Consider the following 72,089-nt stretch of genomic DNA (forward strand, 5'->3'; position numbering starts at 1 on the left):
TAGAAGAGATCATCTTAGTAATTAGGTTTTAAAAACAGATATTATAAGACTGAAAAGGACCTTCAAATAGAGAATGGGAGGGGAGGGAATAAAAATGTTGGATCAGGGATTGACCTCAGAACAAGGAACGTCAGAGCTGGGAGGGACCTTAGAAATGGAAATGTTAGAATTGGGAAGGGTCCTTATGCCACATAGAATAATGTTTGTCCTTCATTCTCAAAGACCATGAAATCAGAGAGGTGATGCCAAGATAAATACATGAAGTGGATTTGAGTGAGAGGGGCTGGGCTAAATCTCCTCCAGAGCCATCTGGGTCCAGTGGTCAGATATGAATCAGGACAACGGGAGAATGCCTCTGAATGCCAGGCAGTCAGGGTTAGGTGACTTGTTCAAGGTCACACAGTTAGTAAATGTCAAGTGTCTGAGGACAGAGTCAAATTCCTGTCCTCCCGACTCCAAGCCAGTGCTCTTTCCACTAAGCCACCTAGTTGTCCTCCAACAGACATAGTGTAGATTAGTAAGAGAACTATAATAAATAATAATAATAAAGTACTTTGAATTTGAACTCAGGTCTTCCTGACTCTACTGTTTTACCTCACTATACAGAACAGCAGTATTTTGCATCAGACAAGTTCTTTGAGATGTTTTTTGATATTTTTGTTTGTTTGTTTGTTTTAATGGGATGGGAGAGAGATTGGGAGGTCTCAGAATGGAAAACTTATTCCATTGGACTAGAGGAAATAGTAAAATATTATTTATAATTTCAGGGATGGCGGTGGCTAGGTGGGGCAGTGGATAGAGCACCGACCCTGGAGTCAGGAGTACCTGAGTTCAAATCCAGCCTCAGATACTTAATCATTACCTAGCTGTGTGGCCTTGGGCAAGCTACTTAACCCCATTGCCTTGCAAAAACCTAAAATAATAATCATAATAATAATTTCAGGGATGGGAGGGACCTTAGAGACTCTTCAGACTCAACCTCTAATTTAGAGAAGATGATAGTGAGGTAGGTAAGGTAATATGATTTTCCCAAAAATGCATGATGGGATGATCCAGGATTAGAACCCAAGATGATAACTTGATTTAGACCCTTACCCACATTGTAAGCTCTTATAAGCTGGTGCCCATTTTTTTCCTCTTCTGTTTTCACCTTCTCTTCTCTCTCCCTTCTTCCTTCTTGTGTGGTGACCTAGGCAAACACTAAGCACTTAAGTAAATTAGCCTAAGCAGGGAAAAGTCACTCACATGTATTCCTAGGCAGCTAGGTGGAGCAGTGGATAGAGCACCAATCCTGGAGTCAAGAGGATCTTAGTTCAAATCTAGTCTCAGACATTTAAGAATTACCTAGCTGTGTGACCTTGGGAAAGTCACTTTACCCCATTGCTTTAAGTAAATAATTTTTTTAAAAAATGTATTCTTCCAGAGGGGCCTAAAATAACCTGTTGAGTCTTTTCTTGTGCTCCTCTTGGGTTCAAGATAGGGTCCTAGGCAGTGTGAGAGGGAATAAAATGAAGAACTAGGCTTAGCTTTTACATCAAGGTCCTACCATACAGTTGGGAAGATAAGACAGGTACAAAGCACAAGACAGTTAATGAGACTTGGCAATGTTTGGGAAGCACCAGTTGGTGGGTACAGATGGTAAAAAACATTGTCATTCAGGTTTGGGTAGAGTAATATAGAGTCAGAAACTCAAGTCTCAACCAAAGATTTGTCACATGCATCTTGTGTGACCTTGAGTGAGTCACTTAATTTCTTTGTGCCTCAATTTCCCAATCTGTAAAAAATGTGATCAAGGATATTTTATCTACTTCAGCAGTTGAATGGGAGAAAATGCTTTTTGGGTAACTTCCCAGCAATGCATCTGTCAGAGTCATGCATATGGAATACATGCTGAATTCAAGGATGGTGACTTTGGTGAGCACGGATCAGATAGACAGATTTGGAGGGTGTGCTGGGTGGGTGTGATGGTGTCTAGACTATTGATCATGGCTGGGAGGAAGAAGAGAAGAAAGGGCAAAGATGGATCCAGATGTTCCATGCACTATTTTCCCTGATCACATCTGGGGGCTGAGTGGAGTCAGTGCTGGCCCTCTGGCCCCTGCACCTTCTTTCTCCAGGCAATTCTCCAGCCCAGGGAGCTGGCAGGAGGGGCTCCACCTCTGGGCAGGCGGCATCTATAACCATGTTGCACGGACGGCAGGCTTTAACTCATGATCGAAGAGCCCCCTTTTGACAGTCCCCGATTTGGCTCTCCGCACATCTGGGCCCTCCATCTGGCTCCAGAACATCGCCTGGGCTCTGCGCTTTATGGAGATCATAAATATTACTTCCTTAATATGATTTCTCTTAGATTCCCAGTGACTCACTCAAGCAAATCTCCCATTTAACACATGACTTTCTCTTCTGAGAGAGCCGAGAAAATATTGGTGTTGAAAGAGGCACATCTGTGAGGTGCCTGAGGTTGGTGAGGTGGAGTGGGGGTGATGGGAGGAAAAATAAAAACCAACCTTGTGATAACACCCAGAATCAGAGTTGGGCTCTGAGTGATTGATCCCTGGCCCCACAGAATCACAGAGTCCAGTTCCAAAGAACGAACAGGGCAAAGCCTTGCTGGGAAAGACCAAACGGGACATAGAAAGAGTAACACCTCCTTATTTCTATAGCTCTATAATCTCTATAAAAATGCCATCCTCACAATAACCCAGTATGGGGTACATGGTCAGGAGCATCACTCCCATTTTAGGGCTTAGGAAACTGAGGATCTCAAAAAAGAAGAACCTTCCTGAAAGTCATCCAGCGCATAAGCGTATGAGGGACTAGTCTGAATTCTGGATGTCTGATGTACGGTAAACAGCAGTTAGATGACGTCATAGTGAGGCAGGAACAACTGAGTTCAAATCCAGTCTCAGACATGTATTAACTGTGTGAGCCTGGACAAGTCACTTAACTGTTTTTTGCCTTAGTTGCCCCATCTATAAAATGGGGATAATATCGTGCCTACCTTGCAAATTGTTGTGAATAGCAAAAGATCTAATAATTGTCAAATGCTTAACATGTTGGAAGATACTATGTAAATGTTAGTTGTTGGAATGTAAAACCTTTACAGGCATTTTTGTCTTTGTATTCCTCAGGGTGTAGTGGATAGAGGTAGGAAGACCTGAATTCTACCCCTGATACTTTCATTCTGTGTGATCCAGCAAATTACTTATCCTCTCAAAGTCTCAGGTGACTTATTAAAATCATAATTTCTAAGTCTACAGGACTGGAAAGATTTTACTCACTGGAATTCCTTGAACTGATGAAATTTTTGGAAAGATGGGAAAAGAATGAGCATTTATGTAGTACTAACAATGTACCAAACACTTTACAAATATCTCATTTGATGCTCACAACAACCCTGTGTGAATTGTTTTGCCCATTTTTACAATTGGGGAAAGTGAGGCAGTCAGAGGCAAAATGGCTAGCTCCAAGGCAGGATTTTAACTCATGTCTTTCTGACTCCAAGCCTAGGGCTCTCGTCACCATCCTACCTAGGGATCCACAGAGTTTGACTCAGGAAGGAGACTGGGTCTTCACAATGTGGGGCATTGCTAGGGGTGGGACTGATGAATGGGCAAGTTGGCAAGTGGAGGCAATTTAATGAGGGTAATGTGGCTGTCCTCAAGCTGTGAGCAGGGGTTGGCGAGGGAAGGTAGGTCTGGCCTTCATCTCCAGATAGATTTGTTTTATAGGGATTAGGAGGGAGTGGTTCCTAATACAGTATTGCACAGAATCCAGAGCTTCTAATGTCAAGTGTCTCCAGATTGGTGGAAGTCATGAGTCAGATTGATCAGCACATGCCTCTTCTCTTGACTCATTCTAATCACAAATCTAGTCTAAAAAAAGAGGTTAAATCCTTAGAATCACAGGCTATCAGGACTGGGAGGGGCCGAAGAACAAGGGATGTCAGAATAGTAAAGGTCGGAATTGGGAGGGGTCTTAGAACATGGACTGTCAGAGTTGGGGGAACATGGCACAGAGACTGAGAGTTCAAAGTTTTTCTAGAATATAGAACATATATAGCTGTGTGATCCTGGGCAAATCACTTAACTGTTGCTTGCCTCAATTTCTCCATCTATAAAATGGGGCTAATATAGTGCCTACCTTGCAAGGTTGTTGTGGATAAAAAATGAGATCACAATTGTCAAGTGATTAATATATTGTTTGACACAGGGAAGGTACTCTGTAAAGATTAGCTGTTAGGATGCAAACCCTTTGAAGGCCAGGGCTGTTTTCATTTTTGTCTTTGTATTATTATTAGGTATTATAATTCAGGGACATTACAATATAAAAGATATCAGACTTTGGAGTGAATGTAGAACATAGGTTGTTAGCCTCGGAAGAAGCTTTGGGCATCACCTGAGCCAATATCTCCATTAAACAGATGGGAAAATAAAACTCCAGAAGAGAAAACTTCCTGCAGCCTACAGCAGAAAGTCTAGACAAGGGGATTCTGTTGGTAAAATTTCCTAAGTCTAAGGAAACTCTGACAGGGAAGGAATAATTGCATCCCACTCAGTTATACTTCTTCCAAAAACCTTGCCTGGTCCCCATATTTGGCCTACTGTGGCCAAAGTTGGCCATAAAGATTTTATTCATTAATGGAATATCTTGAATCTAGAAATAAAAGAGTTGTCAGTGGCCATCTACTTTAGCTCAGCCTTCTCATTTTACAGATGAGGAAACTGAGACTCAGGAAGCTATACTCCCTTGACTGAGGTCAGTCAATTAATCAGACAGTGACCATTAATTAAGAGTTTCCTATGATCAGGCTCTCTCAAGTCCCTTGGGACAAGCTAGGATTTAGAGTCAGAGTCTTTGACTTTAAATTGAGTATTTCTTAAACAGTTGTATTCATAAGATGTAGTGTGGGATGGGCCCTTTGAAGTGTTCCAGTTCACCCCAATTTGGGAATAGAGGAGGATACCTGAAAGTCATCCAGTGCATAAGCGGATGAGGGACTAGTCTGAATTCTGGATGTCTGATGTACAGTAGACAGCAGTTAGATGATGTCATACCTGACCAAGAGATTTATTCAGGGTCATCTAGTAAGTAAACAGTGGATTTTGGTTTCCTTTATGGTCTAACACAAATTATATTTTCTGTACGCAGGCTTTTCTAATTCAATCCATTGCCTCCCATCCCAGATGATCTCCAACTTGTCTGTCTATTCATGCATAGTCGTTTGCATGTGGCCTCTCCAATTAAAACACGAGCTCTCCTCCCATACAGTCTATTTTGTCTTTGCAATCTCACCATTGACTAAGCTTAATAAAGGTTTGTTGATTGACCAATTGACTGACTGACCCAAGACTTACTTCCCAATCAAGATTTCTTACCACTAGACCACAAGATGAAAATGTTACCAATTAGAAGATAGAAATTGGTTAAAATCATGCACATTTGCAAAGTATTTGGGGACATGCCCACTTTGTATCTCATTACATTCTATTCGCCTGCTAGGGCTGCCCCTACACCTGATTACACTGCATTTGTTTTACACATATTTATATGTGTGTTTCTAGTATGTGACAGGTGTTTGATAGATGTTGAGAATAGAAAAACATTGTGCATTGAACAAATGTGAAAACTCAGAGAGATTATAAGATGCCCAAGGTCATTGAGTAAGTTTTGCAACTGTGATATGAATCCAGGTATGTGGACTTCTTGTCCTCCAGAGTTTTTTTCCCTTTGAGTCTCACTGAGTCTTGGGGATAATTATTTAAGAAGGCAGGATGGTAATGATTGTCCTTCATTTTTGAAGAGGACCACAGCATCAGTAAGGTGACGCCATGATAAGCACATGAATTGGATTTGAGTGAGGGAGATGCTGTGCTAAGTCACCAGTCTCATTTTCTACTCCAGAGCCATCTCGGTCCAGTGGCTAGATATAAATCAGGATGACTGGAGATGGTCTTGGATGTGAGGCAATCAGGGTGAAGTGACTTGTCCAAAGTCACACGGCTAGTAAGAGTCAAGTGTTTGAGGCAGGATTCAAACTCCTGTCCTCCTGACTCCAAGGCCAGTGCTCTACCCACTATACCATCTAATTGTCCTTCAGGCAGGAGCAATGGATTGAGAGTCAAAAACCCTGGATGTATGCCCCAGCTCTGATTCTTATGTCACCATGGATAATTAATTTATGTTCTCCTCCATAAAATGGAAATAATGGCCAAGCTTCCTCTTACCTCATCAAAAGGAAAGCTCCATTGATGGCACTGTGATCTCCCTGAGGCTGCTTCTCCCTCTGCCAATGTGGAACCCACTCACACCATTTCTCCGGTTGGATTCTTGTCTATATCTTCCCATAAATTCTCTGCAAGGGATTAACTCAATATGCTTTTCTCTGTTTTAGAAATATTTCATAGGAGGGGGATGGGCGGAGCCAAGTTGGTGGAGAAAAGGCAGTTATTCACCTGAGCATTCCCCCAAACTTCTCTGAACATCTTTAAATAATGCCATAAAACAATTCCTGGAGCAGCAGAACACACAAAAGGACAGGGTGAAATAATTTTCCAGTCAAAGACAACACAGAAAGTTGACATGAAAGGTCTGTCACACCAGGGTAAGACTGGAGCACAATCCAATGCAGACTGTGCCAGCACAGCCCCAGACCTAACAAATCAGGAAAGGACTTGGGAGCCACTGAAGCAGCAGTCTAAAAATGGTATGTATGGGGTTGAATAAGTGGCCAGAAGGAGATACAGATTTCTCTTTACTATCACTGAGGCAGGACTTTGTTGTATGTTTTATTGCCCATCATCAGATCCAGGTCACAGCCTTGGATGGTGTTACCAGGGTGAGGGGAAGTACTAGCATACTAGAGGAGGAGAGACCCTCCTCACAGTTCCAGGGCAGAAAAAAATTCTTGTGTTCACTTTTTTCCCCTTTGGTTTTTTGCAAGGTCACACTTTTGCTCAGGGTCACACAGGTGATTATTAAGTGTCTGATGCCACATTTGAACTCAGGTCCTCCTTGAATCCAGGGCTGGTGTTCTATCCACTGTACCATCTACCTGCCCCAATGTTTGTGTTCACTTACCGATAAGAGCACAGGTCAGGAAAGCAAGAACCTTTCCTTAGATCATACCAACTTGAAAGAGCTGAAATTTCACAGAACTTTACAATCATCTTTGAAAACAACTACATAAAACATGTGGAGCTTGGCACAATGAACCTTCCATCCTGGAGGCAGAGTCCTAGCTTCACAAAGAATTAAAATCAAGACATAGGTTGAGAAAATGAGCAAGTGATAGAAAAAATTCTGATCATAGAAAGTTGCTATGGAATTAAACACTTACTCAGAAGAAGGCAAAAAGTTTTGAGTCCAAAAGTTTTGTTTCAAAATTTTTTCACAATTATTTTTTATAAATTTGAGTCAGTTCTCTTTACATTTGAGAAATAAGGTCTTTATCCAAGAAACTTGCTTCAAAATTTTTTTCATTGCTCTTTTCCCTATCACCTTATTCCCCTGCCACTTATTCGCTCTTTTTTCACCTTCAAAATCTTTTTCACAGTTACTATTACTAAGTTTCCCTGCCATTCTAGTCCCCTGCTACTCATTCTCTCCCCTTGCACCTTTTCCCTCCTCAAAAGTGTTTTACTTCTGTCTATCCTCTCCCCAATCTATCCTTCCTTCTCTCACCCCTCCCACTTCTCTCATCCAAACCTCCAAGGAAAAAAATATAAAAATATAAATTCATCTGAGGTCATAGATAAGCTCAAAAAGGATTTTGAAAATCAACTAAGAAATAGGAAAGTAAGAGAAGGGGATAAGAGAAATGGCAGGAGTGCTAGAAGGGAGAATAGATTGAGGGAGAAGGTCGTTGGAAGCAACTTTTGAGGAGAGACAGGGTGAAAGGAGAGAGAATAAGTAGTAGGGGAATAGGACGGTGTGGAAAATTTATCAATAGTCACTGTGAAAAAAATTTGAAGCAAGTTTCTCTAAGAAAAGTTTCATTATCAAGGAAAACTGTCCTAATTCTAGAAGAAGAGAGTAAAATAGAAATTGAAAGAATATGTTGATCACCTCCTGAAAAAGATCTTAAAACAAAAAGTTCCTAGGAATATTATAGTGAGATTTAGAGCTCCCAGGTTAAGGAGAAAATATTGCAGGTAGCTAGAAAGAAACAATTCAAACATTGTGGAACCATAGGCACGATAATATAAGATTTAGCGGCTTTTACATTAAGAGGTCAGAGGACTTGGAATATGAAATTCCAGAGGGCAAAGGGACCAGGATTAAAACCAAGAATCACCTATCCAGCAAAACTGAATATAATCCTTCAGGGGGAAAAATGAGCATTCAGTGAAATAGAGGACTTTTAAGTGTACTACTCAATGGAAAGACCAGAGCTGAATAGAAAATTTGAGTTTCCAAAAAAAAAAAGACTCAAGAGAAGCATAAAAAGATCAACAAGCAAGGGAAATCATAAGTGACCAAAAGATATGAACAATTTTCGATAATCTATAGCTATATAAAAATGTGCTAATTCACTATTAAGAAAATACAAGTTGAAAAATTCTGAGGTCTTAACTAATATTTATTATATTGGCTAATAGCACAGAAAAAGAAAATGACAAATGTTGGAAGGGAGGTGGGAAAAATGAGACCTTAATGCACCGTTGGAAGAATTTTGAACTGATCCAAGCATTCTGTAGAGCAATTTAAAACTCTGCTCAAAGGTTATAAAATCACACATACCTCTTGACCTAGCAATATCATTACTAGATCTGTTTTCCAAAAGAGAGGAAAAAAATTCCCCAAAAGAAAAAAAACAGTATGTAAAAAAATATTTTTTAGCATCACTTCTCTGATGATAAAGAACTGGAAACTGAGAGGATGATATGTGATTGGGCTGGACTATTATTGTGCTGTAAGAAATGATGAGCAGTATACTCTCAGAAAAACCTGGAAAGACTTACATGTACTGATGCAAAGTGGAAAGTTCTACAAAGTCACAGCAATGTTGTAAGATGATCAGCTATGAATAACTTAGCTATTCTCAGCAATACAATGATCCTAGACAACTTTGAAGGATTTTTGATGGAAAATACTATCCATCCCCAGGGGAAAAAGCCGATAGTGTCTGAATGCACATTGAAGCATACTTTTGGTTATTTTTATTTTTCTTGATGGTTTTTTTGAACGGCATGTTTTCCATGACTATACATGAACTATTTGAACCAAATTGCTTTCCTTAGCAGTGAAGGGGGTGGGAAAAGAGGAAGGGAGAGTAATTGAAATTCAAAGGTTTTAAAACTAATGTTAAAATTATTTTTACATTTAACTTGGGAAAATAAAATACTAAATAAACATTAAAGAATAACAAAAAAATTTATGGTTGCTCCTTGAACCAGTCTCTTATTTGATGTATCCATTTCTTTTTTTAAAAAAAATTACACACATTCTTGCTGAAGTCTTATGAACCCAAGTTGTCATGGACACTGTGCTATACTTGAAACATATGGAACATTTCTCTCCAAAACCTTTTGGATGAATCTTTGGAGATCATGTATTCTCCAAGATTACCCAGTATTCCAGCATCAGAAGTAATAGGAAGTAATAGGAAGCTTTGCTAGATTTTTTAAATCTCTGATCAGATGCCACCCCATGATTGTTTTTCAGTTTAATTCTGTAATCCAGTTAGTGTCTAACTGCAGTGACTATTGCTGATCTCTCTATGGAGGGATTAAAGAGAGACTACCATGACATGGTAAAAAAGAGGGTTGTATTTAGAAACTGGGGAGGATCAGGATTTCAATCTCATTTTTGACCTTTATTAGCTTTGATGCCCATCGTGAAGTCACTCTTAGCTTTACTTTTCTAATTTGTGAATTCTCTAAAATTTGGCAAAGATTAAGTAAAATAATGAATGAATGAATGGTAGGTGTTTTAAAACCATAAAACACTGGAATTTGTAGAAGAATTCAAAGGACTTTGTATCTTTTATCAAATTTAACCTAAGAAGCTTCCAGGGAGGTAAGTACTACTTCCATTTCCATTTTACAGATAAGGAAACTGAATCTTGGGGAGGTTATGTTTGTTTCATGGTTACACAGAAATTTGAACCCAGGTTTTCATAAAGTCAATACCAGTTTTCTGTCCATAGATAAATGTGATAGTGATACAAATGATGATTTAAAATTTTGAAATTTTATTGCAGATAGTTTTTTAAATATGCTTATGTGTTTACATATGCTTAGTGTATGAATCGAGTGATTTCTTTGCCAAAATTGTAGTGATCACCATCTATGTAATTTTTTCTAGTGTCTTCTTATGAAATTTCTATGGTTCATGTTGTTTGCATCTTTTTCTGGGCTCAAACAATTTTTTCTTATTTATAGTAGTCATTAATTCCATTCAATTTGCAATTTTAAACATGACTCTGCTAGGCTTTGGGGTGAATGAAAATTAATGAAAGTGTTTATTCGAAGCTTCTCATGTGCCAAAAACTCTTTTAAATTCTGAAGGTACAGATGGAAAAGAAAAAGGCAAGACAGTTTCTATTCTCAAGGATTTCACATTTTAATAGAAGAAAACAAGTATGATAAAATCCACTGTGGACAGCTAGGCGGCACAGTGGATAGAGCACAAGCCCTGGAGTCAGGAGGACCTGAGTTCAAATTTGACCTCAGACACTTAATAATTGCCTAACTGTGTGACCTTGGGGTAAATCACTTAATCCCACTGTCTTAAATAAAAATAAAATAAAAAACCCATCTAAAGTATGTATGAAATAGTCAGAATGTCCTAAGAATTTCAGTAACATGGTTCATGATGTCTTAGTCACATGGCAAATACTCTTGGTCCTCCATCTCATTAGGAAGAATAGAGTTGGTGGCTCCCACATCATTCAAACTGTGGGATGTCAGGTTCTGAAGGTTCTGCTTAGTCTGGAGTTGAAGAAAAGAGCAAAGGGGGACAAAATTAGTCCTGCTTTCAAGGAGTTTTAGATCTACTAAGTACAGTGAATACGGCACGTATAATAATTGTTGCTATTGTTCAATTGTTTTAATCATGTCTGACCCTTCATGAAACTATTTGGGATTTTCTAGGTAGAGATACTAGAGTGGTTTTCCTTTCCCCCCCACCCCGACCCCAGATCATTACACAGAGGAGCTTAAGAAGTGATTTGTCCAGGATCATATGGTTATCAAGTGTCTGAGGTCAGATTTAAACTCAGATCTTTCTGATTCTGGGACAAGCTCACTATTCACTGCCCAGGTATAATGGCAATTGGCTATAAAATATACAGAAAATAAATACAAGGCAATTTGGTGGGAAAGAAAGCACACACCAACTGGTGGGATCACTCCCATATCTGACTGCTGGATCCTGAGAAGAGGGAACATACAAAAAATAAACCTAGTCAATACTACCCACAGTCATAATAATAATTATTATAATAATGACTAATAATAAACCTCACTAACTCCCATTTCTGTAGTACAGCATATATCAGTTCCTCCCCCACTCCACTCCCATGCATCCATCTTCATTACTTTTGAAACCTCTTCCAATAATGCAGATTGCACCCCATCAAGAACAACTCACATTCACAATGTCTGCCTGACAGTTCAATCCATGATGATATCTTTAGAAAATCCTTTGCTCCCATCAAACCTAGGAAGAGGGTAGAGCAATTAGTCTTAATCCCATTTTATAAGCTTGGAAAATTGAGGCTCAGAGAGGGTGTGACTTATTCCAGGTCACAAAGCCAGTCAGGGTCTGAAGTCTTCCAGCTCCATGGACAATTAGTCATCTTGCGATGATGACATCAGATTTCTGCTCCAAAGCTCAGAGAGATGGGAATGATGTTGATATGGAGAAGATGAGCTAATTGGAGACTCGAGTCATCAAAGAAAGGCTCCCTGGAGGAGAGGAGGCTTGAGCAGGGGTGTGAAAGGCAATGGATTTCATGATCAGAATGGGAGGTTGGTACAGAGTTGCTTCATAAACCTCTTAGATTTTTATTTTGCTTTGTTTTGTTTTGCCCCTTGTGACAACACGAGTGAAGTCAACCCCAGATAAATGAAACAGAAATTGATATGGGGCATATTAATTCTTCCAAAGCACTTATAATTGACCCAGGGCCATTTTCCTCAGCCTAGGAAGAGCTCCATTTGGTTCTTATCATTGACTCAGAGGACAAACCTATGGTTTTCCTGGTGATCACCTGGGTTTTTTTTTTTTTTTTGTTTTGTTTTGTTTTTCAATATGATTAACTCTCTACCTTTTCCCTCCAAGCATTTAATTTTGTACATCTATCTTCTGCCTTATTTTTTCTTTTCAGCACCTTGCAGGCTTATTGGCATAGAGAAGACAGGGACAGACAGCCCAAGGAGAGGAGTTCCTATTTTGTTGAAAAGTCTCCCATAAGAAGAAATAAGTCCTTAGGCCCTAATGACACACCGGATCTCCTTGAGGGCAGAGTTTAATTTTGTCAATTTATTAAATATCCCCAGTACTTAGAGCAGACCATGGGGACATGGTTGATGGAGCATTGAACTTGGAATCAGGAAAATCTGAGCTCACAGTCCTACACCACATACTTGCGTAGCACTGGGTTATTTTCACCCCTTGCAGCTCAGTTTCCTCATCTATAAAATGGGGATAACATTAGAACTTCCCACACAGTGAGATTACATACATAAAAGGCTTTGCAAAATTTAAAGTGCTATGGAAATATTAGCTATTATAGTAATATACACATGCTGGTTATTGATTGAGTGCTATCTTCTTCTCTCAGAAAGTCATAGGGGAATTTTATTGTCCATTTTCCTGAGCTGATCAGGGGAAATTTATCATATAAAAGTGATCTTGGACTTGAAATAAATTTGACAATGATGTTTGTCCTTCATTATCAAAGAAGGCCATGACATCAGAAGGACGGTTCTATGACAATCACGCGAATTGGATTTAAGGGAGGGGATGCTGAGCAAAGTCAGCATGCTCACTTTCTCTTCCAGAGTCATCTGGGTTCAGTAGCTAGATAGGAATGAGGATGACTGGAGATGGCCCTGAATGGGAGGCAAACAGGGTTAAATGACTTGCCCAAGGTCACCCAGCTAGTAAGTGTCCATTATCAGGCTAGATTCAAACTCCCATCCTCCTGACTTCAAGGCCAGTGCTCTATCCACAGTGCCATCTAGCTGTCCCTGAAGCAAATTTGGAATCAGGGAATTCAGAACGTCAAAGCTGGGAGGGTCCTTAGAACAGGGGATGTCATGGGTGGGAGGGACCTTAGAACAGGGAATTTCAGAGGTGGGAGGGGCTTGAGAACAGAGAATGTCAAAACTGTCTCAGTGGAGCATTCTAGGACAATATTTTAACACTTGGAGGGGTCTTGGAACAAAGGACTGATGGCTAATTATAATGATTAATAGAAATGGATTCCTATTTCTGAGCACTTTACAATTCTAAAGTTACATACATGCTCTTTGCTTAAATAAATTTTATTGATCTTTTATTTTTGCATCTACTCTCCTTCCCCTCTCCCAGAAAGCCATCCTAATATTACAACAGATTTTTTTTTAAAAGAAAAAGATAAATAGGAAGAAGAGAAAGAAGCCTTCAATGCAAATTAAAACAGAAAAATATCGACCATGGAGAGGAAACACTTTTTTTTATCTCTTCTTTGGAATCGAGCTTATTCTTATATGCATTCTCCCTTTTGATCTTCACAACATCAGAGTGAGGGAAATAATACAGTTATTAGCCCCATTTTACAAATGAATAAAGGAAGGATCATGAAAGTTAAATGACTGATTGGAGTGGATGACCAAGCTGGGAATGGGATGTGGGTTCCACTGCTCTCCTAGAGAACAGAAGGGAACTTAGAACTCAGTAGCTAGGTAGAGCAGAGGATGGAACACTGGTCTTGAAGTCAGGAGGAGAGGAGTTCAAATCCAATCTCAGACATTTGTCTCTTACTAGTTGGGTGACCTTGGGCAAGTCACTTAACTCTGATTGCCTCACATCCAGGGTCATCTACAGTCCTCCTGATTCCTATCTGGTCACTGGACCCAGATGACCCTGTAGAAGAAAGTGAGGCTGGTGACTTAGCACAGCAACTGCTCACTCCAATCCAATTCATGTGCTTGTCATGGCATCACCTCCCTGATGTCATGGTCTTCTTCCAGAACAAAGGACAAAAAAACCCAAAACAAACAAAAGAACCATCGTCCAAGCCTTATATACTGGGATTGAAAGAGATCTTCTATTTAAAGATACAAAGGGGGGACGGCTAGGTGGCGCAGTGGATAGAGCACTGGCCTTGGAGTCAGGAGGACCTGAGTTCAAATCCAGCCTGAGACACTTAATAATGACCTAGCTGTGTGGCCTTGGGCAAGCCACTTAACCCCATTGCCTTGCAAAAACTAAAAAACAAAACAAAATAAAATAAAGATACAAAGAATCATGAGTCTGAGAGGAACCTCCTATACCACCTAGCAATCTTTCTGGCAAATGCTCATCTAGACTTTTCTTGAATACCTTCAGTGATGGGGAGTTCACTACCTTTTAAGGCACCCTATGATAGTTGCAGTGTGTCTCATTTTGCCACCGAGTAAAACTGTTCACTTCATTGATGAGAGCAGTAAACATCCCTCTCTTTTGATTGCACTGGGAGAAGAATGGTGGGGAGCTGCCCACTGTGGGAGGCAGAATCTAGCTATCCTGAGTCAAGACATTGTAGGCATTATTGATCTGAGCAGATTGTCAGTGAAGGAAAAGTTGTAATTGGGCCTGTAGTTCCATTGTAACCAACCAGCCCCGAAGGGAAATTAAAGTTTGTAGCTAATGGGCTGTATGATCCTTCAACCTTTGATGTATTGAATTCAGTGTGGTCTGTGGAATACTGATTCAATACACAAAGCATCCTTTTTTTTCCCTTTAAAAAAACGCTAGAGTACCAAATCTAATTCTCTTTTCAGACCAAAGGGAGATGTGGGAGAGAAAAGAAGTTGGTATTCTAGTGGCAGGTGAGGCTGCCTTCGTAGATCACCATGCCTGAGACCCCCATCAGGGCCGTGGAAGCAAGACCTTCCTACTGAGATTAGGGAGCAAGATCCTTTGGAACTGAGGGTGGGCTGAGTCACAAACTCAGTGATAGTAATTGTGGATGAATGGGGAGTTCGGGGGCAAACCTGGATGAGAAAGGTGGAGATAGTGACCTGGGGAGGATGCAATAGAAAGAAAAGGGAAAAGTCTCTCAGAGAGCATTAGGACAGGGTCAGGATGCTAAATAGGCCTGGTCTGACACAAAGGGTAGGAAACCCTGGACAAAGAAGAGTGAAGAAATCTTAAATCACAGAATGAATGTTTTCCTGTTCTACCAGAAGCAAAAAAAAATGGGGGGGGGGGCTTTAAACAGGCAAGACGATGCTTAATATTTGGAGTGGATGATGACAGCCACCACCAAACAAAGGGAAACTTGTTAATAGTCTGAGATGTTCCAAAGGAGAATGAGGGATCCTTGAAGTGGTGGTACCCGCCTCCCTCTAACCATCACCGGAGTTCTTCCAGAAGAGGATGGATGCCCAATATTAGGACAGTTACAATGGGGATTCCTTTCATGGATGGGCTGGTCTGAGTGGATGATGAGTTCCCTTCAGAAATTCTAAATTTGGGGGGATTCTATCTGAACTGGAAGAAAGTCCAGGGGAAAGAATGCAAGATCTCACAAAAGGATAAGGGTCTAAGACACAGAATGGCAGAAGTGAGAGGAAGCTTGCAGGTGGTGTTGTCCTCACTGGCTCACCTAAATTCACTTTATACACTTATACACATTGTTGTAACCAGAATCCAGATCTCCTGACTCCCGGTGTGGCTCCCTCTTTCCCATCTTTTGAGGAAGGTGCCACATTCCACCAATATTTCCCTTTGGGGAAACAAAGGCATAGCTCCTTTCCCTCCTCCTCTTCTTCAGAAGTGTTGCTGTGTCCCCCACCTCCAGCCCCCACATCCCATCCCCCATATTCCTCCTCCCCGTTTCCCTCTGTGTCTGGAGCCCTCTGCTCATTGCATCTCCTGGGCTCAGCTCCAAGTCGAATGCCAGCGACAAGCAGGAGACAGAATATATTTTATCCTGGTACAATTCCTCATCCTTTCTCAGGGTTACAGGAAATGAGCATCCAACTCCCCTCCCCTCTCTCCCCAACCTCCGAGTGATTTCTTACAGGGGCAGAGTTTTGGGTTGGTATGACCCTCAGATGGCCAGAGCTGTCTCTGCAGGTTGTGTGTGTGTGTGTGTGTGTCGGAGGGACTTCCATTCCCCTTATACTGCTACTTACCAATTGATAAACCTTTATCCAACACTCAGACTCCCTGAAATCAGAGGTAAAAGAAAGATTTGGTCTCCTTCATTTAATTCTCATTTATGAAATGTTTATTTCATATATTGCTATTTGTTAGATGCTGGGGATACAAGGGGGGAAATGATACCCTCCCCTCAGTGAGCTTATTATCAACTGGGAAGAATTTGATATGGACTAATAGAGTAATAGTAATGAGGGGAGATCCCACATGCAGTACTTTGGTCCTATCCACTTTGTTTGGAAGGCAAGTGTAGTGTTGTTACCCTTTTACAAAGGAAGAAACTGAGACCCCAAGATTAGATAGAGTTCTGGGTCAATAGGTAGGAAGACCTGAGTCCAAATCCAACCTCAGAGACTTACTGGCTGTTTGACCCTGAGTAAGTCACTTGATCTGTTTGCTTCAGATTATCTGTGAGAGAATTAGATTTGGTACTCTAGTGGTTTTTTAAAGGAAAACAAAGGATGCTCTCTGGCAAATGCTCATCTAGACTTTTCTTGAATACCCTTAGTGATGGGGAGCTCACTACCATTTAAGGCACCCCATGCTAGTTGCAATGTATCTCATTTTGCCACCGGGTAAAACGAATACTCCATTCAAATTATCTGTGAAAGTTGTCATCATTATTACTAAATTGATCTGTTTAAGTAAATATTTGGCTCACAGTTAATAAAAATTCATGGTCCTCCTTTTAAGATAGATTTTATTATGATCTTTTGTTTTAATATTGCCTCAATTTCCCTTGACTTTTCTCCCTTTACCTCTACTTGAAAGTCACCCTTTATGAATGTAACCCTGCCTTATAGTCTAATTAAATGGGACTCTACCTCTACTTAAAGCCCGTGTGAGGGGTGGAATGGGTGAGAACTTGGGAGAGGAAAGATTCTGGTCTTCAGGCTTCCAGCTTTGAGAGAGAAGCCACGTGTTCCAGATTCTGGTCCCTGAAGAGAAAGTGAGTCTGAGAAGAAGTTGTCATGTAGGGGAGATGGTACCTTGATCATGTCCTTCTTCTCAGCTTTACTACACTAGAGACTTTGGGGAATTTCCCCTTGGGTAAGATCTGGGACTATCTTAGTTGAGCTGAGTTATCTTATTCCCAAAGGGAGAATTCATTCATTCTGTATTTTCTAGTATATATTTTCCCATGGATACCTTTTCTGGTTTCTGTTTTGCTATTCACTTGGACAAATTGGTTTATTTGCTGTTTGATACGTGTATTCATTTTGGAACTGACATTTGATGGGAAGGGTGTCAAGCCTTAGATATATATTCTTCCTCAGGAAGAGATGGAGATCAAGAGTGAAGCTTGAAGCTAAAACTTATTTCCCCTAGACTAACAATTTTTAGGAGGGCAGCTACATATAGTTCTATCCCCCCTCCATAAAAGAGTGGCCGGTCTCTGGTCCAATCCTTCTCCTTTTCCTGGTAGGAATCGGAGAATCCTTCCAAAAAAGGTGGGAGGAGAAACTTCTAGAGATATCCTTTCTTGTTTTTCTAGGAGCCAGACAGACCCAAGTGGACACACATAATTGATGTGGGTATAGAATTCACAGTGTACTATATACCAAATGTTAGAGAAAATAATATTTTTAAAAGAAAAAATGAAAAACTCAGTGAGTCTGATAATATATTTTAAAAATTCTTTAATGTTCCATAATCATAGGTTGCTTCTCTGCTTTTCCCCATCATCCACCTCTGTAAATGAATAATGAGAAGTGTCTTTTCATATCACTTCTTTGGGTTTATTGTGGGTTTACACATTGATTTATGGTTATTCTGTGGCTGTTATTGCCATTTCCATTGTTATAGACATTGCATATAGTGTCTTCTTGGTTCTGCTTTGCATCTCTCTTTGTACCCATTTATGCAGAACTTTCCTTCAGTGCTTCTCTATATACGTCATATTCGTCATTTCAAGTTAGTTTATTACATTATCTTGATGAACCATGATATATTTCTTATTGTTCAGTTGTTTTTTCAGTCATCTGGTTTGCCATTTCCTCTCCAGCTCATCTATAGATGAGGAAACTGAGGCAAGCAGGGTGAAGTGACTTGCCGAGGGTCAATTATTAAGAGTCTAAGACCAGTTTTAAACTTGGTAAAATGAGCCTTGACTCCTGGACCCAGCTCTCTGCACTTTGGCAGGGCTTGGCTAGCCTTATTGGTCATTTTAGCAGTCAAACCAAAGAATGAACTGCCCTAGGAGATAGTAGATTCTCCATTTTAAGAGAATTCTAAGCAGAAACTTGATGACTGAATGTTTCTCCCCCAATAGACTGGAATCCTCTGGGAGGCAGGGATTATTTCATTATCATTATTGCAATGTTTGTAAGCAGTTGTCAGTAGAGTCAATATAATTTAGAGGATGAGAAAAGGTCTTGGAGCTAGCAAGACCTGGTCCATGTTGTGCCCCGATTCAAAGTGATGTGGGATTCTGGGCCAGGGCTTGGTGCTCTCTGCACTCTCTCCAAAGCTATTAGCTGCTGAGCAAGTATGATATGATTTGCACACGGGAGTCCTTCTCTCAATAGTTCACCAAGAAATCACGTTTAGTCCTTATTTTTTATCTCCTCAGTACCTAATGCAAGTTATGGCAGATATCAAGAGATTGCAAATGTGTGTTGATAGATTGATTAAGCCACATAGGGTAGGAGAAAAGAGGGAGGGGGAGAGACAGAGACAGAGAGACAGTGACAGACAATAGGAGACAGAGGGACAGAGACATGGACAGATGGACATGGAACTTTCATTCTGTCTCTAATATACACTGAAAGTATCACCCAGAAATTATTTAATTTTTTGAGCCTCAGATTCCTCTTTTACAAAAATAGAAATAATAATAATATATATGAACCTAACTCGGTTCCAAATATGACATGAAGGCACACAGAATCTGAGAGCTGGAAAGGACCTCAGAGTCAAATCCAACCCAGAGATGAGCCCAAATATGATGCAACATAAACCCAAGTGGTCATTCATTCTTTGCCTGAAGACTCCACGGAGGAGGAAACTGCTACCTCCAGGAGTCCGTTCCAGTTTGGGTAGCTCTAATAATTACAAAGCCTGCATTCATAGCTTTTGAACATCCACCATTACTCTTAGTCTCCTTCTTGAGGACAGGCAGAAAGTGTTTGATCCCTTTTATAAAAAACAGACCTTCAATCCTTAAAACACAGCTATCATCTTCTCCCCAATCTTCTCTTCTCCTGGCTAAATCCTTCAGCTGATTCAAATGCAGAATGATCTCAAGGTTCTTGCTTACTCTCTTTTGGATCTACAGTACTCAGGTTTATCAATGTCTTCCCTAAAGCGGAGTGCTCATAACTAAATATTCTGAGGTGATCTTAAAGTGGATTACGTGTTATTGTTGAAAATAAAAAAGGCAAACAAGCAATGTTAATAGTCTCAAGGAGCACACACAGACTAGTTGGGGATGGATAATTAGAAAATAAATTATAATGAGGATAGTTCTGAAGAGCAAGGGACTAAGACATCACTCTCAGTTGATGTTCAGAACAATGAGGAAAGTCTGAATGGAGAATATCCCTGGACCTTTATCTGGAGAGGCATTGTGGCACAACAGACAAATGCTAAACAGCAAACATATCTTTTTAAAAATGTATTTCAAAAATTGTATAGGTATTTTTTGTTTTTCAACAGTTAAATTTCCCCTATCTCCTTTCCTCAATCCCTCTTAAAGTTATCTTTTATTAGAAAGAAATTGTTAAAAATAAAAAAGGAAAAAAGAGCAAACACAACCAATATAAAGAAAAATTTTACAATATATTCTTCTGGTGCTGTTTATTTTACTTTTATCAGTTCAAACAACTTTTTTCCATGTGTCTCAAGATTTACCATGTTCCTCATTTCTTATAATACAATAACATTATTCTAGGACACTCATATACTTTAACTTGTTTAGTCATTCCTCAATCAATGGGCCTTTACTTTGTTTACAATGTTTTGCTACCACAGAAACTCAGCTTTATATAAATAATGACATTTCTCCAACTCTTTACAGGTTATAAAGGGCCTTCCCCAGCATTCCGATGAGGTAGGGAGCATTGAGATTATCATCCCCATTTCATAGATATAGAACCAAGGTTCAGAAAGGGGGTAGTGAGTTGTTCAAAGTCACAGAAATAGCTAAGTGACAGAACAGGCCTTAATACCCAGAATTCCTGACTTCAATCTAAATCCCAAACTTCCAATTTTCTTTCTATGATACCATCCTGCCTCCTGTTAGAGAAATCAGGAGACCTAGAGTTTTATCCTGTCTCTGCCCTTGACTAGCTGTGTTAGTCCTTTCTGAGCCACAGTTTCCCCATCTGCAAAATGTGGATAAAAATCATCATGGCAGAATTTTGTTTCGAGAAAAGTATTTTGCAAATAGAAGCAGGACTCCCTGATGATCATATTGGTTCAAATGAGCCAATGGATAATTACTTTCCAAGACCTTGGGTGTTTACCTTTGTCTGCATTGCTTTACCGATCATCAGACAATTTGTCATCTACTTTGCTCCCACATAATAAAAATAATTAGCCCTGATTTCAGCCTCAAAATTCTTTCCCTACGGTCGTCCCATGATGTGAGTTTGGAAGGTATCCACGTTTTCCAGATAAGGAAAGTGAGGTCCACAAAAGTTAAGTGAATTTTACAAGACCATGAAGGTAGCAAGTAGCAGGGGCAGGATTTGAATCCCGGGCTTTTGCTTCCAGGGACAGGCTTCTTTGGGAAATGGACACGGTTGCCACTTGACCACCTGCTATCATGTATAAGTGGTCGTATTGTGTAAAGAATCTTGAATCTAAAGTAAATTTAATTTAAAATCAGCCTCTTTCACGGGCACTGCTTTCCTCATCAATAAAGTCAGAGAACGGGACTAGATAGTCTCTGGGGTTTCTTTCGGTTCTAAGTCAATGATTTCAGGGATGTTCCTGGTCAATTCAGTTTCCTCATCTCTAAAATGGAGAGATTGGCCTTTGAGGTTCCTTCCAGCTCCAGATCTGCGCTCCAATTATCCAGTTATCTCTGGGGCCATAATCCTTAGTCAACTTCTGGAGGCCAGCCCCCATATCATATCTCTCATGCCCCTAGTGAGCACTTAGTCAATGTTTGTGGCATTCAATTCAAAACAAGCCCCAGAAGCAGGAAGCTGCCCATCTCCGACCTGGGGCACTCTGAGCATGGTGTGCTCTTTTGGACTTGATTATCTTAAAGAAGCAATTAGCAACCTTAAGCCTGATTGCCAATTCCCCCATATATCACAGGCAATTATAAACCCCAAATCTTTAAGACAATTGGTCCCAAAAGGCCACTAGAGAAAACCAAGAAGCCGTTAATAATCTCTCTTCTCCTCCTTCACTTAGGCAACTGCACTCAGTGGGGGATGCTCAGGAATGGGCCAAGTTGGGGCTTTGGCATCCTGGGTTGGGAGGGGCAGTGTATCTGATATTCCATGCCTAGCCCCTGAGGAGTTGCTGGGAGGCCCAGACTGCCTTCTTTCTTCCCTTTCCACCTCCCTCCCATGCACTCAGACTAGACTATCCATCTTCTTGTGCTTTCAAAGACTCTAATTCCACGTTAGGAAGACACTCTCCCTAATTACTGGAGCTAATTAGCTCCTCGGCAGCCACCACAGACTAAGCAATAGAGAGAGACTCCTGCAGCTGGGTCTGGCTGTCCTCAGCCCACAATGCCCAGTCACACTAATGACACCCCATGAGCTGACCCTGGTGTTCCAGTGGAAGGGGGAGGCTGTGAATTGGGGGAGCCAAGGAGCTCCCCTGCTCGGTCAATCTGAACCCCCTCTCTCTGGCATCCCTGCTGCGGGCAGCAGGCAATTTAGACCTGAGTGCAGGAACTAATTAAATCAATATGAGATAATGAACAGCAATTAGAGGTCCAGCTAGGCACATCTTCTCTTGTAAATACTGTTTCTCTCCCAACGGGGAGCTCTTTTTTAATAATCTGTTTGTGTTTCATTTCCAGGAGCTGTAATTCCCCAAAGAAGCAATTTGGGAAAGTGATTTGTTTGTCTGTATAATTGCCAAAGCAGTGCCTTTTACTTGTTTGTTTTTCTGAGCTCCTGTTACTACCAGAAAGAGACACTTCTCTCCTTTTTATTAGTCCATTTTGGGCCTGTCATCTCCATGGCCCTGGCCACTGTATTTGGGACGAAGCTTGGAGTCCTCTTACTGAGGAGCTCGAGGGGGGTTTGGGGATCACTGCCTTCAGGCAACTCAACAGATGAGGGACCTCAGCTGCTCCATCTGGGAGGGAGTTGAGAGCTGTCTGGCTCACCATCACCAACTCATTTGATGTTGGGAAAAACCGGAGGTGCCAGAGGAGGAACAGTTCTTACTGTTTAGGGACGCCTAGTCTGGAGTCCCGAAGACCTCAGCTGCCATGTGATCCCAGACCCTAACTTAAAAAATAGAATATTAGTGCTGGGATGTAACTTAGAGCACAGAATACAGCCTCAGCTGGAACAGGTTTTAGAAATGACCTTGTTCAACTCATTTGACAAGTGAAGAAACTTAAATCATAGGCTTAGACAGAACTTAATCCAGATACTTAATGTTTTGGATGAATAGTTGAAATTCAAGGACATCACAGGACTTGCCCAAGGTCATACTCAGTGACTTGCCATGTGACCCTAGGCAAGTCACTTCCCTTCTTTTGGTTTCATTCAGGGTATCTCCGTTGACAAACTGGTCAGAGAACTAACTTAAAGCACTAACATTTATTGCTCTAATTGCTAGCAGTCCATGATTCTAGTGTGCTTTTCGGCCACAGTATCTCAGTTTCTCCATCTGGACAAGTTGATCTCTCTTTGGCTTCTTTTCATCTTCTCTCACCTAAGATTCCTTGCTTTAACAAGCAATATTTTAGGGTTCTAGGATGTCCTCTAGGTCTATTATTCTCTGGCTCTTTGGGTCAGCTAGAGTACTCGAACTAGAATAATTCGGATCAGAGTATTTGTTTCCCTTTCTTTCGAATTCATTAAATGGAATGATATCTAAAGTTACTTGTAGATCTGAAGCTTTCTGCATCCAATCAGGTCAACAAGCAATTATTAAGCACCTACCACATGCCACGATGCCTCTGACACATATTGAGTATGTGACACTGGACACATCACTGAACCGCTCTGTACCTTAGTCAATTTATTAAACTACACATTGCAGAAAAGGTACAAATCTGCCTTAGAAGAGAAAAGGCCTGGGGCAGCTACATGTTGCTGTAGATAGAGCACTGACCCTAGAGTCAGGGAGGATCTGAGTTCAAATTCAGTCTCATATGCTTAATACTTAGCTGTGTGACCTTGGATGAATCACTTAACTTCACTGCCATGCAAAAACAAAAACAAAAAAAAAGAAAGAAAAGAGAGGCCTCTATAACAATGAAATCATAGTTTTAGTCCCGATCTACTCTAGAAAGCAGTTCCTATCTTATCTCTATCTTCCTCCTCTCTCACTAGTACAGCTGAAACACAACTACTAAACTTTCTATTTCTGTTCAATTTAACTCTCCTGCCACTGTTCCTGTGGATCCACTCCACACTGGTGCTTTTGTCCTTCACCGATGAACTCACTGGAGGATTTGCTCCCCTTTTCTGTGTTGTTGTTCAGCTGTTTTTCAGTCATGTCTGACTGTTTGTGACCCCATTTGGAATTTTCTTGACAAAGCTACTGGAATGTTTTGCCATTTTTTTTCTCTAGAACATTTTTTTAGATGAGGAAACTGAGGCAAACAGAGTTAAATGACTTGCCCAATTTCACATGGCTAATAAATATCTGGGGCTGGATTTGGACTCTGGTTTTCCTGACTCCAGTCTGGACAGTCTATCAGCTGTCCTCCTTCTTCTGTACTTGTCTTTAAACTATAAGTTGGCCAGTGAGTTGGATGTGCATCTCCATGGGAGTCATTGGACCAATTCCCTTTTCCTTTCATACAGGATTACTTTCTCCCTGTATTTCCAGAGTTTCATTCTCAAGGATGACATTTTGTACTCAGAATTACAAATTACTCATCTTGCCCTTTAATAGTAGGTAATCTTCAATAGAAACGTGTTAAAAAGTAACTAAAAAGAGAATTCAATTGTTCAGAACTTCTGGTCATTCTTATTTCCCAAAAGAAGTCGCTGTTGATCTGAGCACCTTGGGGAAGTCTTTAAAGTGTGAAGGTGAGAAGATGGTGCAATTCAGGACTGGGGACATGATGGTATATAGGGGAATGCTCATTGTGGGGGGCAATCAAGAGGTCAGTGTGTCTGGAATTCATTTCCTTGAGCAAAAACACAAAGGGGTAGCTAAGTAAATGGCATCATACTTGGAGAAATGAGTAGCTGCACTATTTCTGAAAGCCTTGTGTTTTCTCAAGTTTTTCACTTATTTCTAGGTCTTCTTGTGATGTTCTCATTAATGTATTTTAATTCGGTAAAGTTCATCATTATCATCATCACCATTAGCAGAAGCAACTCTGTTGACATCAACATCATTATTGTCATCATCATCATCATCATCATCATCGTTCTAACTAGAAGGATCCCTAGAACAAAAGGCTTAGAATAATCACAACTATTTGGATCCTTAGAACAAGTAATGCTAACAATCAAAGGGGCCTTAAGACATAGAATGTTATATCTGGAAGGGTTCTTAGTACTAAAAGTGTCATATGTAGGAGGGTTCTCACCTGCAGTAATTATTGAGAGCTGGGAGAAAACTTATAAGAAGGAATGCGAGTGATGGGAGGAACATTAGAACTTAGAACATCAGAGGTTGGAGCAGCTGTAGAAGATAGGATGTTAGAATTAGGGAAGTCATTAGAATATACTATGTCAAATCTGTGACTGACCTTAAAAATAACCCAATTTTCTATCCCCTCATTTTTACAAAGGTGCAAAATGAGATTCAGAGAGTTGAAATGACTTGAGCAAAATCACTAGTGCATCTTTGGAATTAGTGATAAAGACTGGAACTGTATTATACCTTGGCTTTCTTCCCCTTCTTACATCTGTGAATTTCTTGGAAATTTTACAATATAAACTGAAAAAAGTTCTGATCTTCCTTGTAATATTTCCATGACAGGTTGCTTTCCTCTCCAGATAGGTCTAGGCATTTAGTAGAAATTTTTAAATGAAATTAAAGTAGATAACAGAGTGTCTGACACCCCAAACACCTATTCCCCTATTTCATCATCCTGTAAAATTTGATGAGTCTCAGAGCCGATGCAGAATAGGGCACCTAACCACCCGTCAATTGCCGTTGGTCATCTAAGCTACCAATCAGCATCAGTCTAACTTCTGTTTGTTAGTTAGATGTTGTATGATAGTTTAGCCAGTCGGTGGCTAGAATAGGGATACTGAACTGTTCTTCTTCCCACAGCTTTGCTGATTCAGTACAAGAACAATAGTTCCGTTCAGCTGATTGAGTAAATTAAGTGTCAGCTCCAGAAATGCCCAACATTTCTAAAGCTTCATTGAACTGTTAGGGATTTTTTTCTTTTTGTACTTGATAAATAATTTCAGAGAATGATAGGAGCCAGCACTACTTTAAATAGCATAGTTTTCTTAAACTCTATAAGATAATGATTTGCATTATTACAAGAGTTGAGAAAAAGGCTCAGGTGTTAATTGCACTCCAAACTAGCTATGTAACCTTGAGCAAAAGGGAGTTAAGTAGAACAGTGAGTGTTGAACCCAGAGTCAGGAAGACCTGAATTCAAATTTGGCCTCAGACGTTTGCTAACCATATGACTGGACAAGTCACTTAATTCTGTTTGTCTCAGTTTCCTCATCTCTAAAATGTTTTGGAGAAGTAAATGGCAAACAACTTTAGTACCTTTGACAAGAATACGCCAAATGAAGTCATGAAGAGATGAACATGACTAAAATGAGTGAACAACAATGGAAGCGGCAGCACCAATAACAATAACAACCTTAGATAAATCATGTAATTTTCCTGTGTTTCTACCTATAAATGAAGAAATCTGCCTAAATTTCCTGTAAGATCTAAATCAATGAACCTTTGATCCTTCACTAAATCCCTTCCAATTGCTGAACTTGTTTCCTTTTGTATACAATGAAGATATTTGAGCAGTTGAAAGAACACTAGATTTGTAGTCAGAAAACCTGTTTCTTCCAATGTGATCTTGGGAAAAACACTTTCTCTTTATTGAACTTTATTTCTTTGTTTCTGCAATGATAAAAGGGGCGGCTAGGTGGCGCAGTGGATAAAGCACCGGCCCTGGAGTCAGGAGTACCTGGGTTCAAATCCGGTCTCAGACACTTCATAATGACCTAGCTGTGTGGCCTTGGACAAGCCACTTAACCCCATCTGCCTTGCAAAAACCTAAAAAAGAAAAAAATGATAATATTATATTCCTTGTGGTATGATAGAAAGGATGCTTTATTAGGAATTGGTTCAAATCTCAGTTCTATTACTTGTGTGTGACCTTGGACAAGTCACATAACCTATCTGGGTTCCAGTTCCCTCATTGACAAATTGAAGAGATAAAATTAGTTGACCTTTTTGAGCTTCAAATTTGTGATCCAATGATAATTAGGTAATCCCTAAGGTCCTTTCCAGCTCCTTGTTGATGAAGATCATGGTGTTTTTCCTTCATCTTGAACAAGACCATGACATAAACACATAAACTGGATTTGAGCGAGGAGGTCCTGTGCCTCACTTTCTCCTCCAGAGTCACCTGGGTCCAGTGGCAAAATCCAAGCCAGAATGACTGGATATGATCCTGGAAGTGAGGCCATCAGGGTCAAGTGACTTGCCCAAGGTCACACAGCTAGGAAGTGACAGAAGCTAGATTCAAACTCCCATCTTACTGATTCCAGACTGAGTGGTCTATCTACTATGCCACCTAGCTTCCAACTCTTTACATTTTTTTGAAATGCCACATTAAGGGCTACATTCCTCAGTGGGTCCCTGTATACTTTTGATGTTCTATCACTCATACTATTCCTATGAGCCAGGCACAAGGGAGAATTAGATCTAATTAATGTAGAAGCATTGTCAGACTGATTACTTAATGTCCGCAGGACAAGGAACTTGTTGTCTTTGATGACTCTTCTTAAGAATGTGGTGGAATTGTTTATTTTATCCTCACTGCAGATCAGACTGCCTTTTGGGCTTCGAGAACTCTCCCCCTCCTTCATTCTGCTCAATGAAGTCATCGCCTTCTCCCTGAGCTTCACCATCCAGCACTCATCTCTTAATTTCCAATTGAATTAGCTTTAATATTTTTGATGGAAAAAATGTTTGCTTTATCTTCGGTGCTAAATGTCCTAATTGTTTCCCTCATCCCTGGTAATACCTCATTAATTTGAGCAGGCCGCTCCTCTTCCAAATCATTCATCGAATTAATTTCTTCCACAGTCAGCAAAGTTGAGTCTCCAATGCTTGCAGGAAAGCTGTTCCACTCGGTTCTTTTCAGAGCCTGAGATGGGCTCTCCTGAGACAGCAGAACCTACATCAGCCAAAAGATTAAGAAGTGAAATTTCACTCGGGGATAGAGCCACACCAGGGTATTTCAGAGGCTCTTTTAGAGGAAAGGGGCCATAGGGAATGATAATGGAAGTGACTTTAGAACACAGAATGTTGAGACAGAATGGGAGGTCAGAATTTAGAATATTGAAGCTATAAGGAATGTCAGAGGAAGGAGGGACTATAAGGCCTATCAAGAAAGAACAAGAAGGAATCTTAGATCATAGAATGTTAGACTGGACAGCAGGATTATGAAAGAATGGCATAAACTGATTTCATGTACCTCTAACATTATTGTCAGGACTGCTTAGGATCAAAAAAGGTGACTTGTGGTTTATTATCATCTCCTGGGTTGTGAGGACTGTGGAAAACATACACAAGGCTCCAAAGAATTCATGGTCACTTATAGTTGGTTAATGAAGACTGCATTTTAGTATCTGTCCATGGTGCTAAAATCACTTATGTCCCTGTATTGGAAACAAAAAGAAGCAATTGATAAAGAGGAAGGTGTGATGAAGTATGAAACAGAAGACTCTGATTCTAGGCCCATATCTGTCTCTGATTTGCTAACTCATTCTCTTCTCTGAGACTTGGTTTCTTCTTTTGCAAAATGAGACTATTGGAGGGGATGTTCTCTATGATCTTGGTCAGTTTAGACATCTGCAGATGTTCTTGAAATCATATTGACTGTCCCACTACCTGACTTTTAGGGGTAAGTGCTCCACACTAAATTTTTCAATGCTCAATCTAGGCACTGGCCTCTAGTATCTCAGTAGGAAGACATGTTATTTTCCAAACCAAGATTGTCCAAGTTCGGCAACTGATGAGAAGAATCTAATTATAAATTAATGAATGCTGTTAAATTTACAATTTAAATTACACAAAGCCAAAAGCTCAACAGAGTTACTCATAATAAAAGCAGGTATCATAACCAGGGCAGGAAGGTCATAGATAACAACTCTGAAGAGAAGAAAATAAAATCAGATACTGACCTGTTCACTCTTTCCAAGTTCAAATGGGTCAGAATACAAGTAGGAAAATTGAGAGAAGGAATTATCTAAGACAGAGAATATGGAACTGGAAGTTAGGAAAAGTGTTTTTGAGACTTATGTTATAATTTGCCTTTTGTAAGACAATTTTTCCCCTTTCTGGAACTCAGTTATATTCTTCTCAAAAAATGAGGAAGTTGGTTTAAAGAATCTTGAAGGGAATATGCAGTTATAATAGAACTTTGAATTTGAATATTCTATTTCTTTTTGTTTTAGGCTTGCTTATCACGCTGGTATTATACATTCCAAGGTTCCATCTAACTCTACATTTCTGTATAAATGTTTCTAGCTTTAACATTGCTAAATTTAAGGTTCTGGAGCTCAAATATGCTGTGTCTTAATGGTCATCTCAACTTGAAAATTATTAATAGCTGTCATTTACCTGCAGGTTTCTAAAATAGTTTACACACTCTACCTTACTGGATCTCACTGTAACCTTAGGAAATAAGCATATTTCGTAATACCTGAAGAAACTGAGATAAGAGAGATGTAAGTGATAAAGTGATTTCTGGCTTGGTAAAATTGGTAGGACTTGCATTCATACTCCTGGCTTTGTTACTTCTACCTCTGTTACACTTGGAAAGTCTGGTCACTTTTCCAGGTCTGTTTACTTCTCCATACAATGAGATTATGAGTAGATGGACTACAACTTCTTTTCTAGGTTATATGTTTATATATTCCTGACAAGATGATATCTAAAGTCCTTTCAAGATCTAAATTCTAGCATCCGCGGTCTCTTTTTACCATGTGATTTCTAAGAGAAAACCAAGACCTTGCTGCATGAGAGTTTACCTTCCCTTCCCTTTCCCCTGTACATCTAAAAATGCTGAATAAAGTCATTTCTAGGGCAGGGAACTAATGAATTGCCTTCCACTTGGAGTCCATATTTAGGTGGTTGATCACTTAGTCATCCTCCTGGAACTGAGCTGAGAAATGTTCCGGGTTCCTGCCTCCATCCTATAGGCATAGAGAGCATTGGTATTATAAGTTAAATAAGAAGCTTACAATCCAGGCTGACTGATTCCCAGAAACTCAAGACAGAGGCAGCATTTGGAGAAGACACCAGTAATAGTAATCCCAAACTTGATTTGTTGAACTGAGTCCTTGCTACTCAGTCCCAATTTCAAGTGACAGAGAGACAGTTCCCTGAAGGAGTTCTCAGCCATATGGAGTGGGACACTCCAGAAGACCAGAGTAGAATTATAATGGGCATGGAGATTTATGTCTCTTAGAAGCACCCTTTTAGATCAATGTCCACTTCTCCTTCTCCTCGTTAAAGGAAGACTTCTAAATCTATTTCTACCAAAAATGTCTACTGTAATGCCACACACAGCTGAGCCAAAGGCTATATTCACAGCAACTCATGCAGAACTGCTGTCCATGGTGACAAAGAGGTATAAGACAAGTAGGAAGATGCTGAAACTAAAAATCTGTGGATGATGCCTAGGAGAAATGATAAGAAACCCACCTGGGGAGCTTCTCTCCTCTCTCTCCCCCCTTGCTTCTCCCTCTTTCTATATTTCTTCTTCTCTATCCATCTCTCTTACTCTTCTCTCTTTCCCTTTCTCATCTTTTACCCATTCCCTTCTTCTTTGCTTTTTATCCAATTCTTGAATCCCTATCTTCTTGTCACAAAATTTCTGATCCTCAAAAAACCAATGAACTGATGTAAAAGTCAATCAATGAAGACAGAAAAGGACAATGTTAATGTAAATCATAATAGTTCCTATTCCAAGATAAATTTTGAACATACAAACAGAATTCTTGGCTTTTAACTTGTATAAATTCACATTCCCAGTAGAATGTGACTTCTTGAAGGACAGGGACATTTTGGAGTCTTGAATCTATATTGCCAGGACCAAAGAATGCTTCTCACATATTTGATTTTTAAAAATAATTTTTATGTTTTGGAGATGAGGAAATTGGTTAGAAATGATTTAGAAGTTGGTGAGTTATTTTTATTGATATTTTTATTTTATGTCAGCTACAATTCTGAATATATTCATTCTTTTCTTTTATCAGTGATGGATCCATTCATGAGAAAGAGAGACAGACAGATAAACATAGACAGGGACAGAGAGACAGAGAATAAAAGTAGCTCAGCAAAATGACCCCACTTCATTGCAGTATGCTTAGTCTATGAGATATATTACCCTTCAAAATTTCCTAAGAATTTAAAACATATTTGAATGGATGCAACTTGATTTACTTTGTATAGCTTAAAGTGTCAGATTTGGAAACAGAAGTCAGGGGTTGAAATGCTGTCTGCCATTTATGATCTAGGTGACCTTTATCACCTTTGATCTAGGTGATAAATATTTATCAACAAATTAATCAATAGATAAGCAAACATTTAAAATATTTTGATACAAATTTTCTTTTATACCACCTACATTTTTCTCTTTATCTCTACCTCATTTTATCCAGAGACTCAACTCTTTTGATATTTTTTTAATGAAAGCTCATCAAAACCAATCAAGACAGTGAGAAAAGACCTAGTTTTTATATTTTATATTCAATAATACACACTTGTGGGACTACGTGTCTATAAGGGAGCAAAAGAATTTATCTCCTTATGCAATAAGATTACTCTGTGCATAGAACATCGATCCAAGGAGAGTCAAGAATAGTGTCCTATTCAACTTCAGATACTTAATAGATTTGTGATTCTAGGTAAGTCCTTTAACAATTATTTCAAACCCAGTACCCTCATCTGTAAAATAGGAATGATAACAGTATACATTTCTCTGAGTTATAAAAATAAAATGAGATAAAGTTTGTAAAACACTTTGCAAATCCTGAAATGTTACATAAATTCTGTGAAACCACATTTGTTATTTATATAATTTTGTGACATTCACTTTTGTTTGGTGGTTCTCTCCATTTACATTAATGTAGTCATTATGCACATTATTTTTCTACCTCTATTTCTTTCAATTAGCATCTATACATGCAAATCTTCCTTCTTCTTTGGATGAATTGTGTTTGTTATGAGTACAATCATACGCTATAATTTCTCGAATTATTCACCAAACAATGGACTTTAATTTATTTCCAATTCTTTGTTATTATAAGAAGGTACTATTAGGAGGTGTAGCTAAAAATGGCAGAGTAGTGGCAGCAGCCCAGAAAGAAAACATTTTCTTAACATTCCCCTCCAAACAACTCTAAAGTAATGCCTCAAATTGATTTCTGGAGGAGCAGAACCAGTAGAAGGTCAGGATGAGACATTTTTTCTGGTGCAAGACACCTCAGGAGGTCAGCAAGAGAGCTCAGTAGCAGCAAGGTGGGGCAACCTGGAGCCCACACTGTAGCAGCACCAAGATTTGTGCTTTGCAGATGGTTACAACAATGGCAATAGCAGTTCTGTGAGCTCTCAGTCCACAGACACCTAATCAAAAAGAGATCAAAGGAAATACTATACTAACACTAGATGCAGGAGACTCTTGCATTACTCAATTCTACCCAATTCTGGGTCATGGTTCCTGGATGAAGAGAAATATTAATGCTTGCAGCTAAAGGGGAGCAGAGGCCCTTCCTAGGAAAAGACTAGAACACAGACCAAGAGAGCTGTGACCATACCTTGCTATGGAACAAACCACTTGAAGTACCAAAACAAACAAACACACAAACAAAATAACCTAGAACTAGCTCTGAAACTAGTAACACACACACACACACACACAAACCTGAAGCTTGGGACAGTGCTTCCAACTCTATCCCCTAGGAACAAAACCCAATTGTAACATAAAAGTCAAAAAAATAGTCTGGAAAAATAAACCAACAACCACTAAAATAGTGACAATAAAAAGTTGTTATGGGAACAGGGAAGATCAAGACACAAACTCAGAAGAACATAATAATGTCAAAACAGCTAAATGAAAAGCTCCAAAGGAAAAAATAAATGTGAAACAGACACAAATCCAACAATAATTATCAGGAAGAGAAAAATGATTTTAAAATTTTAATAAAAAAAGAAGGGAAGCTAGGTGGTGCAGTGGATAGATCACTGGTCCTGGAGTCAGGAGTACCTGAGTTCAAATCTGGCCTCAGACACTTAATAATTACTTAACTGTGTGGCCTTGGGCAAGCCACTTAACCCCGTTTGCCTTGCAAAAACCTAAAAAAAATTTTTTAATAAAGAAAGGTAGAAGAAAAATTGGAGAAGGAAATGGGCAAGAGGGAAGAAAATTATGAACACCAATTAAACATTTTGTAAAAGAGGCACAATAATTTACTAAAAAGAATTCCATAAAAACCAGAATTCCCAAATGGAAAATGGGTTACAAAAGTTCACTGAAGAAAATTCTTTCAAAATTGAAATTGGGCAAGTGGAAACTAATATTTCCAAGAGCTATTCAGAAACAACAAAAAATAGTGAAAAGTGGGGAAAATAGAGAAGAATATCTAATTGAAAATAGATCAAGGAGAAATCATTTAAGAATTATTAAACTACATGAAAAATGTGATTAAAGAAAGAAGCTGAGTATCATATTTCAATAAATTGTCAAGGAAAACTACCCTCACAGTCTAGACCTAGAGGGTGAAAGAGAAATGGAAAGATCCACTGGTCATCACCTGAATGAGGTGCCATATTATTTAATATGTATAATATGAATGTATGATAATATTCTCTGGAACATTATAATGAAATTCTAGAACTATCAGATCAAAGCAAAAATACTTCAAGCAATAAGGAACAAACCTTCAAATATTGTGGAACTATAGCCAAGATAACATAAGATTTTGAAGTTTCTATGTTAAAAAAGCAGAGGGTTTAGAATATGATATTCTGGAAGGCAAAGAATCTAGGATAACAACCAACAATAATCTACAAAACAAAACTCATTATTATCCTTTAAGAGAAAAGTGGATTTTTGATGAAAAAAACTAGTATATTTCTGATTAAAGTAAAAGCCAAAAATAACATTAAAAGAGATAAAGAAAGTATATCTTGCTAAAAAAAAACACCTTCATAGACAGTAAAACAATATTGATACTAAACATATATGTGCCAAATGATGTATCATCCAAATTATTCAAGGGAAAGTTAAATGAGTTATAACATGAAGCAAATAAAAAGTAAAATTTTTTCTTCTCAGAAATAAATTTAACTATAATGATGAATAATGAAGCTAAAGAAATGAATAGAATTTTAGAAAATTTAGCTATGATAGACCTCAGGAGACAATTTAATAGGAGTAGAAAGGAACACACCTTTTTTCTTAGCTGCACATGGAACCTTCACCAAAACTTCAGATGATAAGGCACAAAACTTTGAAGCCAAATATAGAAAAGCAGAAGCATTAAATGCATTCATTCCAGATCACAATGCAATAAAAATTACATTCAATAAAGGGACATGAAAATGCAGATTAAAGATTAAATGTAAACTAATCTAATCCTAAAGAATGAGTGGGTCAAATAATAGTTCAGAGAACCAATCAATAATTTCACTTAAATTAATTAACAACAATGAGACAAAATTTGTGGAATGTAGTCAAAGCAGCACTTAGGGAAAAATTTGTATTTCTAAAGACTTATAGCATTTTTTTATCTAAAATGATGTGAATATTTCAGTCACTTTCCTATAATATTTGAAAATTGGATTGAGGAATGAGTGGCGGGGCAGCTAGGTGGTGAAGTGGATAAAGCACCGGCCCTGGAGTCAGGAGTACCTGGGTTCAAATCCAGTCTCAGACACTTAATAATGACCTAGCTGTGTGGCCTTGGGCAAGCCACTTAACCCCATTGCCTTGAAAAATCCCCCCCCCAAAAAAGAATGAATGAGTGGAACAATTCAGTTCCCCTAGCTGTTCTTTAGGGTGTCTACTCTTCAATACTTCCAACATTCATTATCTCCATATTATGTCATCTTGGTTAACTTTCTGACTGAAATGAAACCAGTATTATTTGAATTTGGATTTCTCTTAGTTTTAGTGATTTAGAGCACTTTTCTATGCTAGTCAATAATGTTTATTTAAGGATGAGATAGGTGTCCTAGTCATTGGAGCACTGGCTCTGTAGTTAGGAAGACCTGAGCTTAAATCCAGACTCAAATACTTACTAGCTGTTGGACCCTGGGAAAGTTGCTCAGTTTCCTCATCTAAAAATGTTAACAATATTAGCATGTACCCCATAGGGATGATATGAAAACCAAATGATATAATAATTTCAAAACAATTAGCACAGTGAGTATTTTATAACAGTGATTCTTTTTAAAAAACAATTGTTCGTTCATTTAATTTGACTACTATATATTAAGGGTTGGCTTTTGGTTTTGTGTGTTTCTGTTAGTTGTTTATACATCTTTGATATCAGCCCTCTATTATATATATATATATATATACATATATATATATATAAATATACATATATATTTGGTACAAAGATTTCTTTCTAGTCTCCAATTTGCCTTATCACTCTATGAGAGCAATGACATAATTTAGTTTGTGCAAAAGATTTTCAATTTTGTGCAATCAAAATGAACTGCTAGGTGGCACTATGGATAGAGCACTGGCCTTGGAGTCAGGAAGACAGCAGTGCATACAGGACCTCAGGCTCTTTACTGGCTATATGACCTTGGGCAAATCTCTTAACTCTGATTGCCTCACATTCAGGGCCTTCTCCAGTCATCCTGATTCATACTGGACTCAGATGCTCTGCAGGAAAAAAGTGAGACTGGTGACTTAGCATAGCCACCCTCACTCAAATCCAATTCACATGCTTGTCATGGTATCATCTTCCTGATACTGTGGTCTTATTTGGAATTGAAGAACAGGGGAAGTGCCCCGACCCGCGGGGCAGAAAAGTGGGGTGTCGAGGAGGACCCAGCCTGAAATGGAATGGGTGAGAATAAGGAGAGTGAGACCCAAGGATGGTGGATAAGGTCTGAGTTTATTTGAGAAAAATACCTGCTTATATTTTGTAGAGAAGGAACAAGGGGATTAGCTTAGGGGTGGAGTTGGTATGCCTTGGCCTGAGAGAAGGGATAGTCTGTGATCAGTTTGTTCTTGATAATGGAGGGTGACCTTCCTTTATCTTGGCCCTTGGTATGCCTGGAATTTTGTTTGCTCCTTTTATCTTATCTGACAGGGGGCTTCTTGGCTCCTGGTATGTCTGGAATTTATTTGCTCTTTTTATGGGGGCTTCTTGGCCCCTGGCATGTCCCCCTTTTTTATTTTAAATTTATGGGCAGGATCCCTGTCTTAGGCTGTGCAACTTGGTTTTCATGCTTGGTATCCGTGACCAGGAGGGGACCTTAGCAAGGTCCTTGTTATCTCCTGTAGGATCTGATGTTCCCAAGTCATGGAGTTGCACTAAATCCCGTCATTGGGTATCACTGCAGCCCTTAGGGGGTGCCTTTCCTTGAGCAGATGCGCACATACCAAGGTGGGCGAGGTGTAAGAGCAGCGAACCTCAAGGGTTCCATTTGGGGGTCCTCACAGGACCCTTGGCTTTTCAATTGGTGATATAAGACCGAAACTGGTTTTCCAAGGGCTGAGGCAATTTGGGATTTGATAAAGTTGGTCAGTCTCCTGAAGGCCCATGGTCCAAAAGAAATTAGAATTAGGAAGCCAATTAATGGGCCTAGAAGGCTTGGGAGCAGAGTAGAGAGCCAGGGGGATGTGGAAAACCAATTTTTATACCATGCCTCACCTTTCTCTCTCTCCTTTTTTCTTTTTTCCAGGCTATCCTTAACCCTTTGCAGACTGTCTTCTACCAGGCCAAGTTTATCCTTAAAAAAACAGCATTCTTCCTTTAGTGCCGCGCAGAGTCCCCCCTGTTGTAAAAATAACAAATCAAGACCACGTCTATTTTGTAATGCTACTTCAGCTAGAGAGGCAACAGAATCTTTTAGGTGTTCTAACCCTGCTTGAAGTTCTGAGAGATCCTTATCAATAGCAGAGCTAAGCTGGGTGTACTGTGCATTGGAGGAAACTAAGGAGGCAATACCTGTACCAGAGCCAACAAACCCAAGTCCAATCAGGACTGCAAGTGTAACTGCTGTCAGGGGTTCTCTTTTGTCTCTGATAAGGGTACCTCTTCCATGTTCCCAAAATTGGAGGAATTCCTCCGGGTAGTGGACAGTTAGGTGAGGAAAAAGGGAGACAAGGACACAATAGTCCTTTTTCTCAAGGAATTGTTTGGTGTCCACAAAGGTGGTTAGTCCTGATGAGCAGGCAAGATAGGTATTAGGAGGGGCTACAGCATATCTATAGGAAGTATTAATAAGGGTACTTTGGTTACATACTGTGTCTAGCTGAAGGGGGGGGGGCATTTGCGGGCCAAGGAGACAATTTCCCTGACCAGAGATTTTTGCAAGAGTGAGGCCTTGGGATTCCCCAGTGCCCCATCTGAGATCATCTGTTCTGTTGGAGTGTGTGATGTTCCCGAATTGAGCAATACCTTCATAGAAGGGAGGGGAAGAGGAATAGCAGATCCAGCATTCTTCCAATGAAGAATTCTGTATCTGGGTCAAAGCTTGTACAGAGGCATTAATGAGGTGATCCAGTACCCAGTTCCTGTCGTCTCACAATCCCATCTTTACAATAGAAGTCCCCCATTCTACCACATTGTGGGGCTGATGAGCGATGGTATCCCGGGCAAACATAAAAGGAGAGGGTCCCAAGCCTCTCTTTTCTATCTTGAGAGCCACAGCCTGTCATGCGATCATCGGACCCCCATACTGCGTCCCATCCACTGTTCCATTCGGATAATCGACAAAGATCTGGGTACAGGGGAAGCCAGGGTGTCATGGAGTCAACTTTCGAGGTACTCCAGATGCGGAATCCTTGAGAGTCTTTGACTGACCAAGTGTAGTTAAGTAGTTGGTATGAGCAGGACAGCGGAAGGAGCAGGCACAGGAGGAGTGCCTTCATGCTGGATCTTTTATCTACAAGAGAGCACAGAGGGGGATTCCTCAGGGGGTTCCCTGGGTGGATTATGTGATTTTACTAGACGCTCAGGTAGCCATCTAGCATTTTGAGCTGATGAATCATAAATACAGGCATGTCCTTTACCCCAGGAAAGGACTGGGTCAGGTCCTTGCCATTTGTTGGAGATGGGATCTCTCCACATAGCCTGTGCATAGTTGTGTTCAGTAGTGGAATGCCAAAGTGTTCAGTAGTGGAATGCCAAAGGCGATCTGCTGCAGATTTGGCATTAGCATCAAGGGAGAGGAAATTGAGGACAAAGAGGGCATGGTTAAGAATAGTTTTAGCATTGTTAATCTTGGGGTAGAGTGTCTCTGACCCTTTCTGTAATTTAGTAATCATGTTTTTGAGCGTTTGGTGGGCTCTTTCTACAATGCCCTGTCCTTGAGGGTTTTTCATAAGCTCCCTTAGAAGTTTTATAGGTAGTTGAAGCAATGGTTTGACAACGATCAAAAAAATCAGCCTTCCAGGTGAGGAACTGTCCTCGTGTAAGTACTGCCTGGACGACCCTGAGCCATTCGGAGGGGAGAAGATATCCCCCAAGGGAGATGGCTTCTAGTGAGAGAGTAAAGGGGGCATTAGGCCCCAGGGGCAGGAAGGCAGGGGCGGTTAGGTATGGAGGGGGAGCGGAGGCTAGGGGCCAGTCTGGGTTATTATATCTAGCAGCTTCTTCCTCAAGTTCTGCCTCATCGCCTGGGTCTGGAGGCTCTGAATCTGGGTCCATTTCTGGACTGGACCAGAGATTCTTATTTCTTGTAAACACTGGGCAGGTTATGGGCTCCTCTGCTAGTGTTATCTCAGAAGGGAGAGGAGGATAGAGGGATTTGCTTGGGGGGATTTCAATAGCTGCTGAGGGAGATCTAGCTGGAGTTTTAGGGGGTTTCGCTTCCTCTTCTTTCAAAGACTTTATAGAGGCTGTACGCGAAAGAGGGCAAAGGCAGGACTCTGCAACTGAAAGAAGCTGTTTTTTTGTGGGGTCCCTGGTTGCGCTTTCCACTATGTCTCTTATAAGACCCCAGTAAGAAAGGGCTGAAACAGGGACGGCATCGGGTCCTTCTATTTTCAATTTCTGATTAAGATCTCTTCCTACTTTCTGCCATTTGCCTGGGTGGATTTCAGGTCCTGTTACCAGAAACCACGGGCATACTTCATCTATAAAAAGGAAGAATCTAACAAGATCCTTTTTCTTTACTTTAACTCTCCTGTCTTTAAGTGCAAGTTTAAGGTCCCCTATAAAGACCTGTTATTTAGACAGCTTGGAACCCATGAGAAAAGAATGAGGCAGACGTCACTTACCTGTTCGTGGGGCTCTCCGGAGCGATCAGAGGGGGTCGCGATCAGAGGGGGGTCGCGACGATTCTTCTTTACGGGGTCTGCCTGGCAAGAGTCCGTGCCTCGAGCCGCACGATGGGCGCCACGTGCCCCGACCCGCGGGGCAGAAAAGTGGGGTGTCGAGGAGGACCCAGCCTGAAATGGAATGGGTGAGAATAAGGAGAGTGAGACCCAAGGATGGTGGATAAGGTCTGAGTTTATTTGAGAAAAATACCTGCTTATATTTTGTAGAGAAGGAACAAGGGGATTAGCTTAGGGGTGGAGTTGGTATGCCTTGGCCTGAGAGAAGGGATAGTCTGTGATCAGTTTGTTCTTGATAATGGAGGGTGACCTTCCTTTATCTTGGCCCTTGGTATGCCTGGAATTTTGTTTGCTCCTTTTATCTTATCTGACAGGGGGCTTCTTGGCTCCTGGTATGTCTGGAATTTATTTGCTCTTTTTATGGGGGCTTCTTGGCCCCTGGCAGGGAAGCTGGTCCTGGAGTCAGGAGGACCTAAATTCAAATTTGATCTCAGACACTTAATAATTATCTAGCTGTGTGGCTCTGGGCAAGTCACTTAACCCCGTTGCCTTGCAAAAACCTAAAAAAAAGAATGCATCTCCTACCCATGGTTGTGAGAGCTTTGATCTGTTTCTCTTTTACTTTTATATTTAAGGAATATGGTATAAGATATTAAGATATATATATATATATATATATATGTATGTATGTATGTATATATAAATTTTTTTTGCCAGGCTGCTATCTAGTTTTTCTAGAAATTATATAACAAACATTTATTAAACATTTTCTGTTTGCTAGAGACTGTACCAAAGCCTAAAGACCTAAAAAAAATGGACCTGTCCAACAACATATATAAAATAGAACGTAAAATGCAAATATGGAATGGATGGAAGCTAGCCTTAGAAAGCATACAGCAAACAACTGGGGGAGAAGGGACTGGCAGAGCCTTCTGAAGGAGATGGAGTTTGAGCTGATTCTTATTGAAAGCTGTTATTCTAAGAATCAGTGATTGAAAAACATAAAAGGATAAGCATGTGAAGCAAGCAGTGAAAAGCCATGGAGCAAGTGTATAAGGAACAAAAAGTAGACTAGTAGGGCTGAATTGTATAGTGGGTGAAGGGGAATAGAATGTAAGAAAACTAAAAGGCTAGAAGAAATTAGGTTGTGAAAAGCTTAAAATATCAAATAAAGGATTTTATATTTGATCCTGAAAGTCATAGGCAACCATTTGGGTTTATTGAACAGAATGGGAACAAATAACAGTAAATTGAGTGGAAAATGGATTGTAGTGAGGTAGGGAGAAAAATTAGAAAGGGTATTTCCATAGTCCAGGCAAGATGTGATAAGTACTTGAATTAGGATATTGGTTCTATGAGTAGAAAGAAGGGTATGTTTATGATGGATATGAGAGATGCTGCAGAGATAGAAGAGCAAGATTTAGCATTTGATTAATGAGAAAAGGGGGAGAATGGGGTGGGGAGAGAGAGAGAGAGAGAGAGAGAGAATACTTTCAAGGAAGGACAATTCACTAATTATTAGGAAGCTTTTCTTGACATCAAGTCTAAATCTATTTGCACCTTCAACTCTGGTTCTGCCTTCAGTGTTCAGAAAAGAAAGTCTAATTCCTTCTTCATAGAAGGCCAAGTGGTAAAATAGCCCCTTTCCTATAAATGTTAACTTAATTCTCAAATCTACTTATCTAGCACTAAATTCTCTGTTAACATTCAGTTTCACATCTTCAAATGTCTGTTAGATTTCTTAACCTCCCATAACCATCTTAAACTCATCATGTCCAAAAATGAATTCTTTAAATTATCTTCCTTTCTAAATTCCACATAATGTTGAGGGGGACACCATCTTTCCAGTCAGTCCTGTTTGCAACATAGATGCCATCCTTGACTCCTCAGTCTTTCACTTCCCATATCCAATCTTTTGCCAATGTCAGTCAATATTTCCTTTGCAACACCTCTCATATAGGTGCCCTTAACTCCTCTCACACTTTGACCACCTTGGTTCAAGTCTTCCTCACCTCATATGTACACTATTACAAGAGCATGATGTTTGATCTTCCTACCTTAAGTTCCTCCTCAATACAATCTGTCCTCCATTCAGTTGCCCAAGTGATTTTCCTTTAGCATGAGTCTTCCCATGTCACCAACCCTTCTACAATGACTCAGTTGGCACTCTCTCATCTTCAGGATCAAATGTAGATAGTCAAAGCCCTTTAGAACATGGTGCCATCCTACATTTCCAGTCTTCTTACACCTTATTTATCACCATGTACTCTGATCAATTGACACTGTTCTTGCTGTTCCTCAAAAACACACTCCATCTCCATATTATGGGCATTTTCACTGAATGTCTACTCTGTGTAGACCATATCTAGAATAGTATTTTCCTCACATCTACCTTCTGGCTTCTTCAAGTCCCATCTAAAATTCTACCATCTCTAGAAAGTCTTTCCTGATCCCTCTTAATCCTAATGCATTCTCTATTTGATAATTTCCACTTTATCCTAACGGGGAAGTTAGACAGCAGATAGTGTGGAGAAAGGAAAACCTGAGTTAAAATCTGATCCAGGCACTAATGAGTCATGTGCCTTTGATCAAGTCATTTAGCCTGTTTGCCTCAGTTTCTTCATCTATAAAATGAGTTAGCACATAAATGACAAACCACTCCAGTATCTCTGTCAAGAAAATCCCAAAAGGGTCATGGAGAGTCAGAAATTAATGAAAAAAATGATTAAACAGCAACAATTTACTATAAAAATAACCTGCATTCCAAAGTCATTGTATATTATCTTCCTCATTAGAATACATTTTGCTTTTCTTTATATCCCCACTTAGTATTAACAAATTGACTGGAGAACTCTTTAGAGCCACACCCATTCTCTTCACGGTTCTTTTCTAGCTAGCCTTTGATCACATTGTGCCCCACCCTACCTCACCTCTCCTTCCTCAAATCCATCCCTTAAAATATCTCCCTTCCTGCATCACCCCCATCACTTGTCATTTCCTTCATAAAGTCTTTCCAGTTTTCTCAGCAATACAATACAATGATCCAAGACAACTCTGAAGGACTGAAGATAAAAAATGATATCCATCTCCAGAGAAGGAACTAAGGGGGTCTGAACACAAATGAAAACATGCCTTTTAAGCTAGCTTTATTTTTTCTTGGGTTTTTATTTTGATCTAAGTTTTCTTTTTTTTTAGGTTGTTTTTTTTTTTTTTTTTTGCAAGGCAATGGGAATTAAGTGGCTTGCCCAAGGCCACCCAGCTAGGTAATTATTAAGTGTCTGAGACCGGATTTGAACCCAGGTACTCCTGACTCCAGGGCCAGTGCTCTATCCACTGCACCATCTAGATGCCCCTAAGCTTTCTTTTACAACATAACTACTATGGAAATATGCTTTCCATGACTACACATGTATAGCATATCAACTTGCTTGCCTACTCAGTGAGGAGTGTGGTGAGGGAGGGAGAGAATTTGGAACTTAGTTTTAAAAATGAATGTTGAAGTCTTTTCATGTAATTGAGTGAAAATAAAATACCAATTAAAAATTCATCTATGAATGTTCTCTAGAGATAATTCCCAGTTGAAGATTTATATTCTTTTTCCTTAAAAAAAAAGACTATACTGAGTGGAATTTCCAATTTCACAATTCAAAACAACTTGAAAAACATTTATTAAGCATCTTATATCTTCATGGGACTTTGAAGCCAATGGGTTTGTCTTTGTTACTATTTCACTAATTCAATTCAACAAACCTTTATCAGGGTTGTACTAAGGTACACTTTAGGTAGGAACTGTGGGGAATGGGAAGATCCTTGATTCTGAGGGCAAACAGCAGTCAAAAATCATTTATTAAGAATCTACCATGTTCCAGAAACTGTCCTGCCTTCAATGATCTCACCTTTCACTTGATGAGACAATGACAAAGAAATGCCATAAGGGGAAAGAATGACGGTTCATGAGCTGGTTCACCTGCCCTTCATTCCTGAGACTACTATTTTGCCATCTGTAGGAACTCCAGGAAGTCCCTTCCCTTCTCTTGGCCTCACTTTGATCATCTGCAAAAAACAAATGCATTGGGCATCTATTTTCTATAGAGAGCTATTTAGCTCTCGGATGCATAATCTTGTCATTTTGGTTGAAGTCCTGGCTTCAGGATTTTCTAGAAGCAGGATTCTGATGCAGGCCACTGAGCTCCACTTCCTCTTAAGAAGAACAGAGTCAAACAAACCAAGCTACTTTGCTCACTTTGTCAGAATCCAAGTCCTATTAAAATGCAAGCTATTGTTAAATTCTGGCTGTAGGTTGTGTTCTGAAGGAAAAGATACTGGATTTGGAGGAGGAATCTGACTAGAGCCTGATCTGGCTATTTACTACCTACTTATCTTTGGGTACATCAGTTCCTCAGGCTGGTCCTCAGTTTCTCCTCTGTAAAAAACAGTGCTTTGAAGCCCTCTAAGATTCCTTAAAGCTAAAGGATTAGTCAATCCTCTGACTTTAAAATCTCCTTGACAAGGGCAAGATTGCTGTTTTTGGTAAGCAAAAAGGAGATTTTCCCCCTAGTGACTCCACCACTCCTTTGGGGAGGGGTGGAGGCCTCAGGGACTTCCTCAAAGAATTTCATTTCCAGTCAAGCTCTGTTCTATTCCAAACATCTTGTTGCATCTGTTTGGCGAAGGCTGGGTTTTGCTTACCAACTGGTTCATCGATTTCTCTAGGGGAATGTTGTATATTCCAGATCTGTGAGCTGTTTTCCCCAGGACTCAGGAGGGAGAGAACAGTAGGAGATAAACATTTGCATCTTTCATGCAACAACTCTCTAATGGAGCCTTAAAATACCGAGGGGGGACTATTTGCGTGCCCACCAATTGCATGTGAGGGGTAGTTAAAGTGACAACCATTTATAAAAGGTCCAATTTACAAACCATTTCCAAACAGTCAAGGATCTTCCTCACATGGGACCAGGAGATCAGAAACACTTTTCTTGACAAGTAGGGCTCCTTGCCAGCCTACTCCCCCAGCACTGCATCCTAAGGCAAAATGCAGACAGAGGGGAGATATTCACAGCTCTTCCCAAACAGCTCATCCTCTACTGCCAATCAGTTGAGGGGAAGAAGGGTGGGGCAGAAAGGAGAGAAGGGAAGAGAATGATGTCAACAGCAGGGGGAGGAAGGGGAAAAATTTTCCTCTTCACAGAAATACCATTCAAAACTTAGACTATTGAGAGTCACTCTCCCATTCAGAATAGCAGAGATGAAATGGAAATTAGAATCCAGAATGCCAAGGCTAGGAAGCCATTAGAACATAGAATGGCAGAGCTGAGAGGAACCTTAGAACAGAGGAAGTAAGACTTTAGATGACAGTATCCCTGAGCTGAGAGACCTTAGAACACAAATATCTTTATTGGAAGGAACTTCAGAACTAGAAGGAGCCTTAGAACACAGGATGTCAGAGCTGGGACTGTCCTTGAGACAAGGAAAGTCAGGGCTGAGAGGGACCTTGGTGTAACCAAGTATCAGATAAAGGGTTGAAAGGCCATAAGGGGACATGGTAAAAAGGACGATAGCTCTATCTTTGGAAGAGAATGCAAAGCTGTTGATTGAAGGAAAGTCCAGTGAGCTGAGTCTGAGTAGACTAGCAATGGGTAGTGGGGAGAGGGTATGGGATGTAGAAGGTAGGTTGATATCGTTTCTTTAGGGACTGAGAACTCTTTGGGGTCTCCATGGAGGATGTGTTTTGTTTGGAGGGTCCCTAAGATGTGATTGGGCATTGTTTGGAGTTTCTTTAGGAGCTTAGAATTCTTGTTTTTTAATAGAAGACTTTTCTGATGTTTTTAGACCCTGCCCTACTCCATTTTCAGGATCACCTTGAACTGGGAATCAAGGAATGTCTATGGAAGGATCACCAGATTGTAGGGTTAGAAATATAGAGGACTTTATAGATTGCCTTTCCTAATCCCCTCATTTTTTTAAAAGAGGCAATCAGAGTTAAGTGATTTCTTCAAAGTCACCCAGCTAGTAAGTGTCGGAGGCCAAATTTGAACTGGAGTGCTCCTGATTCTAAGGTTTGTACATCATCTAGCTTCCTCTAACCTCCTCATTTTTACATTTTTTTTAAATTTAAGGGGACTCAGAGGATTTAAGCTATTTTTTCTACCCGACATTGCCCAAGTAGAAAATGGAAGCATGGTTTCAGGTCCTCTGAAAGTCATCAGGGAATATATTTTATTTCTAGTGAGCCATACAATAAACCATCTCAGTCGTAGTAACTGATCACTTGTTTGGGGTATTTTAAATTGTCAAAGGTTAAGGAATATATACCAAGATAAATAAGATACAGCTGTCCCAGTTGGGGCTCTATGACTTCTGCTTGCCAATGTCCTATGACTTCTAATTTGGAATCACCTGATGGAATAGGGAAAGAGTGAGAAATTATTATCAAGGACATCCTGATACCATCTTCTTGCTGCCTCCTCCTTTAGCCCTTGTGTTTTTGACCTCCTGTGGTTCTCAGTTTATAGCTCTTGGCATGAGGCTCTCTCCAGAGACAAAGATAACAGGAAAAACACACAGACACATTGGGATAGCTACTCAGGTAACCAGACTCCCCAGTGCTGCAGAACTCTTATGTGATTTTCTGTTTCAGCTTTTTGACAAACAAGCTATTCCTGCCACATTTTAGGGCAGGGTAGAAACACCAGACTGGAAGGATTGGTCAGACCAGCTCATACTGGTTGACAAGAGGCAGTCTCAACGTAGTAGAGAGGGTCTCCCCATCATTACTGACAAAAATGACTCCATTCTTTCTCAATTGCCCTTCTTTCTTGATTGGAGGTATTAGTTGTCTCAGTGGGACAATAGTCCTGACAATAGTTAGCCAGTGGGAGACACATCTATTCCTACTTGCACATTTTCTTAGAATTATCATAGAAGTAGTTTCAAAGATTTTTCAGGTAGGAAAGGAATCCCAGGTTTATTCTATTCATGGTAGAGTGAAAAGAGGTAGAGATTGGATTTAAAAGACCAGAGAAGATTGAGTCAGATGTGGTGAAAGAACACAGTCAAAAGACTTCAGTCCTGGCTCTTTCAGTTGGGGCCAGGTCTTTCTCATCTCTGAACCTCAATTGCCTCATTTGCAAAAGAAAGTGTCTAATTGGAAGTTACCTTTCAGATCAAATATTCTGCGTTTCTAAGTCTTCAGAGGAATCTGGAAACAGCCAGGAAGATGGAGCCCTTGAGGGTTGCAAAGTAATGGTGGTGGTATGTACATGGGCCAAAGTGGAGGCCAGGCATTCTAACTCATTTCACACTAGGGACTCCCCCAGCAGCCTCAGATGCTAATGACCTTCTGGGATCAGTGATCGAGCGCAGATTGGAATAAGTCAGGCACCTCAGGCTGGGAAACTTTGCTTCCCTTTCCTATTCCCTTGAGTCACTGGGTGTCATGACTGATAAATGGCAGTAATTGCTAGAAGGCATAAGATCTCATTTCTTTTTTGGTTTTGACATAATGGTCTGGGCAGCAGTGAGGTGGAGAAGTCAAGGCTGCATTCTAAAAGTCATCTGGTATATCCCCCTGCCTTCAGTTTGAGGTAAAAATGTTACCCCAGGTCTACCTTTTCTCAGAAGCATGCCCCCATTTCCAGTTTTTCAAAGGTTCAGTCACCAATCTTCAGGGGAGGCTGAAGGAAACCTCAGGTAGCTCACCTATGTCCATCCTATTCTAGAAGTTGATGGTATCCATAAATGAACTCTCATGCATCATAACAACCAGATTCCTTCTCACCCCTGCATCATTCGATACACATTTCCCTCATGGCCTGGAAATTTCATTCTCCCCTCCCCAATTTTCATTTTCATTCAATCAACAAACATTTATTAACAGAGACCCATAGAGGCTAAGTGATTTGCCCAAGGTCACATAGCTAATCCAATCCTTATGCTATTAGCATAATAGTGTCACCTTCATGCCTCAGCAAGAGTAACACCTTGGAGGAGGTCTTTAGGGAAGATTGCATTTAAACATAGAAATAGGTGATTCTTGTCATCATCTAAGGTAACTCATCTTAATCTTAAGATATGGTCCAGTATCACCAGCTCCCCCACAGTGTCCAGTAGGCATCTCCAATTTATCACATTTCAAAAAAGTACTCATTAACTCCCATATTTGTCCTTCTTTCTAGCTTCCCTATTTCTGATGAGGGAATTGCCATTTTTCCAGTGACTTAGGTAGATAACCTCAGTAGCATCCTCACACATTACCTCTCTTTCCTCCCATCAAAATATGACCAGTGTTTACAATAACCTCCTGATTGAACTACCTGTTTCCAGGCCCTCCTCCTTTCTAATCTGCTCTCCTCACGGCTGCCAAAGTGATTTCCCCATAGCCCAGGTCAGACCATGCCAGTCCCCTAATCAAGAAACTTCACATTATCTCTAGGATAAAATCCCAACTCCTCTGTTTGACTTTGAAAGTCCTGTACAGTCTGTCTTCTGCCTTTGCAGCCTAATTTCACAGTGTTCTCTTTCAAGTCCCTTTTTTTCCCAGAAAAAAAACAAAACAAGAATTGGTCTGCTGGTTGTTTCCCTAAGTCAATACTTGACGTATACCTCTGTATTTTTTTTTACCTGGTTATTTTGAGTGCATAAAAAGTACTCTATTCTCAACTCTGCCACTTATAGAGTCCTTCTCTTCCTTCAATGCTCACCCCAACTGCTGCCTTCTCCATTAAATATTCCCTTATAGCCCTCCTTCAAATCACTAAATATTTACTAATCACCTACTATATTCCAGATACTGTGCTAATACCATTTGCTGGTGGTGTTGCTCCTCAAATTATATTAAATTGACTTTTCTATTTAAATATTATATATTATAAATTATATGATAAATATTATATCCTCCATTGTGATAAAGGGATTATTTAATTTGATCTTTTTACTCCCCATGACAAATCAACAGGAATCTATAGCAATTGTAGGTTTGATCAAGTGGTCGTGAAATTCTGGGTTCAAGCTTATCATCTTACAACTTCTGGTTGTGTGATTATGGATGAGCTGCTTAGCCTGTCAGGACCCCCAGGAAATTCTCAAAGACTTAAAGTGATAAAAAGCATAAACTTCTTAAGGTTAGGAGTTATTTCATTTGTTTTTGATTGTCTGATATTTAATACATTGCTTAGCACATGGTAATGTTTACTTAATCCTTAATGATGGATTGATTGATAGGCAATAGAAGAGGATTCATCAGTATTACTTGGAGGGGGTTTCCACATAAAGGATTTCCTATATAGATGAAATTCAAGGTCCAAATTCTTTTCCCCTTATGCCCCACTGAGACATATATCACAATGCTTTGAGAATGATAAGGATTTTGTAAAATGTTACTGAATGAAAGGCAGAGATAAATAAAGAGTCTAAAAGAGTTGAAATGTTGTAAGATTAAAATTCTAAAAACTATACCATTCTCTTTGGGTCTCAGTTTTCCTACCTGCAAAGATAAGAAGCTGAATTTGATATGTCCTTGAATCTAAGACAGTTTTCATATTCTAGAATTCTATTCTGTAAATTTCATGAGGATAGAGGAAGAAGAAGGAAACCATGGTATGGGGGAAGAAAACCAAATTGAAAGTCAAGAAATCTGTAAAAAATTATATTTGTATGATCTAATTTTTAAAGGCTTTTCCAGGACCAGTTAAATGGCTCAGTGGATAGAAAGTTTTGTTTAGAGTTAGGAAGAATTGAATTCAAATCCAACTTCAGACATTCACTAAGCTTTGTGATCCTGGGCAAGTCATTTCTTTTTGTTTTAATTCACTGGAGAAGGAAATGATCATCCTTTCAGAATTTTTTTTCAAAAAAACCCCCTCTATTTGGGGTCAAAAAGGGTTAGATATGACTGAATGACTAAATATCAAAGTCCTTTCTAGTCCTAAAATATCCTGTTCCCTAAAATTTCAAGTGTTGAGAAGAATAGGACATCATTAGTCTGAGAGTCATGGAAATCAGGTTTTTAACAGGTTTTCCATTAATTAACTTCATGATCTGGATAAAGTATTGATCTTGGAATCAGTAGGGTGGGAGTTAGAATCCAGACTCAGGCAATTTACTAGCTGTGTGCCTTTGAGCAAGTCACTTAATCCTGATTGGCTGGGCATCTTGGGACATCTCTAGCCATCTTGATACATATCTGGTCCCAGGGGCAGGTTGGCTCTGAAGGAGAAAGTTGAGGTTTGTGACTTAACACAGCACCTCCTCACGCAAAAAATCTAGTTCAGGTACTTGCCATGGCATCATCCTCAATGCCATGGTCTTACTTGAGAATGAAGGACAAAAACATCATCATCTTGATCTGGCATAAGTCAATTCTCTATGGACCTCATTTTCCTCATCTGTTAAATGTGACTTTAAAGGCCTGAACTTTTTTTTTTAGGTTTTTGCAAGGCAAATGGGTTTAAGTGGCTTGCCCGAGGCCACACAGCTAGGTCATTATTAAGTGTCTGAGGTCAGATTTGAACCCAGGTACTCCTGACTCCAAGGCTGATGCTTTATCCACTGTGCCACCTAGCTGCTCCAGGGCTGAACTTCTAAGATGACAGAGTTCTATACACAAATATGACCCAGTGAGGTGAAGGAGTTGAGATTAGATAGCTACTGATTTTTTTTAATGTATTGATTGGTTTTGAGGAATTTTTTTCTCTTCTCTTTTTTCCATAAAAATAATATTCTTTGCTATAGGGTATGATTCTTTTTTTTTTTTTGGCAAGGCAATGGAGTTAAGTGACTTGCCCAAGGTCACACAGCTAGGTAATTATTGAATGTGCTAGACAGGATTTGAGCTCAAGTCCTACTGACTCCAGGGTCAGTACTCTATTCACTGTATCAACTAAGTGCTCCTATGAGGTATGCTTCTTTGGGAAGGGGAAAAGGAGGAATTCAGGGGACATCTGGGTCAAAACAAAACAATAATCATTAAAATTTATTTTTAAAAGGGAGGAACTATAGGAAAGGTGCAAGCACAGCTGGACCTTCTAGGTACCTTTTAGTCCCTTTTAGAACATTTTTCTAGGTCCTTCTAAAAGTCTGTGCTGAAAGGGGCAGCTAGGTGGCATAGTGGATAAAGCATCAGCCTTGGAGTCAATAGTACCTGGGTTCAAATCCAGTCCCAGACACTTAATAATGACTTACCATTGTGGCCTCGGGCAAGCCACTTAACCCCATTTGCCTTGCAAAAACCTAAAATAAAATGTCTGTGCTGAAGACACAGCAAGACAGAAATAGGCATGAAAGGACAGCCATCTTGATGAAGAAGTCCTATAAAATTCATTCAAACTCAGAAAACAGTGGGAAGGAAAGTAACTCCAAACTCAAAAGTACAAACACCTCCCCCTTTCTATATTTTGGCCCTCTTTTGTGTGACAACCCTTCAAATACTTGAAGACAGTTCTCATGCCACCCTCCCTGATATTTATGTTCTTTTTACTTGAGGGACATTCATCTCCAGTGGTCCTGAGCTCTATCTAGCCACTGAACCCAGATGACTCTGGAAGGGAACATGAGGTTGGTAATGTAACCCTTCACTCTAATCCAATTCATTTGTTTGTCTTGGCATCTCCTCCCCGATGTCATAGTTTTCTTCAAGAAGAAAGGACAAAGATCACCATCAGTCAATTAACTAGACCTGGAGTCAGGAAGACCTGACTTCAATTTGACCTTAGACACTTAGTAGTTTGTGACCCTGGGAATGTCACTTAACTTTAGTTTCCCTCGGTTTCCTTATCTATAAAATAAATAAAATAATATCATATGCTTCTTCATTCGTGAGGAGCAAATGAGATAATAATTGTAATGTCTACCACCTAGTAAACTCTATATGAGTCTAGCTCTAAAAACTTCTCCAGCTATGGCAGATCTTGAAAGCATTCACTATTTGTGTTGTCTTCTTCTGAAGACAGTTTAGTTTATCAACATCCTCCTGAAAATGTGGCATTCTAAACTTATCACAATGCTCTAAATGTGCATAACAGAGTGTGGCAGGACAATAATAAAGCCTTTCCTCATAGATATCATGATTCCCTTGATAGAGTCTAAGGTAGCAAAATTGCTTCTCAGTAGATTTGTCACATAGTTGAATCAAGTAGAAGCAGTGTGATGGCCTCAGAGAAGTATACTAAGACTGGATCTGGGTTCAAATCCTACCTCTGATTTGAACAAGCTGTGTGACCTCAGAAAAGTCATTTTAATTCACTGGAATTCAGTTTCCTTCTTAATACCATTTGGAGTTTGGAGCAGATAATCATTAAGGTCTCTTCTGGCTGTAAATCTATGATCTTCTGACCTAGGTACTTTAGAATGTCTACTTTACATAATCTCATCCATATATAAGTTGTCTTCCCCATTAGAATGTAAGCTCCTTGAGGGCATCTTGAGGTATACATCTGTCCTTGTAAGTCCATTGCTTAAGTCTCAGCAGATTCACTTATTAAATGAGAGGTCTGGACTATATAACCTCTGTTTCCTTCTTAAGTCTACATTGCTTGTTTATTTTGTATCAGACACCATGAAGTGTTCTGGGAACACAAAGAAAGGGGAAGAACCAACGAGGTCACTTAGAAGGGGGTTAAAATATAAGATTGGAAAATGTCAGGTTATTGTTCAATCAATTTTCACTTGTTTCTGACTCTTCATGGTCCCATATGGATTTTCTTGGCAAAAACACTGGCATGGTTTGCCATTTCCTACTATAACTCATTTTATAGATGTCTGTGTCTGCTTGTCTAAGGCAAACAGGATTAAGTGACTTGTCCAAGGCCATACAGCTTGGAAGTGGCTGAAGCCAGATTTGAACTCAATAAATTGAGTTTTGCTGATGCCACAGCCAGTGCTCTGTGCACTATGGTGCCACCTAGTGGCCCTGAGTGGTCAGGTAATAAAAACTTGAAAAACCAAAGTATGTCCCTGTTTGACCATTTGATTGTACCTATAAGAATCTCCAATGTTTCTATAGAACTTGGGTGAATGACTTCTGTCCAGTACAAATTTCCAGGGAGATAGAAAACTTGTATATAATATGATGATCTTTCAGTTAGCTCTCTCTCTCTCTCCCCCATCCCATCTCTATCTCTCCCTGTATTTATATCTATCTTTATCTCTTTCTCCCTCTTTTTCTTATTCTCTCTTTTCCTCCTTTCTCTGTCTCTGTGGCTACTCTCTTTACTTCCTTCTCTGCATCTCTATATGTCTATCTTTATCTGTCTCATTCTCCCTCTTTCTCTCATTCTCTTTCCCTCCCCTCTGTCTCTGTCTCTCTGAGTGTCTCTCTTTCTGCCTCTGTCTCTCTATCTGTCTGTCTCTGTCTCTGTTTTTCTCTGTCTCTGCCTTGCTTTGTTTCCCTGTTTCCCTGTCTCTCTGTCTCTGTCTCTGTCTCTGTCTCTCTCTCTCTCTCTCTCCCTCTCTCTCTGTCTCTTCCCCTCTACCCTTCTGCTGTGACTGGCAGGCTGAACAGAAAAAGGAAAGAACTCAGTCTAAGAGATCTGTCTTTGGAGGAGTTGGATTTGAGGCCTGACTAGAATGTGTAAACTGTGTTACAAGTCATGAGTGGCTTAGCTTTTCCTCTTCATTTACAAATATAATTAAGCTGCATTTCAATCATCCTTGAGTGAAGGTAGGAAAATTAAACAACATGAAGAAAAAAATCAAGGAAAGAGTTTGGCCATATAAATGGAGTCAAGCCAAAGATCAAATGAGTCCCAGTCCGTGATAAGAAGTCAAGATTTAAAAAAAAAGGACCTCAGAAGTTATTAAGTCCAATGTAGATTTAAAAGTCTCTTTGTTTATGTGATCAAAGTCTGTCCCCCATACCTGATATTCCCCCCTGCATCTCTGCCTCCCTGGCTCCTTTTAATTGACAGCCAAAAGTCCACCTCTACAAGAAGCCTTTTTGCCAGTCTTCCTTAATTCTAATCCCTTCTTTTTGCTGATGATTGCCACTTTATCCTGTACATATCTTGTTCCTACATTGTTGTTTGCATGTTATTTATCCCATTAGATTGTGAATTCCCCAATTGCAGAGACTGTCTTTTGTCTTTATTTGTATCCACATCATTTGGCACAATGCCTAGCCTATAGAGGGTACTTAATGTTTATTGACTGACTAACTGAAGGATAATGATTAATTTGTTTGTCTGGCCCAGGTAGTATAGGAGGGGAGGTGGTGTGGTAGAATGTTGTAAGTAAATTTTTGAATGTCTAGAAAGCCAGACTAGGGATTTAACATAAGAAGAAAACTAATCTACTTCTCCCTAAACAAAGTACTGTACAAAGAAATCACTACAGTAATTCGGGGAAGGAAGTTGCCTCCATTTCTTGTAAGAGGTGAGAAGATGGGACTAAGAACTGAAAGGTCCTTAAAAGATTATTGAGTCTATTGATTCTTATTTAGTAATTTGCCGACCTCTTCAGAGCTCTCTACAACAGCCCAACGAAACGACTTAAAAATTATTTTTTGCTGCCTTAAGCAGTGAACAATTTCCCAATTATATTACAAACATATTTTGTATAGATTCATCCCATCTCCTCCCCCACCTTGGTAGTTCATAACATATTTTTGTTGGTGGTGTTTTAAAGAAATCTGAGAACCAAAATCTTTGAGAAGCCCTGATTAGTTTTTAATAATATTTTATTTATTTATTTTTCCAACTACATGCAACAGTAGTTTTCCATAATCATTTTTGGCAAGGCTTGAGTTTCAACAATCACTTTTTGGCAAAGTTTGAGTTTTCCATTTTTTCTCCCTTCCCTCCTCCTCCCTTTGACAGAAGGGAATCTAATATAGGCTATAATGTATAACTACGGTAAACATAGATCCATATTCATTATGTTGCGAAAGAAGAAACAAATCTAAATAGAAAAATGAAATATTAAAGAGAAAAAATACCTAAAACAACTTTTAAAGATCGAGGTTAGGAATCTTTGGTCTGCATTTAAGCTCCCTTTCTGGATGAAAGCACTGATGAGTCACAACCCTTCGATTTTACAGATAAGAAACATGAGGCCTCAACAAGTTCAGTGACTTGACCAAGGTCACTTAGGTGATCAGGAGCATGAACAGAGAGACAATAATAAATTCTACATTCCCCCCACATGGTGGACCTTGAAAGATGGGGGACAGAACTTAGCTCATCAAAGAAGGGGAAGAGAAAGAGAGTACATTTCAGGCAGGGGGGCATCAGCAAAATAGAGTGGTAGAGGTCTAGAGACAGAGGGTTTGGGGCAGCTAAGTGCCAAAGTGGAGGGGCAAGTGGAGTCAGGAGGAACTGAGTTCCAATCCAGACTCAGACACTTAATAATTACTTTATCTGTGTGTGACCTTGAGCAAGTCACTTAACGCATTGCCTCATAAAAGCCAAAAACAAGAAACAAAAAACCCAAAACAGTAACAACAAAAGAACACACTATGGGGAGATGTTGGGGAAGAGCATAAAGAGGTGTGTTGAAGATGAATGATGGGAGGGCATTGAATGCCAAACCTCTCTCTCCTGCTTAGAACTGGCCAAAACAGAATAGAAGATTCGATTGATTCCCCGCTGTCTCAGGCTTTGGAAGAGATGGCCATCTCCTCAGCTAAGCTCTCCTCCCTCTTCCTTCTCTCTCCCCACCCCCGCACTCCCAGTGACAGCAAGAGATGGGGGAAGAAGAAGCAGCAGAACTTGTGGGGACTCGTCAGAGGGGAACAGCTTGGCGGTATTTGACAATTCCCCTTATCTTAGATCCACACCGTCTGGCAAAGTTGATCACGAAGGAGTTCTTATGATGAGTCTCAGAGGCGGCAGCGTCCTTTCAATCATTCAACACATTTTGGAAGGAAAAACAGATATCAGAGATGAAAGTATACAACTCCAATATATTATATCATACCAGTCATCCTTTACAGCAACATAAACGATGGAGTGTGGGGAAACAGCAGTGGCACCCAAAAGATAGACAGACAGTTTTGACATATCTTGCCAGGGAAGGATCTCCCCCTTCCCCCTCTCCCCCCATCTCCAACTGAAATTCCCTTCCCCCTCCCTGGTCTGATCAAGAGACATGTCAGAATTACCAACAATTCAATCTGAAAGGGAACAAAAAAGAATTGAATCTCCCAAAAAAGACAGAGAAGGTGGGAGGGTCCCTAGATAGAGATGATTTAAGTGATTGCTAACATTATGGCATTGGGGAAAGAGTCCAGCTGTGGGAATTGAAGGCCCTGGGTTCTAGTTCTGATACAGTCAGGTTCTTGCTGTGTATACTGAGCTATTTCTCCTTGGAATATAGTAGATTATCTCTGAGGCAGGTTCTAGCTCTGATGTCCTCCAAGTCTATGGCTTTGATGTGATTTCTGGAATGATTGGAATAACACAACATCATGAAGCTTATTATTGGGGGGCTAACCTCAATGCCTGGGATTCTGCTACTAAAGCTTCACTTCTTTGAGAAAGAAACATTCTTCTGGAATGACTTGTAAAATATAGAGTCCTGGGTTTGGTATTACATTGGACCAATATGAATATTTAAATATGTTTAGCAGATGTCTTTCCTCTGTGAAGGAAGAGAATTCTTGCATTTGAGAAAGATCTGAGCCGAGGTAGAGTTTAAATTTAAGGCTAAAAATTGGGAAAGGTGCACTGAAGGAGGTCATGGAAGGTTCTTCTGAAGAATAGTGATGGAGATGGGATGTCTTTATCCCTCATTTTCACAGAAGGCACGAACTGGATTTGAATGAGGGGGTGCTGTACTATGGCATCAGTCTCATTTTCTTCTCCAGAACCATCTGGGTCCAGTGGTCAGACATGAATCAGGATGACTGGAGATGATCCTGGATGTGAGGAAATCAGGATGAAGTGACTTGCACAAGGTAACATAACTAGTAAGTGTCTGAGACCAGATTTGAACCCAGGTCCTCCTGACTTCAGGGTCAGAGTTCTAACCCCGGAAACATCTAGCTGCCCTGGAGGTAGGAATAGACCCACACATAGTGCTTCTTAGTATAGAAATATTCCAAGGTTTGAACTTTCTAGTCTCACCTGAGAAGCAGAATCTTCAAATTTGCTTCTTGACTCTTCACTCAGACTCACTGTCCAGAAAGATAGAGAAAAAAGGTAAAGGTGGTGGAAGGAACAATTGCCCCAGAGAGTCTTGCCTACAAGGGTGTTGGAAATCCACAAAGGAGAGGCTGAGCCATGGGGACCCCATGGCTAGGGATTCTGAGAAACTACTGGATTGAGCCACAGACACCTCCAGGTGGTAAGAGATATTGGTTTATCATAAGCTTTATGTGACCTCCCCCCCACCCTGGCCCCATCCATCAGTCTGGGATTCTGAGATGGAAGATGCTCCCCTGGCATTGTCTGGTAGCCCTTTCTAATGTCATCCTCCCCCTCCCCCAGCCCTGGGTGCTCTCTCTCTCTCTCTCTCTCTCTCTCTCTCTCTCTCTCTCTCTCTCCCAGTCCTCCCTGCCCCCTGGGGTGCTTTGTTCCCTCTCCCTGAGGCTGAGTGACAGGCTCTGCATTAAGTGAATCAACAAGGCCGTCTCCCAGAAGAGGCCAAACAGGAAATAAGAGGCCCCATTGTCTAATGGGACTTATCAATTATGATCTCAGACCATATTTCTTTGAGGGGTGATTGTTTCACGGAGGCTGACATCTCATATAGCTTTAAATTACTCACACCCGGGACGGCTTACAAGATAGCAGTAAAATCAGGAGAGGATTGGGCAATGTAATTATAGTATGGAAATGATGTTGATCGCTGAAGCAGGGAGCAGACCTTGAATGGAAAGCCCCGCTCTCTGTCTCTTCCCTTCCCCCAGCCTGGCACTGCAGCAGCTCCAGTAGCACCTGGGCCAGCCAGAGGTGACCACGGTGCCAATGAGCATGTGGGAGAAGAGCTTGTTCCTTTGAGAGGTATGAGGAGAGCAGGAAGCAGGGCGTCGGAGAGAGACATGGACCAGGAGGCAACTGGGGTAGGTTGAGGCTGACTGGGGTCAGGGGGTGCTCCTACCTGGAAGGGGACCCATCTAGGGAGGACAGGGAGGCCGAGGAGGAACAGGTGGGTGAGGTAGGTGAGGAAGGATCAAGAGGCCATTGAAGTTGTAGAGGGAGAGATGGGTAGAGTAACAATTCAGTGCTTACTTAGAGCAAGGCTTCTTATTTTTGTGGCCTGGACCCCTCCCCTCTGGTGACCTAGCAAAGCTGCGGGAACCCCTATGAAGAACAACAGTTGTAAATGCATCAAACAAGATGCAGAATTACTGAGGAATCCTCTTCTCTCGAGATGACTGGTGACCCCAATATATTAAAAAGCAACAAATTCATGCCCTTGAGTTTGAGAATCCATGGGTTAGTATGTGAGAGCTAAGTGCAAAAGGGAGGAACAGGTGAGCGTAGACAGGAGGCGCTTCAAGAGGTTCCGACAGCCAGGAGAGCGGTGGGACAGAAAGGCCTCCGTTCACTACGTTGCAATACAATACAAGAAGAGAGGATGCAATATGACGCTGTGCATTATAATATGATACAAGAGAAGATTAGATGTGATGCAACTGAGCACAAAGCAGCACAATCCAGTGCTCTGCAGTCCACTCTAGGGCACTACAATGCAATGGAATAAGATTATACAGTACGACACATCACAACACAACACTATGGAATACAACTAAACAATACATCACAGCGCAGCACAATGAAGTAAGACTACCCAACACTAAACAATGCATTGAATACAGGTACACACAGCAGTACAAGGCAATATAATAATGTTACACAATATTAAATAACACAAATTCAATAGTTTTATAATGCAATACTATACAATACAATAATGAATAAAATCATGCAATATGACAAAGCACAACAGTACAATATAATATAATAAAACTCTACAATATAACATCACACAATGTGATAAAGCTTTTTCACCCCAAACAATACAATACAATGGAATAGTTACACAAAACAGTTCCAATGCGATTCAACAAAAAACTGTACAATACCACACAACAAATGATGTTTGTCTTTCATTTCTGAAGAAGACATGACATCAGAGAGGTGCTGCCATGACATGCAAATTCACTGGATTTGAGTGAAGGGGAACTGTGCTAAGTCCCCAGACTCACTTTCTCTTCTGCAGTCATCTGGGTCCAGTGGCCAGATATGGTTAAGGATACTAGAGATGATCCTGGATGTGAGGTATTCAGGGATAAGTTTGTCCAGGGTCACATAACCAGCAAATGATAAGTATATGAGGTCAGATTTGAACTCAGGTCCTCCTGATTTTATGATCAGTACTCTATCCACTGTGCCATGTAGTTTCCCAGTCACACAACAATTAACTAATAAGTGAACAGAGCTATGTGCAGGTTCTAAGGAAAGATAAAGTTAGTTGAGACTTGAACTCTAATCTCCTGAATTTGATGGAATTCTGGACTGTGGAGATAGCAAGACCTGAGATTGAATTCTTCTGCTATTGATTCCCAGCTGTGTGACTCTGAGCAAGTCTTTTAACCTCTTTCATTTTTGATTTCCTCATTTGTAAACTGGAAATAGTAAAAGCCTTCCTCAGCAGATAAGGATCACATGAGGCAATATACATAAAAATATTTCTACAATCCTAAAGCCACATAGAAATGAGAGTCATTGCTATTGTTGTGTTGTTCAGTCACTGTCAGTTGTTAATTCATGACCCCATTTGAGGTTTTCTTGGCAGAGATACTGGAATGGTTTACCATTTCCTTCTCCAGCTTATTTTTTACAAATGAGCAAACTAAAGCAAACAAAGGTAAGTAGCTTTGTCAGGGTAACACAGGTAGAAAGCATCTGACACTCAATTTAAACTCAATTCTTCCTGATTCCAAGTCCAGAACTCTACTCACTGTGCCATCAGCTGCCTCTATTAAGGTGAATTCAAACTTTCTCAGATACTTCATAACTGTGTGACCCTGATCAAATAAATCCCTTCATCTCACTGAGCCTGTTTACCACTCTGCAAAACACAAAACAGTATGTTACCTGTTTTTATGAGGACATGAACACAGTATCTTGTGTTCCCTAAAAAAAACATAAGTCATTGTTAGTGTATTGGCTAACATTAGTGAGCCTCTCTTCCCAGAACTGTTCTGGATCGTTATTGGATCATTGCTTCTTAGGGATAAATCATCAGTCACTTAGCAAGCATTTTTTAAACACCAGTCCCTGGGAACAGAAAGAAGGGCAAAAGACAGTTTGTTACCCTTGAAGGGCTCACAGACTAATGAGGGAAACAACATGCAAACAATTATAGATAAATAATCTAGTAAATAAGAAAGGGACTAGAATTAAAGGGATCAGGAAAGACTTCCTATAGCACATATGATTGTAGTCAGGGAAGTCAGAAGGCTAAGGGAGAATGGACATTGGCCAGGGGTTGGGGGTGGGGGCTGAGGGGAGACAATCAGTGACAGTGCCCAGTCGGGAAACGGAGTAGCTAGTTCAATAAATAAGGGGTAGTCCAATATCCCTGGTTCACAGAAGGATAGGGTATATATGTAAGAAGACTGAAAAGATCAGTGGGTGCAGGCTATGAATAACATAGGGGGTTCCAACATTGGGCTTGGGTTCAACTAGAGAGTTTCTGAAATCTCTTCCATCAGAATCGAAGATTAATGACCATGAGCTCATAAAACTCAAGAAATCTAATTTTAACTTTACAAAGTTGAATTTTGAAAGCTATCATTAAATATAATTTAAAAATAAATAAAAATACATATGTGTGCAAAGCACAATTAAACATGTATAGCCTATATTAGATTTATCATGGTGGGGAGAGGGGAAAGTGGGAGGGAGAAAACTTTACAAAAATGAATGTTGGAAACTATCTTTAAATATAATTGAAATATATATATATATATATGCAAATATAAATACAAGTATATAATATGACAGTGCATTATATAACCTTTATCAGATTACTTAGCATAATAGAGTGAGAGAGAAGGAAAGGTGGAAGGGAAACAATTTTCCAAAAATGAATGCAGAAGACTATATTTAAATACAATTAAAAGATAAAGAAAAAAAGAACAAGAAATCTACATTTAAGTGACAGTTGCCCTTTATTTCCACAATGCAACCTTGACTATATCACACAGGATAATTGGTTTAGAAATAAAAAAGATGTTAGAAAGCATCCAGTTTAACAATCCCATTTTACAGAAAACATTTCTGGGCCCTTACTGAGGGTTAGGTTGCTCTTTCCTCTGTACCGTACTTTCTCTCTCCCTGAATATCAGTTTCTTAATCTATAAAAATGAGAAGATTCTAACAGATAATCTCTAAGGGCTCTTCTAACTCTAGCATTCTATAATTCATTGAGCAGTGAACTAGATTCCTATATTTCCAATTTAATTATAAATTCTGTTCCTGAATATCTCTTCTTGAACATCTTCTCTTGCGTGTATATATTTATTCATCTATATCTCCCCATCTGTCTCTTGATCTAAACTTAGTCCCTTCAGTTTAGCCCTTTTCTCAAATTCACACTTGACTTTCTTCTTCTTCTTCTTCTTCTTCTTCTTCTTCTTCTTCTTCTTCTTCTTCTTCTTCTTCTTTTTCGCCTTACCTCAGGCTAAAAGTACTCTGGATCCACAATCTTAAAACTAGGACTCACAAAGTTCATGTGCCCCAGCAATGTGTTCACTTTCAATTGCCAGTCAGAGGACACAGTTAACTGGAAGTAAAGGTATTTACTGAAATGGCATATTAAGAAGAGTAAGGCAGCTATAAATCATCTTTCTCATGTAACTAGGCCATATACAAAGACTAGACCAAAGGAAAGGCACACTCAGAGGAGACATAAGAGAAAGGCAATTCACAACTCTAATATTATGTTTCTCATGTTGTTCCTTGCTGGTTATTGGGTCCAAGCTGGATCCTTGAGTTTGCTTTGACTTGGGAAGTTATAGGTTTAGCTGTTTTGAATTTCTGGCTCAATGAGAATTGAGCTACTCTATCCTTTAGAAAGTTCAGGGATCTGCTGTTGAAGTCTCCCACCAGTCTATATGTCTGGGTGAGTTGATTGTCTCTGTCACTTTTCAGTGATTTGCTATTTTTTTCCCTATGCAGATAAGATACTCAAAATTTCTCACTCTAGGTGTAAATAAACCTTTCCAAGTTTCACATGCCTTACAAGGTATAAAATGATCCACTCAGAATTTGAAAGGGATTCCTACTTTACTAGAAAGAATGCACCAGAGCCTTGTCTGCATTATATCCCACGCTCTCTATTCCATTTCTTTTTCAAGTTGAATATTCCTCTAAATCTTGAAAGAAGATCATCTTTAAATCTATGTGAATGTGATATTTCCTTTTCACAGAATGTAAGCTCCCTGAAGGCAGGAATTGTTTTCTAACACTGTAGGTTTTTAATAAATGATTCAAGATTAATCAATGCATTGAAAACTACATGAATGCAAAGTATATTCTAACCTATACCCCTTGGAAATATTCTTGATAAATTGGCTTCCAGCCTTTGTTGAAGGAGATTTCACCATCTCTCAAGGCAACCCCAATCTAGATCTGGAGCTTCATAAGGTTTTTGGTTCAATTCTCTAAGAGATGAGGCAACTGAGGCACAGGGAGATGATGTATATTCCTAAACTGCTGCTGGTGGTGAGACAGGTGGAATTTGCACCCAGATCCTCTAACTCTGCTCAGTACTCTTTTCAGTTTGAACCACTGCTGGGTAATGTATTGATAGAGTAAGTGACTTGCCCAGTGACAATGGGGTGCCAACAGCCCTCACAGAGGAGGCACCAATTTTAGACATACTATTTGTCCTCATGGAGTTTACAGTCTGCCGAGGGCAGAATCATATAATTTCAAAGTTGGAAATGGGGCCCTATGGTTTGATCCATATCTTCAAAAGAATTCTTTCCACAGATGAGCACAGCACCTTACACAAAGTAGATGCTTAATTTAATATGGATTGATTGAAGCTTAGTCTTAGACAGGATCTCCTAACCTGTAATCTATCCACTTGTTTCTTTTTCAATTTTATTTTGATAACTCTATTTCAATATAATTGATTCCCTATGTATTGAATGAATTTTAAAATATTAGGCTGAGAAGGGTTTCATGAGTTTCACCAGATTGCCAAAGGGTACCCAAAACAAAAAATGTAGAGAACCCTAGCTTCGGAATTCCTAAGATCTGAGAAATTAATGACTTGTCCAAGGTCATGTAAGAAAGGCTTTAAACTGAGACATTCCTTAGTTTGAGCCTTCCTCATCATATACTCTCTGAATTTTCTCTACCCCAAGTTAACTAATGTAATAGAAATTACAAAATGCTTTATGAGGTCTTAAGTCCAGACCAACATAAGGTAAAATAAGGAAAGCTTCTGGGAGGCGGTGACAACCAAGTTCATTTTAAAGATGGATAGGTAAAGATGGTAAGTATTCCAGGCACAGAGTGGGGAAACAAACTACTGAATGGAGTTGTGTCATATGGAGGGGTTGGGTGCTGACTCTATTCAAAGCCCTTGGAGCTGGCGGAATGTCTAAGTTCAGTCCCATAGAGAATCCCCAAAGCCCTGGCTTCCAGTGGCTCTTGGGAGGGAGGAGCTCAGAGCAGAGCTCCCTGGAATGGAGTGGGGGGAGATGAACTGAGTCTCTTCTCTTCTGGGAAGGAATCAATCTTTGCAGGAGTCAGCACAACAGGAGATTGGCAGATTTGGATGCTATTACACAGATGGGAACTGAGCTGGGGAGGGTGGAGATGGCTTGGGGTTGTGTGAAAAAATAGAGTGCAAGCAGACAGTCATCCTCCCCGACTCTCTCCACCCAGAGAAAGTGTGCACCAGAGGGAAAGATGGCCACAGAAAGAACATTAGGCTGGGGTTGGAGAGGCCGTGGTTCAAATTATGAAGGCCACCGACTAGTTGCATAACTTGGGTACTTTATTTAAATAATTTCTCTAACCCATGGCTCCATCCTTCATAAAATGAAGATCATGCCCTGATCATCTCCCAAGATTGTTTTATTGATAAGACTCAGGTGCCACTATACAAACCAAGTTAATATATGTTTACCATGCATTTACTATTGGGCACCTAGATGACACTGGATAGTGCTGAGCCTCAAGTTAGAAAAATCTGAGTTCAAATATGGTCTTAGACATGATTTCACCTGGGCAAGTCATTTAACCTATTTACCTCAGTTTCCTCATGTGTAAAATGAGGATCAAAATAGAACCCATTTCAGTATTATTGTGAGGATCAAATGATAAAATAATCTTTTGCTTCATTTAATGCCTGGTCCATGTTGCTGTTCAATTGTGTTTTTAGTCATGTCTGACGCTTTGTGATCCCATGTTGGGGTTTTCTTGGCAAAGATTCTAGAGTGGTTTATCATTTCCTTCTCCAGTTCTAAAATGAACAGTAAAATCTGTTGAGAAAACTGAGACAAGTAGGATTAAGTGACTTGCCCAAGGTCACACAGCTAGTATGCATCTGAGGTCAGATTTGAACTCAAAGAGATGAATCTTCCTAACTCCAGGCCTTGAACTCAGTTTATCATGTTGCTACTTAACTGCTCCAGGCCAGTCAGATTGTTGATTGATTGATTGATTGATCAATCAAGGCAGAGAGCATATAGGAGACATAAGGCTAATTCATATTTTCATAGCCATTGGTGGTTTATAAACACTTTTTCCCACTCCCACCATGGGAGGCAAGCATACTTGGAAATCATGATTCCCATTTTATTGCTGCTCAGATTGAGGTTAAGAGAACTGAAGTTACTAACATGTAATCATCTAGCTAATGAATTTAAAAACCAGGATTTGAATCCTGATCTCTTGACTCTCAAGTGCAGTTTCGTTTTTTGACTCCTGCTTTTATGTCCCACCTATAACAAAGGAGGTTTCAAAATTGAGAAGGAGATATCTTCATTCCCTTTGACCCTTGGTGAAGTTATGGGGAAGGCTGACTCTCTGCGGGTCAATAGGTAGGACACCATCAATGTCACCCTTGGATGTTTAGTGGTCATAGATCATATCTTGTCCCTGGTGGGGAGCAACCTTCCCCTAGCTTGGCTCACCCTAGAAACACTGATTTTGATTGACTTTTACTAGCTACCAACAGAATGATAAGCTTTGGAAGAAGAGAACAGTAAGGATTGAGGGGCCACTTCCAGTCCAACCTAGTTCTATATTGTCTAATCTATGTTTGTTCTCTACCAATTAAGTTCCAATAATTGAACAAGTATTATTTGGAGCAAAAGGCAACCTGATTCAATGAAAAGAATACTGAGGGGACGACTAGGTTGCGCAGTGGATAGAGCACTGGCCCTGGAGTCAGGAGGACCTGAGTTCAAATCCGGTCTCAGACACTTAATAATGACCTAGCTGTGTGGCCTTGGGCAAGCCACTTAACCGCATTGCCTTGCAAAAAAAAAAAAAGAAAAGAAAAAAGTACTGAATTTGAATTCAGAAGAAACAGGTTCAAATCTGTGCTTTGTTTTATTCAATCAATGTGACCATGGGCAAATTCCTTAACTGCTCTGAACCTCAGTTTCCTCATTGAGAAAATGAGTTTCTACTAGATGATGTCTAAGGACACTTCTAGCTCTTGCTAGAATCCCAAAATTGCTGTTGGTCCATGCCTCAGCCACAAAGTCACTGTGTCAATTTTTGTTCCTGATGGGGGAAAGATGTTTTTTTGTTGTTTTTTTTTTTGTTTTTGCAAGGCAAATGGGGTTAAGTGGCTTGCCCAAGGCCACACAGCTAGTTCATTATTAAGTGTCTGAGGTCAGATTTGAACTCAGGTCCTCCTGATTCCAGGGCCGGTGCTTTATCCACTGTGCCACCTAGCTGCCCCCTGTGGGGAAAGATGGAGGTAATACTACACTACCTTGACGATCTATAGCAATGCAAAGTTTTATAAACTGAGGATAAAATAAATGACTATTTTGCCAATAATGATCATGATAATGATTGACATTTTCATAGGTCTTGAAGGTATGTAGAACACCATGTAAACTGAATACATGTAAAATAAAACATTATCTCATTGAATTCTCATGAGATGACTCTTCTTTGAGAGTTTGCTGATGCCTGCAGCTTGGTATAATGGGAAGATTATCAAACATAGTCGTGAAACATGAGATGGAAATCCAACTCCTCTGAACCACCAGTGTGATCTTGGGCACTTTCTGGGTGGGCCTCTTTTCTCCCCTGTAAATTAAAGGGATTGCACTAGTTGACCTTTGAGGTCCTTTTCAGTTCTAAATCTATGATACCTTGAGCTCCAAATAATGTCTTACTTATGGTTGGGGGAAAAAAAGGCACTGGGGCAAGAAATGGGGCTACCTTCTTTGGTAGGTGATCATTTCTGGGGAACACTGTCTTTTTGTTAATGTTCTTTTTCCCATTTAGGAGCAGTGTCTGGTACACTGTAGGTCATGAATAGGGTAAGGATAGGATTTGGTCCTGTGGAAACTTCTCCCCCATGATTCCCTTCTTTGGCTCTGCACCTGATTTTCCAGACTTCAAAACTCTCAGTTACTGATTCCTTGGGGAACTTCCCTCAGCATGTGAGAATTCCTCTATTTGGAGTATTCCACTGACCAAGTGGTCTTCTCCCCCTGCAGTATCTACCCACCAGATCCATCCTCTTCTCCCATTGGTGAATTTCTCTTTGAATCTCTATTCTGGGAAGGGGGCTCAGGCCAGTCAACTGGCATTCTCCTCCTAACTCTTCACCTGAATTTTGAGACCTCAAAATCATATTCCTGTGCTGGGTAGTTTGCTCCTTTTGTATGTTCTTTTTACCATTAGAATGCAAGATCCTTGAGATCAAGGACTGTCTTTTGTGTATATTTGTATCAATTGTTTTAGTACAGTGTCTGGTTCATAGTAAGTGATGAAATAATAAAATAAATGCTTTGCTCCCTCTCTCCCTCCCTCCCTCCCTCCCTTCTTTCGCTTCCTACAGCTACCCTTCTTTTCTCTTTTTTTTCCCTTTTTCTGTCACTTCTTTCTCCTTCCCTTGAACCTCCTCTTTCCTTCCCTTTTTTCCTCTCTCTTTCATTATTTTTCTCCCCCGCTCTCTTCCCTCTCATTTCCTTCCTTCCTTTCATCCTTCCTTCTTTCCTCCTTTCTTTTTTCCCTTCTTCTATCCCCTCTTTGTTCTTCCTTTTTAACTCATTATCTCCACTTCCCTCCCTTCCTTCTTTCCTTCCCTCTCTTTCATTCTTTCTTTCCTTCCCTCCCTCCCATGTATCTCAGAACCTTCTCTATAGAATTTTGGTGTGTTACCTGGAAAAATAGGGAGTTAAGAGTCTTGCCCAGGGTCAAAGTGCCAGGATGTGTCAGAATCTCAGTTTAAGTCCAAGTCTTCCTGGCTCAAGGCAACCTTTCTCTGCACATTACCCCAGATGCTTTAGGATTCTCATTTTTGTTTTGGTCTCCTTAGTATCTAGCATGGTATAGATCACAAATTGTATGTGTGATGAACAAAGTTATCTTGAATTGAATTATGACTCAAATAGCTTGTGTAATTTGCTGGTAGGTATCATAGACTGGCTTTGAACGGAGGCTTTCCCTACTTCAAGGAAGCTCTCTAAGCAAGTGCACCAAGCTGTTTCCTAAAGTCAAGGGTTGTAATACATTTAATCCAGTTAGGAAAGATGTTCTTTTTTAAAAGGCAAAGTAACTGGCATTTATTAGGCACCTACTGTTTATCAGTGCTAGCGATACAAAGAAAGACAAAAAGGCAGTCCCTTCCCTCAAGGAGCTCCCAGTCTAATGGGGAGACAAAATACACACAGCCACAAATGAAATACAGACCCTGGATGAAACTGCTCTCTACAATGCACTCAGGATTAGTGATTTTGTCTCTTTACTAAGGGTACCTTAGAGGCAGTCAATGCCAATGTGTAACAACACTCATTAATAGAAAGTTTTTCCAGACATCAGACTTCCCCACTTCCTATCCATCCCAACTTTGCCCCCTGGGGTCAAACAAAACAAGTTTCAGTTTCTGTATCTATTGTACAAAGAATTCTCTGAATCTTCTGCAGTTCCTCAGAGCTCTGATTCTATGACCTGAAAGTCATATAAGAGAGTTTTCATTTTTATATCTACCATGTCATAATATTTTCTTTTGGAACTCATCATTCAAACAAACCCAGAACTCTTTCAAATAGATTGCTGTCTAACCTTGTCTCCACCATCTTGGATTTCAAAAGTTGATCTATTTTGAGCCACATTTTTCATTTATGCATAATACATTAAGTTTTTCTCTATTCAGATCAATATTCTAGACTCTCAAGCTTTTTGTATCTGAATACCTCCAACACCCAGTATGTTAGCTAGCCTTCCCAGCTTTATGACATTTGCAACTAGAATATACATACTTTTTTTAACATCAAGGATAAAATAGATTTAAAAATATTTAAAAAAAGCATAGGACTAATCAATCATAAATCACTGGGGGTACATCACTATAAATTTTGCCATATATTTGGATAAAATCTAGGCAAATTGTAAGAATAGGAATTAGAACCATGATTTCATTAATACAAGAAACTTCCAGTGTGAAAATGCCTACTATGGCAAATTAATACCTTCTGTTCAATTTATAGTCTTAAAAATTTGCCAATATTATTGAAAGATTTTGACTTACCCATGCCTTGTATATACATATATATATATATATGTATATATACATATATATATATATATATGTATATATAAGAGTTGAGTCTTGAACCTAGTTCATTCTACCTCCAAGATTTGCTTTCTCCATTCCCTTTGGTCCATCTCTCTGAGGATACAAAGAAGGAAACTGAGACTCACAGAGGAAAAAATAAGACTGATACAGTCACACAACTAGTGAGAAGTAAGAATCATCTTTGCTTTCATGTAATGATAATAATAGAACTCAGATTTCTATAATAGCTTAAAGACAAAGTACTTTTCTGACAAACCTTTCAGAATTCAGTAGACCGTACACTCTTTTTTATCTTAATAATATTCTATTTTTTCCAATTACATGTAGAGATCATTCTGAACGTTCATTTTGTAAAATTTCTCTCCATTTCCTCTCCCTCTCCCAGACAGTAATCAATGTTATATAAGTAATCACATTAAACAAATTTCAATATTAATCATGTTGTGAAAGAAGAATCAGAACAAAAGAGAAAAACAAGGAAAATAGGAATAAAATTTGAAAAGTGAAAGCAGTATGTTTCTATTTATATTCAGACTCCATATTTCTCTCTCTGGATTCGAATGGCATTTTCCATCACAAGTCTTTTGGAATTGTCTTTGATCACTGTAGAGCTGAGAAGAGCTACCTCTTATCCTAGTGGATTATTGCACAATGTTGTGTGTATATTATTCTCCTGGTTCTGCTCATTTCACTTAGCATCGGTTCATATAAGTCTTCCCAGGTTTTTCTGAAAATTGCCTGCTCATCATTTCTTATAGAACAATAGAATTGTATTACATTTATATACCACAACCTATTCAGTTCTTCCCGATTTGATGGGCATCTCCTCAATTTCCAATCCTTTGCTACCACAAAAGAGCTACTATGAATACTTTTGTAAATTTTGTCCTTTTTTTTCCTTTTTGTATGCTCTCTTTGGGATACGGACCTACTATTACTGTTTTATTCAGAGTTCAATGATCCTTTGGGCCTATAAGATTAAGCATTTTTAATTACAAATTAAACATCAGAAATTGAGGCACAGAAAAGGTAAGCGAGGTATCCAAAATCACACAATATGTAATTGGAAGATTAAAGACTAAATACAGATCCTTGGATGTCAAACTCAAATCTCTTCCTATCCAGCTACATAGTCCTATGTAGAAATGTGTATTTGATTTGAGTCTTGAGGGGATAGGAAGAATTCCTGGGCTGTGTCTGTCAGAGGAGGAAAGAAGTTCATGTGTCTGAGGTCTCCAGCAGCTGAACATCTTTGGTGCTTTCTGAGAGGGGTTGCATATTCATCAGCTATCTCATAAGCAGGGAAGAGTTTCTTTGTGATTAAATAGTTGAATGGTGACTACAGTAGATAGAATATGGAACTTGGAATTAGAAAAACCTGAAGTCAAATCCTTCCTCAGACACTTAGCAGCTGTGTGATCCTAAGTCACTTAACCTTTTTCAACCCCAATTTTCTCATTTGTAAAATGGGATGGGGGGGGAATAATAATACCTACTTCCCCAAGGTTGTTTTGAGGATCAAAGGAGATATTTGTGAAGCAATATGCCAACCTTAAAGTGGTATATGAATGTCAGTTGTTATCTTTAAAGATGAAATTATTTGTGTTGCTTATCACCCATCAGAGAGAAGTATCTCTGGGGATGCGCAAAGGAATGGCAGAGGAGGAGGAAGGACTAGAGGTCCAAAATAGGATCATAAATTTAGAGGTGGAATGGGCTTTAGAAATTCTTTGATCCAACCTTGTTATTTTACAGAACTGGAAAATGAGGTACAAATGAAGTGATTTAACTTCTTTAATGAGAAGCTCCATTGGTCAGTTCTTGCACAATTTGAAGGAAAAAGGGGAATATGGAGGAGGCTGAAGGATGACTTACTCTTCTTTCATTTTTCCCCCCTGAGGCCATCATTTGGAACAGGTGCCTAAAGATATATAAGTACAGTGTGATGAGGTGGAAGGAGCATTGAACGGGGAAGCATGAAAACTAGGAATCAAATGACTTAACAGGACCCATCATCTCTTGGCATTTTTTCTGGTGTCTCCTATGACTACTTATCTCTTTGCCTTCCTTTAAGTCCCAACTAAAATCCCACTTTATACAGGAAGTCACACCCAACCCCTCTGAATTTCAAGAATTTCCTGTTTTCATTGCTTGGTATTTACCTTGTATATAGTTTGCTTTTTATATATTTGTATGTTTTCTTCTCAATTAGATCATAAGCACTTTCAAGGCTGGGACTGTCTCTTGTGTCTTTTTGTAAACAAAGTCACAGTATTTGATACCTTGAAGATGTTTAATAAATGCATATTTATTGAATGATTGATCTCAGACACAATTTCTCCGTTTCTCTTTTTATTGGTAAAATAAAAGTTATGCTCAAGGGTTTCCAAGATCCCTTATTGTAAATCTCTGATTCTATTATATATCACTTCTCAGGATTTGGCATACAAAAAAATTCTTGCTGATTGATTGATTGATTGATTGATTCTCTTATTCACTGCCCAATGTCTTTGGCCTAGAATAGGGAGTTTGAAAGAATGAATGAGATAAAGGAATGGAGCAGAAATCCAGAAGGACTGTTATTTCCATCTTCCTTTTCAGAGGCAGCATTGTAAGATAGATTATGAATGAGGACCAGGATTCAAATCTCAGCTGTCATCCCTCTCCCCTCCACAGACACACAAATGAACTTATCTTCTCCATCTGTGTGACCTTGATTATTTCCTTATGTTCATTTGTAAAAAAAACAAAAGGCTTAGACTAATTGACCTTCCTAGACACTTTCCAGTCTTTCATCTAGGATCCTGTGGTTTTTATGACCCTGACAAGTCCTCTCCACTCTCATGACTTCAGTTCAAAGATTTAGCAGCCATGAATGTTAATGAGATCTTGATGATGATGATGTTTGTCCTTCATTTTCAAAGAAGACCATGACAGCAGGGAGGTGAAGTCATGATATACACATGAATTAGATTTGAGTGAGGGGAGTACTATGCTAAGTCACCAGCCTCACTTTCTTCTCTGAAGAGTGGTCAATTATGAACCAGGATGACTGGAGATGGCCCTGGATATGAGGCAATTGGGGTTAAGTGACTTGCAAAAGATAATGCACCTAGTAAGCATCTGAGGCTTGATTTTTAACTCAGATCCTCCTGACTTCAGGTCTAGTGCTCTATTAACTGCATCAGAGAAGTAAACACTTAGAATTAGGAAGATGGCAGAAACCTATGGAAGACTGTTAGTCAATAAATATTTATTAAACATTTAATATGTGCTAGCATTTTTGAGCCAGGACTGTGTTTGGGAATCCAAGACAATTAGGTGGTCCACTGGATAGAGCACCGGGTCTTGGATTCAGGAAAACTTGAATTCAAATCCAGTTTCAGACATTTGCTAGTTGTGTGACCCTGTTCAAGTCATTTAATTGTTGTCTCCCTCAAATATCTTTAAAATCATAAAAAAAAATACCTGCGTCCCTGGATCGTTGTGAGAATCACATTGCAAAGAACTAAGCCGAATACCGGCCCCACGTGGTAAGTGCTGGATCATTGTTGTTGTCATTACAAAGACAAGTAGAAAGAAAGACTGTCCCTGCCCTCAAGGACCTTATAGTCTAATGAGAAAAGCAAGAAGACACTATAAAGAAGAAGGGAATCAAAGAAAGTCCAGAGTGAAGTACGGCCAGGGATAAGACATGGTTCACTTAGATGCCCTCCTTAAATGGAAGTTCTAAAATGAATCGCCCAGGGCAGCTAGGTGGCACGGTGGATAGAGTACTGGTCCTGGAGTCAGGAGGACCTGAGTTCAGACACTTCATAATGACCTAGCTGTGTGGCCTTGGGCAAGCCACTTAACCCCATTGCCTTGCAAAAAAACACAAACAAACCCAAAACTAAAAAATAAAGTTAAAATGAATCATCCATCCAAAGGAGAGACCCCAAGAGTTGGAGAGTGCTCCCAATAAGTAGTGGGTCCAGGGATGGGCTAAGCATCCATGGTGAAAAGCTTTCTGAAGTATGGCAGAATGTAACCTTAAGAGAGGGGAATTTTCTGGGCTAGGACTTATCTGGAGCTATGTCTTCTTTGATGAGGTGTCATATTTTAGAAAGAATGCTCTTAATCTGGAGAGAGTTCAGAGGAAGGTAATCGGAATGGGGAA

The sequence above is a fragment of the Macrotis lagotis genome, chromosome X (genome assembly GCF_037893015.1).
Source record: "Macrotis lagotis isolate mMagLag1 chromosome X, bilby.v1.9.chrom.fasta, whole genome shotgun sequence".
Classification (NCBI taxonomy): domain Eukaryota; kingdom Metazoa; phylum Chordata; class Mammalia; order Peramelemorphia; family Peramelidae; genus Macrotis; species Macrotis lagotis.